This window comes from Apium graveolens, chromosome 9 (assembly GCF_009905375.1).
Source record: "Apium graveolens cultivar Ventura chromosome 9, ASM990537v1, whole genome shotgun sequence".
NCBI lineage: Eukaryota > Viridiplantae > Streptophyta > Magnoliopsida > Apiales > Apiaceae > Apium > Apium graveolens.
The window spans coordinates 264,204,370-264,276,458 of NC_133655.1; the positions used below are offsets into that span (position 1 = coordinate 264,204,370).

General features: G+C 35.2%; 5 protein-coding genes and 1 pseudogene across 5 annotated transcripts; 3 read left to right on the forward strand and 3 right to left on the reverse strand.

Moving 5' to 3' along the window:
- Positions 1-12,534: 12,534 nt before the first annotated feature.
- LOC141684286 (large ribosomal subunit protein eL18y-like) lies at positions 12,535-15,558 on the forward strand. Its single transcript, XM_074489203.1, has 5 exons — positions 12,535-12,677; positions 12,775-12,864; positions 13,010-13,138; positions 14,035-14,217; positions 15,186-15,558. Exons 1-5 carry the CDS (start codon positions 12,675-12,677, stop codon positions 15,342-15,344), a joined length of 564 nt encoding a protein of 187 aa, XP_074345304.1. The 5' UTR covers positions 12,535-12,674; the 3' UTR covers positions 15,345-15,558.
- Positions 15,559-19,308: 3,750 nt separating this feature from the next.
- Positions 19,309-21,569, forward strand: LOC141682605 (cytochrome P450 716B1-like). Its single transcript, XM_074487295.1, has 4 exons — positions 19,309-19,847; positions 20,077-20,518; positions 20,598-20,785; positions 20,866-21,569. The coding sequence occupies exons 1-4, from the start codon at positions 19,347-19,349 to the stop codon at positions 21,166-21,168; spliced, it is 1,434 nt and encodes a 477-aa protein (XP_074343396.1). The 5' UTR covers positions 19,309-19,346; the 3' UTR covers positions 21,169-21,569.
- A 100-nt stretch (positions 21,570-21,669) lies between these two features.
- LOC141686267 (putative pectinesterase/pectinesterase inhibitor 7) lies at positions 21,670-23,213 on the reverse strand (annotated as a pseudogene).
- A 57-nt stretch (positions 23,214-23,270) lies between these two features.
- On the forward strand, positions 23,271-25,110 carry LOC141686268 (cytochrome P450 716B1-like). Its single transcript, XM_074491312.1, has 4 exons — positions 23,271-23,732; positions 23,962-24,403; positions 24,483-24,670; positions 24,808-25,110. The coding sequence occupies exons 1-4, from the start codon at positions 23,286-23,288 to the stop codon at positions 25,108-25,110; spliced, it is 1,380 nt and encodes a 459-aa protein (XP_074347413.1). The 5' UTR covers positions 23,271-23,285.
- A 326-nt stretch (positions 25,111-25,436) lies between these two features.
- LOC141684850 (putative pectinesterase/pectinesterase inhibitor 7) lies at positions 25,437-27,392 on the reverse strand. The gene is made up of 2 exons (XM_074489988.1): positions 26,359-27,392; positions 25,437-26,253 (listed from the first exon to the last, which is right to left on the reverse strand). The coding sequence occupies exons 1-2, from the start codon at positions 27,338-27,340 to the stop codon at positions 25,565-25,567; spliced, it is 1,671 nt and encodes a 556-aa protein (XP_074346089.1). The 5' UTR covers positions 27,341-27,392; the 3' UTR covers positions 25,437-25,564.
- Positions 27,393-30,203: 2,811 nt separating this feature from the next.
- LOC141686741 (putative pectinesterase/pectinesterase inhibitor 41) lies at positions 30,204-32,153 on the reverse strand. The gene is made up of 2 exons (XM_074491794.1): positions 31,139-32,153; positions 30,204-30,901 (listed from the first exon to the last, which is right to left on the reverse strand). Exons 1-2 carry the CDS (start codon positions 32,151-32,153, stop codon positions 30,213-30,215), a joined length of 1,704 nt encoding a protein of 567 aa, XP_074347895.1. The 3' UTR covers positions 30,204-30,212.
- Positions 32,154-72,089: the final 39,936 nt, after the last annotated feature.

Consider the following 72,089-nt stretch of genomic DNA (forward strand, 5'->3'; position numbering starts at 1 on the left):
TGGAGGCTTCAGGATCCTCTAATTGCTGATCTGGTTCTAAGTTCTGATCAACAGCCATATCCTGATGCTCACCTAAAGTCTGATCATCAGCATCTTGATGCAGAGAAGGTGTTGTAGATAACTCTGGAGTTTGAACAACATCAGTAACAGGTGTTGTTGAAGGATTAGTTGCTGTTGGAGCTTCTAAGAGAATTACTTCAGGCACAACCAAGTTTTGAACATCAATATCAGCACTTGTGCCTGGATCAACAGGAGACACAGATGGTGTGTTAGCCTTTTCAGAAACAGCTTCCTTAAATGGAGTTGATGGAGAAAAAGTGACTGTAGCAAATTCCTTGTCTTGTGAGATCAGAGATTCCTGATCCCCTTCCTTAGCTGCTTCCTCTTCATCATCTGAAACTGGCCTTTTTGCCCTCTGTTTCTTGTATCTCTTTGTTGATTTGGATTCCTTGGGAGTTTCAGGAACTGTCATTCTTCTAAGCCTTTTGAGAAGCCTAGATCCCCCAATTCCAGAATCCTTCTGAGAAGTCTTTTTCTCAGCTTCACTTACAACAGGTTCTGAAGAAGGAACCTGGTCCTCAGTATCAGATTCATCTCTCAAGGCAATCCTCCTTCTCTTTTGAGGTGTTTGAGGAACAGTCTTTGTCCTCTTTGGCTTGGAGGATGAAGGCTTCACAGTAGGTGCTGAGGATGAGGGTTGAACAGTCTGTGAAGTGGAGAGATAGGATTTGAGATATTTCCTGAGGGTAGGTTGAGTAGAATGAGTGGTAGGTGCTGATTGTTGTGGTGTTTGGGTGGTTGCAGTTGGTTGGACATCAGAATAAACAGATCTATAAGTATCAGAATCAGCATTTACTAAGATCTGTTTTACAGACTGAGGAATCTGTAATGGTCTAACCACTGATTTCTTAATGTCAGCATTTACCAGGTCATTAAAGTAGCGTTTTGCAACTTTAAAAGGTGGAGTTGAGGAACTAACTAATTGAGGTTCATCAGTACAAAAAGTATATATAAGTTGACAGAATCTAGCAAAGTACACAACATTCCTATCCTCTGTCATCCTATCCCCAATAAAACCAATTATACCAGTTGCAAAATCAAAATGAGTTTGATTTATGATAGCATACCCGATGTGCTGACTGAGAATTGGGATAGCATCAAAATTCAAACATTTATTCCCAAAAGCTTTGGTGATGCAGTCAAAAAAGAAGCTCCATTCTCTTCTGATATGAGCCCGTTTCAACTGCCCAAGTTTTGCCAAACTCTTTTCATACCCCAAATTTGCCATTAACTCCTGAAGAGCTGATTCTTCTGGAATTGAAAAGGTACAACCTTCTGGGAGATGTAGAGCCTTACATATTGTACCAGGAGTGACTGCATAAGAAGAATCACCCACTTCGAAAACAATACTAGGAGTGCCATGTCTACCACCATCATCAAAGTGCCCAGTCCGCCAAAATGTCAGAACTTGTTGGCTCGAAAAGACTGAAGGATGGGTTAATGCATACCCAATCTCACTGTGTGCAAGAAGATCTTGCACAAAATACAATTCAGATGGAGCTTCAACATGATCAAGAATTGCAGCATAGTTGTTTGGAACAAACTTAGCTCCATCAATGATTAAATCCTTAGGTGCCATGTGAAAAATTGAGATTTAAGAGTGCCTGTGAGGTGTTTGATAAAATGTCTGTATGAAAAACCAACGTGAGAAGAAGAGAGAGAGAGAGAGTAAAAGCAAGTAGAGAGAAAAAGTATGAAAGAAAATAAAAGATTAAAACAATCCTCTCTCTGTCGTACTTATACTCTGAAAAAAAAATGTTACCGTTGGACACCTGTCAGACATGCAGTAATAACGAATAGTTACTGGGCGCGAGAAAACAGTAATCATTACTTGCCCACTTGCCTTTTTTCAAGGAAAAAACTGTTCCACTTACCCAGATATTCCATTAATCAAGGTGAAATGGTTTTAATTCAAAATTGAAACCGTTCCCACTTATTTAATTAATTTTCACTGCAACATTAATATTCTGAAAAGAAATCAAGTGAAAATGACCAAGATAAATCATATGAGTAAGTACTGATAAAGGAAAATCATAACTTAAATTAAAACAGAATTTATATGGTCATCAGAATATGAATATCTATCAGGATTTATCAATGCATTACAAAGTATCTCAGAGACAAAATCTTGAAACAAAAACAAATTTCATTAATATATCAAGTGAATACATTCATGAAATTGAAATTACATCAGCACTTGTACAAGATTTTCCTAAGCTACTAAACCTAACGTCAACAGCCTTTGTCCTAGCTCAAGAAGCAGGGCAAGGCTGATGATGAAGAAAAACAGGAAGAAGAAAATAAATCATTTCTTCTTCCTACTCTCGATAAATAGAATGGCGAGTCGGATGATTCGCTCTTGCTGGCGGAGAGCTTCCAGCCTTTCCTCCTCCAATCGCTCCAGATGGCGATGGTAATCCATATAGAAGAACAGGAGGTGGGTCAGTACCTCCTGTGGGACAGAGTCCCATATCTCCTCAGGAATGGCCGTGACGTGCCATTCCTACTGCCATTCAGCACAGCTTAGCTCCATATTAAATGTTTGGTAATTCAAAAACATGTTGTATCTGACCATTGTGTTTTTGAAAGAAAAAGTATGAAGGTAAGTTTGTGAGAAAAAATTTGATGGGAAAGCTGATGTGAAGTGGTTGCTTATATAGGCAAGTGAATGCCATGAGACGCAAAGGAATTTAATGCTGACAGGTAGAATTAATTGTACCTCGTCTCCCCAGACTTGGAAAAAGAATAACATTCATTGGAAAGAGAAAACATGGTTTAATGCGCACAAGAAACAAGTAAAAGTGGACTGTTCAAGTACGAATACCATTAACCCTAACCATAGTGACTATTAATCTTCCATTTCAACATATTCTAGTTTGAACCGAGACTGTTATCAAATTTTATCCACAGATAAGTCAAGTAAAGAATTTAGACTGTAATATCAGAACTTAGACTTATATCAGAACTTAACAGTCATCAGAACATAATTTCTTAACTTGAAAAAGGAATGCCTATCTGAGTAAATCCTCATACAAGTTCTGAGTTATACTCTTCAGAACTTAATCTTCAGAATATGCAACCAGAACTTGTCCTCAGAATTAGTGCAAAATGACACAATGACTATTTATCTAAAACAACATAGACCACCACAATAATTTTCATCATTCAGATGGAGTGATTAGTGTGTGCATCAAGCTAAATAGCAGACAAAGAGTAAAGTCTGATTCACTTCAGTACATCTTAGAAATAAGGCATAACTAAAATTTTGCTAAAGAGCTGTCATTATCCTGAAACCTACTGATGAATGAGTTCATGCTTGAGTTCACCTCAACTGTTTTGTGCTAATTTTATGCATCTTTTTAAATTCTATTTTACAGTGGCTTCTCAGTGTAAGTGAGTCACGACTGCTTATCAGAATTTATGCTATTATCAGAGTATTTCTCCAGTAATCATAGAGTATGAAAAGTCACCAAGAAAATATTTTGCTTTTCTAATGCATATTTACTTAATACCAGCAATGCACTTGGGTCGTCCCTTCCACATTTTTACTCTAGATCTCAAAGGAGTACCTGATTCTATTCTTTGATACTTTTGCTTTTTCTTTTGATAAGTGAGGTTTATCAGCACTTAGTACATTCAGCAGTTTTACTAGTATCAGAACTTAACAGATGAGTAGCATTATTCTAATTTGTGACTTAGTAATAAGATAAACAAAGTAAACTCAACTAAGCTCAATTATCAGAATTTGCTTGTGTCATAAGATTTCCACAGAAATAATTACTTCTTACATGGGATCATTTGTTTATTGAAGACTACTAGGTCAGTATCTAGCACAGTTATCCTCATAGGATTGAATAGTTACTTAAATAGATATATCACTTATCAGAGTTTAGAAACATATATCAGACAACAATCAGTACTTAAACGCATATTTCAATTAATCACAGAATACAGAAAGAGATTACATTCTGTAAATACTGATCATAAAGTCTGATGCATCAGAACAAAACTAGGCAGATTTAGAAAAAGAACCTGAAACCATTCCAAGTTCATTTACCAATCTTGTAAAAGTGGCTTCACACAATGGTTTTGTGAAGATATTTGCTAATTGTTGATCTGTTGGAATAAAGTGCAATTCCACTGTACCTTCATCCACATGTTCCCTTATGAAGTGGTACCTGATGCTGATGTGCTTTGTCATAGAGTGTTGAACTGGATTACCTGTCATAGCAATAGCACTTTGATTATCACAGTAAATAGGGATTTTGAAATATGTTAACCCATAATCCAGTAACTGATTCTTCATCCAAAGAATCTGTGCACAACAGCTTCCTGCAGCAATATACTCTGCTTCTGCAGTTGATGTGGAAATTGACTTTTGTTTCTTGCTGAACCAAGAAACCAATCTGCCTCCAAGGAATTGGCAGCTTCCAACTGTGCTTTTCCTGTCAATTTTGCAACCTGCAAAATCTGCATCTGAGTAACCTATTAGTTTAAAATCTGATTCTCTAGGATACTACAATCCCAGATCAGCTGTTCCTTTAAGATACTTAAAAATTCTTTTCACAACTGTTAAGTGAGGTTCTCTTGGATCTACTTGAAATCTTGCACAAAGACAGGTAGCATACATGATATCAGGTCTACTTGCAGTTAGATAGAGTAGAGAGCCAATCATACCTCTGTAATCAGTAATATCTACTGATTTACCAGTATCCTTGTCCAGTTTTGTTGCAGTGGCCATGTGAGTGGATGCACTTGAACAATCTTGCATTCCAAATTTCTTCAGCAAGTTTCCGGTGTACTTAGTTTGACAAATAAAAGTGCCTTCTTCATTCTGCTTGACTTGAAGGCCCAGAAAATAGCTAAGTTCTCCCATCATACTCATCTGATATCTTGACTGCATCAGTTTGACAAACTTCTTGCAAAGTCTGTCATTTATAGACCCAAAAATGATATCATCAACATAAATCTGGACCAGAAGTAAGTCCATTCCATGGTTGAGGTAGAACAGTGTTTTGTCTATTGTTCCTCTGTTGAATCCACTTTCCAGAAGAAACTGAGCTAAAGTCTCATACCATGCTCTAGGAGCTTGCTTAAGTCCATAAAGTGCTTTATCAAGCATATAGACATAATCTGGATGTTTGGAATCTACAAAGCCTGGAGGTTGTTCAACATATACTTTCTCCTTCAATTCTCCATTGAGAAAAGCACTTTTCACATCCATTTGAAAGACAGTAAACTTTTTGTGAGCAGCATAAGCCAAAAATATCCTTATGGCTTCTAACCTAGCAACTGGTGCAAATATTTCATCATAATCAATTCCCTCATGTTGAGAATATCCTTTTGCAACCAGCCTTGCCTTATTCCTTGTAATTATGCCATCACTGTCAGTTTTGTTTCTGAATACCCACTTTATACCAACAACAGATCTATTCTTTGGTCTTGGCACTAGGGTCCAGACATTATTTCTTTCAAATTCATTTAACTCTTCCTGCATTGCTTGCACCCAATCAGCATCTTGAAGAGCTTCTTCCACTTTCTTTGGCTCAGTCTGAGAGAGAAAAGAATTGTAAAGACATTCATTTGAAGTACTTATTCTAGTTCTAACACCTGCATCAGGATTTCCAATTATCAAATCAGGTGTATGTGATTTTGTCCACTTCCTTGCAGATGGAAGGTTTTCTCTAGAACTGGATGCTCCCCCTGAAACTATGCTCTCTGAGTTATATTCTTCAGAATTTAGATTTTCAGCACTATCAGAACTTGGCTTATCAGAACTTTACGAATCAGAACTTGAAGAGCCAGATGTATGTTCTGATGTTTCTTGAGATGTGGTAAGATCTTGAGTATGCTCCCCCTGCATAGGTGCATCTTCCTTTGACGTAGTCACCACAGTTTCAATAACATCAGAGTTTAATCCATCAGAGTTTACAGTATCAGGACTTAGACTGTCAGAATTTTCAGTATCAGAATTTGAGTCTTCATTTTCAAATCTCAGCTGATCATGGTCAATGAAATCTTCAAGACCAGTAATCTTCTTGTCATCAAAAGAGACATTGATAGATTCCATGACCACTTTTGTTCTCAAATTATAGACTCTGAAGGCTTTTGTGGAAAGTGGATATCCAACAAAGATTCCTTCATCAGCTTTTAGATCAAACTTGGATAGCTGTTCAGGATGAGTCTTGAGAACAAAACACTTGCATCCAAATACCTGAAAGTACTTCAGATTTGGCTTCTTTTTCTTCACCATCTCATATGGTGTTTTTCCATGCTTGTTAATGAGTGTTGCATTTTGAGTAAAACAAGTAGTCTGCACAGCTTCAGCCCAGAAATAGGTTGGAAGCTTTGCTTCTTCAAGCATTGTACGTGCAGCTTCAATGAGAGTTCTATTCTTCCTTTCAACAACTCCATTTTGCTGTGAAGTTCCAGGAGCAGAAAATTCCTGCTTTATTCCATGGTTTTACAGAACTCTTTCATTATCAAATTCTTGAACTCAGTGCCATTATCACTCCTTAAGATTTTCACAGAATCTTTGACCAATTTATCCAGATATTTGACATAATCAATCAAGATAGATGCAGTTTCACTTTTTGTGTACAAGAAATACACCCATGTGTATCTGGTGAACTCATCCACTATGACCAACGCATATTTCTTCTTTGCAATAGACATGACATTCACTGGACCAAATAGATCAACATGTAGTAGATGATAAGGCTCAAGAATTGATGATTCAGTCTTGCTCTTAAATGAAGATTTTCTTTGTTTGGCTTTCTGACAAGAATCACAAAGGCCATCAGGAGCAAATACTGACTTTGGCAGTCCTCTCACAAGATCTTTCTTGACCAGTTCATTTATATTGTTGAAATTTAAATGAGAGAGTTTCTTGTGCCAATTCCAGCTTTCTTCAATTGATGCTCTACTCATCAGACAAATTGCAGAACCATCAGTACTTGTTGAAAGCTTAGCTTCATAAATGTTACCACGCCTGTATCCTTTCAGAGCAACTTTGCCTTTAGATTTACTCACAATTTCACAGTGTTCTTCAAAGAAATCAACATGATAACCTCTGTCACAGATTTGACTTATACTCAGCAGATTGTGTTTAAGTCCTGAGACCAGAGCTACTTCTTTAATTATGACATTCCCAAGATTTATATTGCCATATCCCAATGTTTTTCCAATGTTGTCATCTCCATAAGAAACACTTGGGCCAGCTTTCTCCACAAAGTCTAATAGCAGGGCCTTATTTCCAGTCATATGTCCTGAACATCCACTGTCCAGAACTAGAATATTTTTCCTGTTGCCCTGCAATCACAAAGACCACTAATTATTAGTTTTAAGGACCCAGACTTGCTTGGATCCTTTGGCCTTATTAAGTTTGTTAACATTTGCAGCGGATTTAGCATCAGAGTTTATGTTAACATTTTTCTTATCAGAACTTACATTATCAGACTTTGAATCAGAATTTACACTAGAAGGAACAATGGAAACTTTCTTCAAAGAAGGTTTTATTTGATAATAATCATAGTACAAACTATGATATTCCTTACAAGTATAAATGGAATGCCATAAACTACCACAATGAAAACAAGGATTTTGTGGTTTGTATCTAATAGACTGACTCTTAACTCCTGATTTTGAAGGTAAGGAGTTAATATTCTTATTCTTCTTGCAAAAAGAAGCCAGATGGTTAGAACTTCCACTGTTATGACATGTTTTCCTAGGAGCATCAGGAACAGATTTATAATCATTGCTTTTATTCACACCTTCCTTTCCATTCCTATTTTTCCTAGGTGATTTTACCTTGTTTGCATTCTTAACATCTTTCAGCTTATGCTTAAGCTGCTTCTTTGTCATTAAGCCTATGTTTACTTCAACTGTCTTTTCCTGTTTTAGTTTGTCAGAAGTTAATTCCTCTTTAACTTCTGATTTCTCATTTTCAGACTTTACAGTTACAAACTTAACAGGTTTTAACTTTGGCTTTTGCTTAACAACAGACTTAATTTCTTCAGTTCCTTTATCATTCTTATCCTCTCCATAACCTAAGCCCTCTTTCCAGTTTCCACTACTTAGCAAATTTTGAGTTGTTTTGCCAGAGTTAGTCCAAGTCCTGATAATCTCTCTTTCCTTTTCTAACTCAGTTTTTAGAGATTCATTCATTTTTAGCACTCCATCCCTAACATAAAAAGCATCATCTCTATCCTTCTGAGTTTGATGGAACATGACTAACTCTTTTTCTAAGAAATCATTTCTTTTCTTAAAAGCAAGATTTTCAGAAGTTAATCTTTCACATGTTAAAGTTTGATCTCTATAACTAACAAACATGGTTTTAAGATATCTTCTCAACTCATTAATATCATCAGTATGAAAAGTATAAGTAGTATGAGGTACATTTGTTTCAGCAGCTTCAGAACTGCTCTCAACACTTTCTTTATCAGTATTTGCCATCAATGCATAATTCTCCTCACTTTCAGAGTCTGAGGTGTCTGCCCAGCTTTTCTGCTTTGTGACAAGAGCCTTGCATTTGTCACCCTTTACCTTCTTGCGATCAGGAGATATGTGGCCTTTCTCACCACATTTATAGCATTTAACATTGGTATAATCTCCTCTGTCAGACTTTCCTCCTCTGCCTTCAGATCTTCTGAAATTCTTCTTATCAGAACTTATGCCTTTCCTGGAAAACTTCTTTCCCTTCCTGAACTTCCTGTATGCAATCTTTGTGATTCCTTTCACTATAAGAGCACACAGCTTCATCATCTCCTCATCAGCATCAGTCTCAGGCAAGCTTTCAGAATCTGAGTCATCATCACTTTCAGAACTTGATGACTCAGTATCAAATTTTATGAAAAGAGCTTTACCCTTGTCTTTCCTTGAGGAAGCTGCTTTGGGGGATTCTTCTTCAGCCTTAAAAGCAACTGTCCTTGACTTTCCTCCTTTCCTCTTGCTTCTTTGTTCCATCTCAAGTTCATGAGTCTTGAGCATTCCATAGATTTCATCAAGAGTTGTTTCATCAAGATTGTAGTTGTCTCTTATTGTCGTTGCCTTCAAATCCTAGCATTCAGGAAGAGCTAACAGGAATTTAAGGTTTGAATCTTCAAGATCATACTCTTTATCAACCAATGACAAATCATTCAAAAGTTTGACAAATCTATCATATAAATCATTCAATGACTCATTAGTCTTTGAGTCAAAATATTCATACTCTTGAGTGAGTATTGTCTTCTTCTTCTTCTTAATTGTGTCAGTTCCCTGACACCTTGTTTCTAGAGCATCCCATATCTCCTTAGCAGTCTTGCAGTTGATTACCCTGTTTGACATTACATTATCAATGGCACTATGCAGTAAGTGTCGTACCTTAGCATCCTTAGCAATTGATGCTATATCTTCAGCAGTATAATCACTCTTCTCCTTTGGTACGGTCTTTGCTGCTTCACCTGCAACTGCAACAGCGAGCTTGGTTGGTTTGTGAGGCCCTTCCTTGATTCTATCAAGGTATTCTGGATCTGTTGCTTCCAGGAACATGGTCATTTTTACCTTCCATATGGGATATTCAGACGGTCTCAGTATGGGAACTCTGATAGTCTCATACCGACTTTGAATTTGTGTCTTTGGAGGTTCTTCAGTTTTTGTAGGCTTAGTTGGAGTTTCTGTGTCAGACATGATTGTGTTTGGATCTTTAACTGTATGTGTGTTAACAGATTAGCTCTGATACCACTTGTTAGGTCACACACATTGTAGAGGGGGTGAATACAGTGTATAATACAATCAAATCGAACTTTAATATCTTAAGTAACAGAAAACAAACTTTATTGAAATAATAAATTCTGCTACAGTATGGAACTGTTACCTCTCAGTGATGAACAAACATCACGAGAGCTGCTAGGGTTACAATGAATAATCTTCTTGAATATTACAACACTTATAGTGTAAACCCTATGTCTGTGTTTATATACTACACAGTTACAAGATAAACGCTAATTGATATGGAATATAATTCTGCTTCCTAAAATATATCAATCAGATATCTTTTCTTCCAAGTATTCCATTCTTCACGGAACTCCTTCTTCGTGCATATCTCTTCTTATGTTTATCTCGATCTTCTTTCCTTTAATCAGCTATTGTCCTTATCTGAACGTCCTTCAGCACTTAAGTTCTGATATCTAACTTCTGATGATTATCTCCTGATAATATAAGTACTGATATCCTTAAGTCCTGACTTCCAGTATAAGTACTGATTAATGGTTAAGTACTGATTTGTCCTGTTAAGTAAGATCTGAAATCTAAGTATAAATCATATTAGCCATGACATTATCATATATATCTAACAGAAGATATGACAATTATTTATATTTTATTTTGGACATATAAAAATTAAAATACTCAATTAATATTATTTTTAAACATCCAAACACATATAACACTTAACAAATAATTCACAAAATAGATACTGAACATACATAATAATTATTTATCGGCAAAATAATTACACGATATATCCCGGATATTACAGAAATACCTCGAATTATACATGTTTATAGTAAAAATGCTCGAAGTAGCACAATAGACAGAAAGATGATCCTAAATGTTACTTAAAATGTTCGTTCATTTTGCAGTTTTTGTTATTAAGATAATTCTTTTTGACAAAGTGGATTAGATAGGCATACACAAACATTGATTCGTGTGGTGTTACAATGAAAACACAAAGTCAGTAAAGCGTTTATCTTCCAAATGCAAATTTAAGTTGTGTTTTAAAAAAAATCAATTTTTTAATATTAAAATAAATTTAAAGGTAATTTTAAATTATGTTTTTGCATAATTGTAACTTTATGTTGCATTTTCAAGTGATATATAAAGGGTCGATTTTAAATTATTTTATTTGAGATAATTTAGGAAAAAAATGCCCTAACTAGTTAATATTTGATTATTGTATGCCAAAATAACGTTAGTCGGGATTTGTGCCCCTTTTAAGCAAATGAACTCGCATTCAAAGAATGTGTATACTTAGTTGATTGAATAATCCAATTTCCCTGATATGATATGCAGCTACTATCCAACTACCTCATCTCTTTCTTTATCACCGGAAATAGGACACCTCCTGCCCACTTATCTATCTATACACACTCTAAGACATATATATACACACATATAGTGTTTCTTTAACATCAAAATTAAAATGTAAATAACAAATTACATGAATTAATAATTCTAATACATGAATATCAAATAAAAAATGATAAAATTTAAAAATAAGGATAATGATTTCGGGATAAAATTACATGATATAAACTATTCATCTCGACAAAGATAAAATTATACTATTGAGTAAGGTTAAAAACCAGAAGTAAATATAATTAAATTGTTTTAGTTTGGTCATGTGTTATATTTTTTATTCTTGTATATATTTATATCAACGTACATATTTAAGAATATTTTTAACTAATTCATAAATATTTTTAATTAATTTATAAACCAAAAGCATTAAAACCATGTCATATACAGGCATACATTTATGATAAATATGATTAAACGGAAGAAAAAAGGTACATGTGTCGCAAAAATAAATGAGAAAGTACAAATGTGTTAATATTGAACTTATGAGGTCTAAAAATAGGTTTTACTCAAGTTGTCAAACACACATCAATGAGGATGAATGATCATTTTAGGCATAAATGATGCATGCATAACATGCACTTATAAGTGGGCAAATAAATATACCCTTAATTGATTCTTGCAACAATATTTATTCTGCCAAATATCAACTTTTTTCAATTTTTTACCCGTGACCCATTTAAATTATGAATTTGAATATTCAATGTGTCTATTCGACTTTCAAAAATATGATCATTCTTGGACCAAAAGACCAGTATCATTTTGGGGGGACTTTTTGACAGTCCGAGCAGAATAATCGTTCTCTATCCATCTCATTTTCATTTTTTCCCACACCGTCCTTCATAATTGGGATTGATAAATATGAACCCTAACCTGTCACCTGAACGATAAGAAAATATGTTAGGCAAGGCATTCATGAGTGCAGAGAAAAATTAACACAGAGCACCAACTACATATCAATATTTTTGTTCGAAATTTTGTCTTATGAATTTAATATTTATGTATTAAATTATTTCATTAGGATTTTATTTTTATCTTCTTAGCAAAATGACAACTTATAAATTATCATTTAAACACTTCACAACTTAAATGTAAAATTACTTGAACGCCTAAATCATTTATAAGTAATAATTTACAATTTATAAGTAAATTTATCTAAAAACTAAAATAATTTATAAGTTATATTGTTCATCTCATGTATATACACATTTATATGATACTTTCAAATTTAAAATTTAAAATTATATTTTTTAAGCCGAATAAAAGATCAAAAAACTAGGTGAGCCCGTACCAACTCTAGCCATACTAATTTATTTTCCTCAGCCCATTAAACTAGGCCGCTATATCCAAACCCGCCAGGCCCATAATACAATTAGGGTCCATACCAAACCCGTAATAACCCCAAATAAAACGCTCACCTACAAAACCCTAACCCCTCTCTCACTTCCCCATTTCACAATCAGCAGCGGCGCCACACAGACGAAGAAGAAGACGACGCCATGGTATCTTCTCTACAACAATACATTAAAATCAATTACATACATACTAACTCATGTATCTATTTCAATTAAAAATATTGTTTCAATTCTTTGAAATTAGGGTATTGATTTGATTGCCGGAGGTAAGAGCAAGAGGACCAAGAGGACTGCTCCCAGATCTGATGATATCTACCTAAAGCTCATTGTCAAGGTTCATTTATTTATTTAATTTATGTTAATTAAGTAATTAATATGTTTTTTTGTGTGTTTTTTTGTGTTAATTGTTGTGTATGTTTGTGTTCATTGTTGTGTGTGTGTGTGGAGTTTTGAAATCTGAATTTTGAATTTGTGTTCAGCTTTATCGATTTTTGGTGAGGAGGACTGGGAGTAAGTTCAATGCTGTGATATTGAAGAGGCTGTTTATGAGCAAAACTAATAAGCCTCCTATGTCTCTGTCTCGTTTGATTCGGTTCATGGAAGGAAAGGTATTACGCTGTTTTTATGCCCCTCATACCACATTTTATGTTGTATGCTTTTCACGGTATCTATGTTGTTGATAGAGTGATTGTAAATCAAATTAGGATATGTATGAACTTTGCAGGTTCTTTTTAATACTTGTGTATTTGTTATTTAGTTTGGTAGTGTATGATTTAAATTATATTATTTGCTATGGTTTTAATTCAGTGCTTGAGCTGTAGTAGTTTGTGTAACCTTTAAGTCCATTATTATTTATAACATGTATTCTTCTCTCTCGTTTTAGTTAGGTAGTGGTGATATGAGTTCTATAGGTAGTTCCACGCGCCCTTTTTATTTTTTTACTTGTGTTGTGTTTAGTTGGGCTAAATGGAATGGAATGAGATTTGAATTGTCAAATAATTAAATTTTCAAATTTTTTATTCTTTAACCCATTTCATTCCTAACCATCTAAACTATAATTTAACACCCCAGTTTGATATGGAATACTCTATTCCTTACTATACCCGTTTTCTTCATAATTCTAATCATAATAATTTTGCATACATGATTTTTGTTTTCAAATTTTACCTTCAACTCCCATTTATTTCTTTTAATTTCGTCATTTCCATTCTACTCGCACCAACCAAACACAACCTTAAGGTTTAAGACTATGTAATTTGGGTGTATTTTATCAGTTTAATTTTTAACCTTAAATAGTCAGGTTATTTTCAGGATAAAGGTTAAGCTATAATTTTTTGTGGCAACGGAAGTATTTACATTTTAAGATGTTTGAAAGTCAAATTTGACATTCAAATTTGACCAAGACATATTATCATTTGGTTTTCTAAAGGGTAAAATTATCTAGCTTGTAAGAAATAGCTGCTGATGCTATTATACTAATGTTACTTTTAATTATTAAATCTAGGAGGACAAGATTGCTGTTATTGTTGGTACCATTACTGATGATGTTCGGGTGCATGACATTCCCTGCATGAAAGTCACAGCTTTGAGGTTCACAGAAACTGCAAGAGCAAGAATTGAGAAGGCAGGTGGCGAATGCTTGACTTTTGACCAGCTTGCTCTCAGGGCTCCACTTGGGCAGAACACGGTATGGACCTGAATTTTGGTTTTTATTGCTTTATCTGTTATGTGATTTTATCATAGTAATAGGTGAGTGGAGTCTATAATGTAATGATAAGGCAGGTGGTGCAAATGTTAGAAGGGTAAAATAATATTTTGATTGAAATTTACATGGAACCTTTTGTTCTGTGGGACTATAGATACATGGAAATCCGATTTTTCATCAAATTTGGCATTTAAAATAAATCCAAAATGAAGCTGGAATAGTCAGGGTGACAGATCTAGTAAAAATAATAAAGAGTTAGCAAAGTTGCATTTGTATTTCTTGAAATTGTTATTGGGAAGCCAATTGCACTTGCAATTTTTTAGAATGTTAGATCATATATATTGAAGAGACTATACCTCAAGCGAGAGGATAAATTTTTTTATCTGAAAATCAATAATTAGTGGCATATATTATACATAAAAAGGTGTGAAGGTATGGTGCCAAAGAATCTAGTAACTATAGGTCATTTCCTGTTGCCTTCAGCTTTAAAACACCATGGCCCCCGAGGGAGAGAAGTAAATGCGGTGATTGATTGCACTTGTACTTGTCTGTTTTATTTTATCGTGTAATATTTGATCTTACTGGTTGTGCTTGACCAGTGCTCCCGTCCTTTTATGTTTTAATGCACATCAGTAGCTTTAGGGAATAATTCTGGCTATGGTGATTATATTAATTATGTGCCATTATTAATGTACTCAAATTAATTTGCTATATAAATAAAACAAAGTGTCCTCCAAATGTATATAACAGAAAATGACAACATACAGGGCATTTTATATCTCAATTGAGGATGTTGACCATTTTTATGTGTTCCCTCTTTTAATTACAATAAGTTAAACTCTTTAGTATACCTTTGAGTTTTGAGTTGAGTATATAATGTTTACTTTTTGAGTTTCAGTATTGGTTCATGAAGTTATGATCAGGCTAACTTTTCCATATTTGCTTTATAGGTACTTCTTAGAGGACCTAAGAATTCTCGTGAAGCAGTTAAGCACTTTGGTAAAGCTCCTGGTGTGCCACACAGTCACAGTAAGCCATATGTCCGATCAAAGGGAAGGAAGTTTGAGAAGGCCAGAGGAAAAAGAAACAGCAGGGGCTTTAGGGTTTAATTTGATATCGCAGGATAAACAGATTGATGAGTGCAGCTATGCAAAATATTATTCAATCTACTTTTACTTTAGTGTGTTCATTTTGTTGTCCTTCTGGTTTACAACTTATACTGTTTTGACATTGAATCAACTACCAGTAGCAGTTTGTTATTTGAATCATTCTTGGCCCTGACTGGATTATGTAGTTGATGGTCTGTGTTACCATACATGTTTATCTGCGTGTAATTTCTTAAGTTTTGGATGTTATGATACCCATTTAGTTGAGTAACGTTAATTGAAGTCTCATATTGATCACATATTTAACAAAACAAAGATTTACGTGGATGATATTGCGATTTGCGTACCTGAAAATGTAGCATATAGACTATTAACATTAACAAATCAGGCGAGTAGGTAATACATTTGTGCTTGTTGAAAGTGTACAAATTCATTTTTGTATGCATGGAAACAGGAAGGTTTGGGGTTTCTGTGCTGGAGAGGGAATCTTGTTTGAAGTACCAGGGTAGGAAATGGACACAAATTGATAATTGAAATGTTCAAGTGAATTGGTTCATGTAGACAAGGCAGTAGGAATCTGATTTTTTTTCCTTCTACAATCTTGTTATGTTAGCGTCACCAAGAAACTACACAAGTCATGTACCGGTGTTCTAAATTGGCCGTAAAGATATTTGTAAGGGAGACTTTTCATTTTTTTAACAGGTGATATAGAGATCAAAGAAGAAAATATCTAAAAATTAAACTCATGGTTTTGTTGCGAGACTTGTTAAGGAATGACGGTGGATGCAAGAATGGCGATATACTATATGTAGCATTCATATAGACTATTTTCTTCTTCGAACATGTATTGTTCGGATTGGGATATGTATGTTGGTGGATGTAGTATGTTATATATTAGCTTCAATCAAATCAAGACATTCATTACAAATGTTTAAGTTTGCTTAACAACTTGAAAAACTGCCATAGCATTGTTCAAGAGGTCTAAAAGTTTTTGATTCATGCCAGTAAGCTGCTCTCCTTTTTGACCCTTCCCTTTGACACTCTTCTGACATGTCTCAACTGCAACAATGGAATCCTTCAACCAAGTTTCAATCTGTCCATTATCCTGTCTTTTTCTCGTTGCCAAAGCGCTAAGCGCATCATCAACCTCGTCATTCATGCCTTCATATTGCTGTTGGCAATCGTGAAAGCTTTGCATTACGTCAGCATCTTCAGGCTCTTCTGAACTCTCCACATCATTAAGGGATTGTGAAACAAATTCAGCGTTTGAGGCCGAGGTATTGGAGGCAGCTTGGAAGGCTATAAAAGCAAGATCATTGAGGTCTTTTTTCTCTTTATCGTTTACTGCATTAATTATCTGTTGACACAGATCCTTCTTAGGTGCAAGAGAACAAGCTTGTGTGAGTAGGTCACTTTGCGAGGCTGAGGCTGGGGTTGAGGGGGCTGCGCGAGCAGATATAATGGGACAGGGGAGAAAGGTTAAGCAGAAAGTGAGACATAAGAGGAAAAACAAACCTGACATTGATGGATTCATATGTTTTCCTTTGGCTTCAATGGTTTTCTTGGCTTTTGTTTCTTGTTTTTTTGATTGGGCTGCAATCTTGAGATATGAGGTTATATCTTTCAGAAAATTGTCTACGAAAACGTGTAAAAAATGTTTAAATTTAGAGGTAGGCTGGCAGACAGGAAGAAAAAAGCAGGAGGCAGGAGGAATGACCCCAGCAAGATAGGGTGAACCATCCAAACAAGAAATACAGATTTACTAATTACTATTCTTGGTTAATTATTATACACCCATGCCAAGTACCATACTTGTGCTATTTTTATATCTTTATAAATTATAACTTTATACTTTGCTAACTAAACCTTTTATGTTGAGCTGTATTTTTCAACCAAAATACCAAAATACTACAACAAGAGCTTAAGGGCTAGCACAGAGTTAAAAAGCACACTAAAACAACTCGTATGTGAAAAGAGAATTGATCTTCAATTGACGGGTGCTTCATTCAACCAAGACCTAATCACTAGCTCTAGCTTGCTTAGTGATTGCGATGAGAACAACAAAGAAATCCTATCAAAAAAATGAGATTCTTCACAATGTCATTACTTCTATTATACGACTTCTCTGGCCACTAACGATACAGTGTATAAAGCCGTTCTTGAAGGTGATCACTTTTTGAATCTACTCTACCAAATCTCAGCTTCTTCTCATATGATGTTGATGTGTAATGATTTGAGTTTGCAGAACAGGAAGATGTTAGAAAGGCCAAGCCCTTAGGAGAGCTTCTGACCTGGGCCGACCTTGGGAGACACATTAGATGAGAATGGAGAGCGCAGCAACTACGTTGGCCAAGGAGGTTGGCACGGAAGATTATGGTGACGAGGTGAAGCCCCCATGATGGTTGATACCCAAAATTTGGTGTGGCAGAGCATACGTGAGATGGATACGCTACAATAAACAACAGGAACAAGAAATAAGGTACTTCTAGCACCATAATAAAAGTTTCTATCATCAGTTCATCACTAATGTATTGGTGCTTTTATTTAGGTTTCTGTTGTTTAAATGAATTGGATCCTGCAAAATTATGTTTGTTTAACTTCTAGTGGTTAATTCTTTTGTACTGTTTCTGAACTTAGCAAAATATGAAAATATTATTCAGCTACAAGTCCTTTTCATTTTCCAAAAAAAATTCAAACAATATAGGGACACTTAACTTTTTTTTATAGTACGATAAATAACTAATAAAAAATTATTTGAAAAATTTTCTGTGGGTAGAGCTCTTCTTAGATCAGTCCCCGATTAAGCAGCATTTTTTTTAAGAATTCTGAACGCAAAAGGCGAGCTAATTACTAGCCACTTCTAAGTTGAGTTTGATCTGCTTGATTTTAACTTGGGCAGAACACAGTATGTAATGTACCTGAAGTTTGTTACTATTGCTTGATAATAATATCTATTAAAAGACGAGTGAAGTTTATAATGTAATGATAAGGCAGGTGGTGCAAATGTTAGACATGTAAACTACTATTTTGAATGGAATTCCCATGGGGACTTTAGTGTGTTCATTTTGTTGTCATACACTCATACTGGTTTACAACTTATACCGTTTTGACATTGATTCTACCAGTAGCAGTTTGTTATTTGAATCATTCTTGGCCCTGACTGGATTATGCAGTTGATGGTCTGTATACCTTCCAGAAAATTGTTTACAGTGTTATCAAAAGCGATCAATGTTTAAACATGTAAGAAATGTTTAAATTTAGAGTTCTGCTGCTAGACAAGAAAAATCGAAATGGAGACAAAACAGGAGCCAGGAAGAATGATCCCAGCAAGAGAAGTAAACCATCCAAACAAGATTTACAGATTCACTAATTACTATTCTAAGCATCATACCTAAATTATATTCGAATCTTAATTATTTCTAATTCTTTACAATTAGAGATTAACTCTGTGATATTTTATGCAAGTTGTAACTTGTGAGTTAATGTTTTAAGTATCATGTTTGTCGGGTAAACGTATTTTTTAATTCAGACACATTCACCTAGAGCAATAATTTTGGTTGATTGTCAGCGAGCAACAAATTTGTATTAGTCTAGTAAAAATTTTAAAATACTCCCAGGGCCAGAACAGTTTCTTCAAATATACAGATCTTCCCAGCAGCACTTCACAGTCTAAATTGACTTAATCATTTCTGTTGGTAATAATAATTCAAAATTATTTGAATTGTTTTTTGGATTGATTTTGATTAGGTTGTTAGAAATAGAGTTTAAATATTTATTAGATAATGTAGTTTTTAAATTATAGATAAGGTTAGGGTTACCTATTTATTAGGTGTATTGGTTAAATGTACACCTATATAAAAAGGTGAATTATAATGTATTTTTAATAGAAGTATGACTTCAGATAATAAAATAGTTCTGTTTTAATTTACTCTTTTAAAATACTTTTATTAGTTATCATTTATTTATAAAAGTCCAACAATTTCTGTATATCCTCCAGCTCCAGCAATGACTCTGATTGTTACTACTCTTTTCTTGGCCTTTCCCCCCATCTTGTTTATCATGTTTATAAGGAAAAGAAGGGAAAGATCTTTGCGGCTTCCACCAGGTTCACTTGGAATACCATTTATCGGACAAAGCCTTACTCTTCTCACCAAAATGAGGTCCAACACAGCTGATGAATGGGTTAGACAAAGAGCTGAAAAATATGGTCCAGTTTCAAAGTTAAGCCTATTTGGCTCCCCAACTGTGTTTATACATGGACCGGCTGCCAACAAGTTTACATTTACTACTGATACCAGCATCATCAGTAACCAGCAGACTGCATCAATAAGGACGATCATGGGTGAGCGTAATCTTTTTGAACTCAGTAGCGAGGATCATAGACGTGTCAGATCTGCTCTCGTTCCCTTCTTGAAGCCAGAATCTCTAAAGCGTTATATTGGAAAGATGGATACTGGGATCAGAAATCACCTTCAGATGTACTGGGAAGGCAAGGACCAGGTCACGGTATGTTGTTCTACATTCAAACAGTGGCCCAACCATTGGCAGTTTACTCTAGGCTCTGTCTCTGGTTGGCCTTTAAATATCTCTAGTTTTCTGTTCCTGAATACTGGCCTAAAGTAACATTTTAAGTCCTTGTCGACCATAGAAAATTAGTGATAAATTTTGTAGTTCTGGTTCTGCCACCACTTTCAAGAAAATTAACATGTCTAACATCTACTTTATATCCTGGTAGGTACTGCCTTTGATGAAGACACTCACATTCGACATAATTTGCTCTTCACTATTTGGACTTGAGTCTGGACCAAAAAAAGAAAAACTGATGAATCTTTTCCAAGAAATGATGGAGGGAATGTGGTCAGTCCCAATTAATTTACCGTTTACAAAGTACAACAAGAGCTTAAGGGATAGTACAGAGGTAAAAAACTTGGTGAAACAACTCGTATGTGAAAAGAGAATTGATCTTGAATTGAAGGGTGCTTCATCCAACCAAGACCTTATCACTAGCCTGCTTAGTGTTCGCAATGAAGACAACAAAGAAATCCTATCAGAAGATGAGATTGTTCACAATGTCGTGCTTATTATGGTCGCAGGACATGACACTTCTTCTGTTGTGATTACTTTTATAATGCGACTTCTGGCCACTAATAAAACAGTTTATAGAGCCGTTCTTCAAGGTAAACTCTTTTTGAATTCTGAACCAAAACTTGGAATCTTCTATTATGATCTCTAATGTGTAATAATTTGAGTTTGCAGAACAAGAAGATGTTACAAAGGACAAGCCCTCAGGAGAGCTTCTGACCTGGGATGACCTTGCCAAGATGAAGTACACATGGAGAGTTGCTATGGAAGTACTAAGAATGATTCCTCCTGTATTCGGAAGCTTTAGAAAGGCACTAAAGGATATCGAATATGGTGGTTATCTCATTCCCAAAGGATGGCAAGTAAGAGACAATACCTTTTATAATCTGGTTATTCCTCTACTGGACTAAGTTTTCTGACCCTTCAATTGATTGATTACCAGATATTTTGGGCTACGAGCATGACTCACATGGACAGTAATATATTCAAGGAACCAACAAAGTTCGAGCCTTCACGATTCGAGAATCAAGCATCTGTTCCTCCATACTGCTATATTCCATTTGGAGGAGGAGCTCGTGTATGTCCCGGAAACGAGTTTGCAAGGATTGAAATCCTAGTGGCAATTCATTATTTGGTAACTAGATATACATGGGAATTATGCTGCAGTGATGACTCCTACATAAGAGATCCAATGCCAGTGCCTACACAAGGTCTTCCTGTCAAACTAATCCCAAAGAAAGTGTAGTCAAATCATATATCTTGTACGCATGATCAAGCTGCCCAAACTCTTGGATCAGAGTCCTCGACGTTTAATTTCTGATTATATATTTCTAGCAAACTAACAGAGATATGCACAAGTACTACCACAAAATAATATGCATGATTTCCTTTTCTGGGTTCTGGGCGGACACAATTGCAGAACAGCCAGTGTGAGGGGGGCTCTAGGCCATAAGGCCATACTCGTTCACTCGCTTGAGAAGAAATAAGTCTAAGAATTTTGGTTTTAGTTTTAGTTAAATTAAAATTCAGGTACTATATTTAGTGTAAGTTTTTAAGAATATTTTATTGGAAAGTTGAAGATAATTATGGTCAGAAATTTCATGCTGAAAGTATTGAAGGATTCTAAAGCAGTGGAAGTTTCAAAATAATTTTTTTATTTCTACATGCTTATTTTGCATTTACAATTTTCTTAAAGAATGAATACCATAGAAGGCAAGCTAATTAGCTACTAGTAAGTTGTTCTCCATTAAAACCACTTGAGTATGGCACTCAGAGATTGATTTAACCAGTTATCTCCAGATATGAAGCTGGAAACTATGAATGCAGTTATAGCATTGAATTGATTAGACCTCGGTAGATGTGGATAAATGTTACAATCTTGTAACACATTGCACAGCAGCTCCGTTACTAACTATGAAGCCGACTGGACCATATATCACAGTGATCTATGTCAAATTCTGTATAGGATTGCTTGTTGGAGTGTGGATATAAAGTATACTGATAGTCTGATACCCTTCAAAACTGCGGCTATAAAATGTTAACATATCTGCCCCCCTTCGCATTGCAACTGCCTGGTAATTTACTCCCCCTGCTGTGTTTTGGCATGTTAAGTTGTCTGCTACAAATCCTCGTCCCACTACAGCTGAACAATGTAACCATATAATTAAAATCTTTAAAACTTTCTAAAATATAATCATGTACATTAAATTTATGTTCAATCCAAGTGATCAGAAAATTGTTGTCTTACCTAATGTTGCAGAGTTAAAAGTTATAAAGCCATCTGCAGTACTACGGTTTCCAGTGATCACTGTCTGATTAATTCCTTTGCCAATCGTCATCACATATTGTTCTTCGGAATGGACACATATTCTTCGTACACTCCAGCAGTGACATATATCAGAAAGAAGCGATCACTAGCTACAGTTATGTTGTGAAGGAAAGTTAAGGCCTCATTACTAGTTAAAAAGTCCCCAGTTCCATCTCAACTCACGACAACAATGTCGCTCACCACTATATATTCACTACCACCATATTGAAGAAACTTTCTTCCACCTAACTTAAAAGGCTATAAAAGCAAGTTCATTAAGGTCTTTTTTAATTTATCGTGGGCGCAAGAGAACAAGCTTTTGTGACTAGGTTATTTCCAAAGCTGAGACTGAGATTGAGGGGTCTGCGCGAGCTGATACAATGGGACAAGGGAGAAGGGTCAAGCAGAAAGTGACAGATAAGAAAACCAAAGAACCTTGACATTGATGGATTCATTTGCTTTTTCATTAAAATGGTTTCTTGTCTACGAGTTCAGTTAAAAGATATATTAACGTGTATGGGGCAATAAACGTGCAAAATCTGTTTAAATTTAGAGTTGTGGCGGCAGTCTAGACAAATTAGAGGGAGACAAAACAGGAGCAAATTACAAGAACTACAGATTTACTAATTACTGTTCTTTGCTAATTATGCATCCATGCCAAGTACAATACTTGTTTTAAATTTATATCTTTATAAATAATGATATTTGTTTAACAGTAAGCACAAACCAGTATTTCCTTTGTTAATAAACTGTATCTTTCAATCAACATATAATTAAGCTGGTTAATTGGACACCTCTAAAGCGACAACAACTTTGAATTATATCAGCCGGCCAACACAGTCATAGTGTTAGCTTGTTGTGGTATCAAATAATAGGAAAGATTCCTAGATGAATACGACAAGTTAGGATTCAGGATTTGTCTATAAGTAGTAACAGCCTCCAGGTAGCAAATGAACTCCACATTGGTAAATTACATTGATCATTACTGTATATCCTCCGCAATGACTTTGATTGTTACCACTCTTTTCTTGGCCTTTTTTCCCATCCTGTTTATCATGTTAATAAGAAAAAGAAGGGAAAGATCATTGCGGCTTCCACCAGGTTCACTTGGAATACCATTTATCGGACAAAGCCTTACTCTTCTCACTAAAATGAGGTCGAACACAGCTGATGAATGGGTTAAACAAAGAGCTGAAAAATATGGTCCAGTATCAAAGTTAAGCCTATTTGGCTCCCCAACCGTGTTTATACATGGACCGGCTGCTAACAAGTTCACATTTACTACTGATACCAGCATCATCAGTAACCAGCAGACTGCATCAATAAGGACGATCATGGGTGAGCGTAATCTTTTTGAACTCAGTAGTGAGGATCATAGACGTGTCAGATCTGCTCTCGTTCCCTTCTTGAAGCCAGAATCTCTAAAGCGTTATATTGGAAAGATGGATACTGGGATCAGAAATCACCTTCAGATGTACTGGGAAGGCAAGGACCAGGTCACGGTATGTTGTTCTACATTCAAACAGTGGCCCAACCATTGGCAGTTTACTCTAGGCTCTGTCTCTGGTTGGCCTTTATATATCACTAGTTTTCTGTTCCTGAATACTGGCCTAAAGTAACATTTTAAGTCCTTGTCCACCATAGAAAATTAGTGATAAATTTTGTAATTCTGGTTCTGCCACCACTTTCAAGAAAATTAACATGTCTAACATCTACTTTATATCCTGGTAGGTACTGCCTTTGATGAAGACACTCACATTCGACATAATTTGCTCTTTACTATTTGGACTTGAGTCTGGACCAAAAAAAGAAAAACTGATGAATCTTTTCCAAGAAATGATGGAGGGAATGTGGTCAGTCCCAATTAATTTACCGTTTACAAAGTATAAAAAGAGCTTAAGGGCTAGTACAGAGGTAAAAAACTTGGTGAAACAACTTGTATGTGAAAAGAGAATTGATCTTGAATTGAAGGGTGCTTCGTCCAACCAAGACCTTATCACTAGCTTGCTTAGCGTTCGCGATGAAAATAACAAAGAAATCCTATCAGAAGATGAGATTGTTCACAATGTCGTGCTTATTATGGTCGCAGGACATGACACTTCTTCTGTTGTAATTACTTTTATAGTGAGACTTCTGGCCACTAATAAAACAGTTTATAAAGCCGTTCTTCAAGGTAGACTCGTTTTGAATTCTCAACCAAATCTTGGAATCTTATATTATGATCTCTAATGTATAATAATTTGAGTTTGCAGAACAAGAAGATGTTACAAAGGACAAGCCCTCAGGAGAGCTTCTAACCTGGAATGACCTTGCCAAGATGAAGTACACATGGAGAGTTGCTATGGAAGTACTAAGAATGATTCCTCCTGTATTTGGAAGCTTTAGAAAGGCACTAAAGGATATCGAATATGGTGGTTATCTCATTCCCAAAGGATGGCAAGTAAGAGACAACACCTTTTATAACCTGGTTATTCCTTTAGATAGCAAACTATATAAAGCTCACATAATATGCAGCACCTGAACAAAAATATATCTACTGGACTAAGTTTTCTGACCGTTGAATTGATTGATTACCAGATATTCTGGGCTACGAGCATGACTCACATGGACAGTAATATATTCAAGGAACCAACAAAGTTCGAGCCTTCACGATTTGAGAACCAAACATCTATTCCTCCATACTGCTACATTCCATTTGGAGGAGGAGCTCGTGTATGTCCCGGAAACGAGTTTGCAAGGATTGAAATCCTTGTGGCAATTCATTGTCTGGTCACTGGATATACATGGGAATTATGCTGCAGTGAGGACTCCTACATAAGAGATCCAATGCCAGTGCCTGCTCAGGGCCTTCCTGTCAAACTAATCCCAAAGAAAGCATAGTTACATATATCTTGTGCGCATGATCAAACTGTTCAAACACTTGGATCAGAGTCTTTGAAGTTTAATTTCTGTTTATATAATTCTGGCAAAGTAACAGACCTATGCACATGTACTATTACATATTAATATGTAGGATTTGCTTTTCTAGATCCCACAACCTTAGTTTTGGGAGTACACAAATCGCAGAACAGCCATTGGAAGGGGGGCTCTAGGCTATATTCACTTGCTCGCCTGAGAAGAAATGGTCTAATGGGAAAATTTGAGTAATATATTTAAGTGGAAATTTGAAATGAACATGGTCAGAAATTTCATGCTAAAAGTACTGATGGATTCGAAAGTAGTAAAAGATTCAGTATAAACTTGTGATTTCTACATGCTTATTTTTCATTTACAATTTTCTTAAAGAGTAAAAACAGAAAGCGAGCTAGTTTAGCTACAAGTAAGTTGTTCTGCATTATAAGCCACTTGAATATGGCACGCCAGTTAGAGGTAACCAGTTATCTCCAGATATGAAGCTGGAAACTGTGAAAGCAGCAGCATCTGTTTCGTTGATATTGCGATATCCGGTCCATGTAACTCTACCACTAGTGTCTGATCCAGGCCCAGTGTTGCTAAACTCAGCATAATACAATGTATCCAGCGCGAAAGTTCCTGACCATTCACGCCAACCAACAGGGTTAATCAAACTATCCATAAAAGACTGCATATAAATTGTCCTCGAGTACAATTTCCAAGGCCTTCCGAGATATGTCTGTGTCCCTCCACTGCTGGACGCAAGATCATCAGCAGCTCTTATATTACAATTTTGTATTGAAATGCCGGTGTTTTGATTTATATCGCTCCTTCCTTGTGCAGTTATAGCATTGAATTGATTAGACAGTGGTAGACGTGGATAAATGTTACAATCTTGTAACACAGCAGCTCCGTTACCAAATATGAAGTCGACTGTGCCATATATGTCACATTCTGTGTAGAATTGCCTGTTGGAGTGTGGATATAGGGTATCCTGATACCCTTCAAAACTGCAGCTATAAAATGTTGACATATCTGCCCCACTTCGCATTGCAACTGCCTGGTGATTTTCTCCCCCTGCTGTGTTTCGGAATGTAATGTTCACTGCTACAAATCCTGGTCCCACTACAGCTGAACAATGTAATCATATAATTAAAATCTTTATAGCTTTCTAAAATATAATCATGTACATTAAATTTATGTTCAATTCAAGTGATCAGAAAATTGTTGTCTTACCAAATGTTGCAGTATTGAAAGTTGTGAAGCCATCTGTAGTACTGCGGTTGCCAGTGATCACTGTCTGATTAATTCCGTCGCCAATCATCATCACGTACCTGTTGTTCTTTGGAATGGACACATATTCTTCGTAGACTCCAGCAGTGACATATATTACGAAGTAGCCATCACTAGCTGCAGTTTTGTTGGGAGCTAAAGTTAAGGCCTCATTGATGGTAAGAAAGTCCCCAGTTCCATCTTGACTTACGACAACAATGGCACTCACCACTATATATTCACCACCGCCATCTTGAAGAAGCTTTCTTCCACCTATCTTTTCAACACTAGCTTTGTTTTGGCCAACCATTTTAAATGGAAATCTACCGTTTACAAATGCTCCTCTTTTCCTGGGAGTATGAGATACTGAAACACTTCTTGTTTTCGGAACCCATCCCCTCTTAAAAAGAGATAAAGAAACACTATAAAGTTTAGTAGCATTAACAAGAGGAATCAATACTCCATCTTTGGAACTCCAAGATGAAGCAGCTTCTTCGAGTCCATCTAGACAGGTTTGCGTGTTTGTTAAGACAGAACTCATCAATGTATGAACATTGTCTATCTCTGAAGTTGATAGAGTCTGAGGCTGGTTGATTAGTTTTGAAGATTCTGAAATATAATCGATATTAAGATCAGCTAGTAAACGACAATCTTCAAGAGCAGCAATAGCTCCGGTTGTCAAATCAGAGCTTCTTTGAAGGAAATTTTGTGTTGATGACAAGAAAGAACGAGCTGTGGATAAGGAGTTGGTGAAGGAAGAGCGGCCATAGTCATAGACATTAGCCGTGGCATTGTTGTTATTCGGAGCAGAGGATCTACATGAGGATGGATAAGGTGTTGAATCACAAATGTCGGCGGCCAAGGCCGCCGACGAGAACAACAATGACAGTAGAAAGATAAAGAGAGCCGAGCTGAAAGAAGAAGAAATAAAGGGTTTGCAGGCCATGTTGAGTTGTTGATTGCTGAATTGAAAGTTGTAACTTGTAGAGAATGAGGAAGTAGTTATAGTAATGGGATATGAGAGTAAGTTGATAAAGGTACCTATTTATAGTAGTAGAAGTAAACAAAAGAATGTCTTAGAATATTGTTGGTAGAGTGAAGTCAACTTGCATGTATGGCCTTCGTAAAAAACAAAAGCCGAGTCTATAGGAAATGTGATTTGACTTTTCATTTTGAGTGTTGGAAATGGGACAAGTTGTTAGTTTTATGTTATTTTTATGAACTCAAATTGTCTAAGTTTGGTACATTGTCAAATTTGTGTTTTTGAGTCGGTTGCATACACCAGATAGACAGATACAACCTACAGTTACTAACATAATCATAACTTTTAAGTATGAAACAATACAAAAGGTTACTTTGTGTGTTGAATTATATATATGTTTTACAATAATTAGGCACTATCTAGCATTATCACGTTGTAATTAGTTTCGTTCGATCTTTACTGATTTAATTTCTTAAATTATACTAAAACTTATATGCCAGCTCTTGCAATCAAATCTTTCGTGTTTTCGAACAATAAGTAATTAACTGAGCATAGCAAGTCGACTCAAAAAACTATTTTAGTACTAGCAGTCAAAGATTTCCATGCACAAACTACACAACCAATCATACATGCATATGATTGAATTTGTTGTGAGAAAAGACGTATTGTGAAATAACCAACTAATTTTGATTTAATCATATGCGCATATTTTTGAAAGTTATGTACTTGAAATTGTTGTATTTCTGAAAACTCAACTAGTTTTTATGATTCCGATGATATAATCTAGAAGCTAAGTAGAATTAATATAAATATTAGCATGCGGCTAAAATACTTAAGCTAATTACATAATGTATATTCGAAGCCAAAAGCTTAATAAATTGTAGCTCAAGTTATAACTTTAGTACGTGAGAATTAAAGAAAATCAAGGAAGTTGCTTATACTAATACTTGCACGGTAAATCTCTGAGAGATGTCTAAGAAGTCCCCTACATTAGTACATTGTATCAGCGGTACATTACTGTTTCACATTGCTTAATTCTGTTTGCTATTTGTTAGGGCTGCACGGAGTCTACAAAGCTACACACAATCAAGTTTGTTCTTTTGTTTACTTGAGGTTCTTAACTAACGTACTGTTTTTTATTTGGCGTAGTTAGGGGCGGATCCATAAATATATTTTTAGGGGAACATCAAATAAATCTTAAAAGTACATTATTATGATTTTAAATTTTATGAGACACTTCCGTATATTTTCAAAAAAGTTAATGATGAAAAAACGTAAATTTTAATTTTAGGGGGACACGTGTCCTCCGGTAACCATTACTAGATCCGTCTCTGGGTGCAGTGCACAAGGAAGAAGTTGTGAATCAGGCACTTTATTGATTAAGCGAATTACGGAGAGAGTTATTGATATATTTTTGAATAATTAGTTTGTGTGAACCAATATATGATTAAAATTTCAATTATAAATAAAGATGACCGATGTTATTAATAAAAATTTGTCAGATGAAATTCACCCACGTGTCATGTACACACGTGGATGAAGTCTTCTACTAAGCTGTAATGTCTAGGATTAATCCGATTAATTATGTGCAGTCATAATCGGTGAATACCAACCAAAATTGTATGAATACCGACCGAAATTGCGGTCTCCTTCTTTCTTTTTTAGTGTTATTGATAGCGGGGTACCAAACATATCATGGTGAAGTATCAAAGTTGAACTATTTTTTTACACTACAGAGTAATTTTCAATTGTCATAAATCCGTATAAATAAAGCCAGAGATTAAAATCTAACGTTTGACTATAAGCAATCGATTTTATATATAATATGACCAAAAAGTCAGAGGTTTTATATTAGGCATTAGGTAATTTTAAGGCCAATAAATACCAGAATGAGCATTTTGGCAACTAATTTTCTCGCCAACTAATAATCAGTAGTAACTTTTAGGAACGTTCTTTTATACAAATTTTAATTATCTGATCCGTACATGTGAAAGTAGAATTGACTAATCAATATTACGATAATTAATTAAGTTGGCTGCTGCATGCTGCATGCTGCATGCCTCATGACTCGAGGCTGGGCTGGCCACCCTTGCATTTTCATGGCAGAAACAAGTAGCTAGCCAGGATGGTCTTCGTTTTGCTAAAAAGATAGATACAGATAGATATCGCGAGGAGTTATGGGAGTAAATCCAGGACTCAGTCTTTGCGCTGCTGTTACAACTTATACTGTATCTTCTTCTACGTTCTTAACTACTTTTATCTAAATAAATTCAACTACTCAACGTGGATAGTTGTCTTATCTCATTATAAAACATGCATGTTTAGCATGTCCAATTGTATATGTAAAGTATACATTATTACATAAGCTAATTGTGGCTTTGGAAAACAGCGCAGGATCAGCCCTTTTCTTACGTCTGCGTTAATGATCATTACTAATATCTTTTAGTTTTTTCTTCTAAATATATACTCCCTCCGTACGTTCCAATTCTTTACCATTAGGTCAGGCAATGAGGTTTAGAAATATAAAGAAAGTTAACGGAAAGTGAGTAGAAAGTGGGTAAACTGTGATCGCGTTTTTCTCCAATATTTGAAATTTTACGAACAGTTTGTGAAATATGATAAAAAGAACTGGGAATAAGTAGTTCATACTTTATACTCTAGTAAATGTTATTGTGTAATTTGATTCTGTTTCGTGTTCATAATTATAGTTCTTGTCATGTTGAAAAATGTATAATCATAGTTTATATTTAACATTTTGAATCTATTAAAATTATCTCCAACAGAGACCCCCTTTAATTAAGGTAGCCAAACATAGCCAAGATTGCAGAGTAACTTGTCATAAGCCACCTGAATACGGGGCTCCAGTCAGCGGTAACCAATCATCCCCTAACAAAAAGTTAGATACTGTAAAATTACTAGCATCCGAAGCATTAATCTGGTGAACTCCTAGCCATGTAACTCTACCATCAGTCTTTGATCCAGGTCCTCTGTTATCAAACTCTGCATAATACGAGGTATTTAGTGCAAAATCTCCTGACCACTCACGCCATCCACCGGAATCTATCAAATTATCCATAAAAGATTGCATAAAAATAGTCCTCGAATACTCTTTCCACGGTCTACCAAGATAAGTCTTTGTAGCTCCATTGCTAGAAGCCAGATCATCAGCTGCTCTAATATTACAATCCTGTATTGAAATTCCGGTGTCCTGGTTCGGATCAGCTCTTCCCTGAGCAGTGATTGCATTGAACTGGTTGTCAAGTGGCAGTCGCGGATAGATGTTGCAATTTTGTAGGACAGCAGCTGCATTACCGAATATGAAGTCTACAGTGCCATAGATGTCACATTCTCTATAAAATTGTCTTAAGGAATGCACATATAATGTGTCTTGGTACCCTTCAAAGCTGCAGCTGTAGAAAGTTGACGAATCCGCGCCGTTTCTCAGTGCAACAGCTTGGTGCTTGATTGCTCCTGCCGTGTTTCTGATAGTCATATTTACTCCCACGAAACCTTGTCCTAAAACAGCTGCATTACATGGAAAAATCGGTTTAATCAAAGATTAAAAAAAATGAAAAGAAGAGTGTAAACCATTATTAATTATGCAATGCTGCATGTTTGACCACAGACCACAACTTATAAATCAGGATTACCTACATTTTTTACCTTATAAGTTACTTATAAGATATCCCAAACGAGAATACAGAAGCAAGCAGAAAGGAATATATAATCGACAGAGACTAGTATTGTTAATTAGTTTCTTACCAAATGTTGAAGAATTGAAAGTGGTCCAACCATCAACAACACTACGGTTGCCGGTTATAATGGTTTGATTAATTCCATCGCCCAAGATCATCACGTACTTCTTTTTCTTGTTGACGATAACATACTCTTCATAGACTCCGGCCGTGACATATATCAAAAAATAGCCATCACTAGCCACTGATTTATTAGGAGCCACTTCCAAGGCATCGTTTATGGAGGTGAAGTTCCCGGTGCCGTCTTGACTTACCACCACCATATCACTCACCAGAATTTGATCAACTTCACTATCGGTATCTTGAAGAAGCTTTCTCCTGCCAACAGTCTCGAAAATGGCTTTATTTTTCTTAGACATTTTCAAGGAAAATTGTCCATTCTGTAATGCTCCCGCTCCGTGCTTCTTGCTAGTACTAAACAATCCTTTTTTCTTTTTATGGACCCACCCTTTTTTAAACAGAGCTAAAGAAACACTATAAAGTTTAGTGTCGTAATTTGATAAAGGAGTGGATATTCCATTCTTTAACGTCCAAGATGAAGCGGTTTCTTCAAGTCCATCAAGACAAGTTTGTGTATTGGTTAAAATAGCACTAAGTAGGGTTTGAACATCATCAGCCTGTAATGCGGAGAGTGTTCGAGTTTTGTCCACGATTTGAGATGAACTCGAAAGAAAATCGATGTTAAGTTGAGCTAATAAATGACAATCTTCAAGTGCGCGGATTGCACCGATTGTCAATGTGGAGGGTTTATGAAGATATTTTTCAATTAGTCTCAAGAATTTATGAGCAGCCGATAAGGATTTACGGACGGAAAATCGACCATAGTCGTAGACATTGGAGGTGTGGTTGTTGGTTTGAAGAGAAGACGAACATAAGCTAGGGTGAGGGGTGGAGTTGCAGATGGAGATGGAAGAAGTACTACTAGTATTCTTGGCTAAGGTTGTTGAATACAGAAGTGGAAGTAGAAATATAATGAGCGTTATGTTGAAGGAAGAAAACATATTGAGCTTAAAATTAGCCATTATTTTGAAGATGTTTGAGAGAGTGTAAATGTGTAGTGATAATGCATGGGTTATGGGGAATGGGTTATATATATAGTACTCAAGGGAAAGCTCACGGACAACGATTGATTTAATTTAAATGTGAAAAAATGTATTCGAATTTGACAAACGTTTATTCCTTGGAGCTGAAGTCAACATGCATGGCTCCTAGGGCACTAAAAACAAAACAGTTTAAGAATGTTTTTGTAGATATGTAATATGTTGGCCGTATGCGTGTCTTTAATTTAAGACTCTACCAACAACTACAGGTCTAGCTAGTTTGTAAAAGATTGAATAGGGATATATGGTTGTCTGTCGGTTCTCATACAAAGATTATGTCAACGGAGTACCAAATCTTCACTGCTGAAAAATAAAGATCACAACAATAGTTTTGTTTCTGTGTTTTTATGAAACAACCGAGCAGGAGCTTTAGAGATAGAATTTTGGTTCAATAATTATTCTCTAATTTAGTGTTATATATTAATTAAACTACTAAATTATTAAATTATCGAATATAGTATACGTATCTTATTAAACTACTATCACTATTTATCATATTATTAAAAAATAAATAAATAATATTATATATCCGCTAAACTACTAAATTATTAAACGACTAGATATAGTTTACTTATCATAATAAACTACAACCACGGTTATCCTATAATTTTAATTATAAATTTATAATTGTTAAATATTTATATAAATATTTTAAAATTATAATATAACGGGATAAATACAAAATTTAAAATATTAGCGAAACTCGTGCATCGCACGGGATTTAAGTTAGTATTATTAGTCAGAAATAATAGAAATTATTTGCAATGCTCGTATTTATTTTTGGAACAAAGAGCACTACAAGAATTTGTTGAATAGATATCACCCCAAATACTTTGCTGTACATAGTTGTTAAAAATAATCGATTTTAAAAATATTTAATATCGATAAATTTTAAAATGATGTGAAAAGGGTTTTCAGACATCAGTTGCAAATAAATATAGACATCGGTTTTTATTATTTTACACATCAGTCCTAAACCATTATTTATTAATATTTTTTGTGATAAAGTAAAATTAAATTATTATTTTTATTATTATTATTTTGAAATGTGAAAAAAAGAGTTTTAAATATAAGATAATTCCCCTTTCATTTATATGTTTTTCTAATTTGGGTAGTATGTAGGGCTATTTTGAAAAATATCCAAGACTAAAAATATTTTTGCAAAAATACTTTCATTTAAAAACAATAAATTAAAATACTTTTTAATTTGAAAAAATACTATTTTCAATTTTTTTTTGCAAAAATATGTTTTTTTTTGTTGAATTTGGTTGATTCCGTATTTTTACAAAATAAGAATTAGAAGATAATAAAATTACAAAAAAATTTAGAAAATACTAATTAGTATTTTTGATAAATTCTCTAAATCTATTTGTAAAAAGATTTTTCTGTAATTGCATTCCTCGACAAGATGAATTTGAAAACCCTAAGGGCTACAGGCTAGAAAATAGTCAACTATTGAACGGGAGGATCACAATATAGTTAGCTGATAAATAACCCATGAAGGTTCCAAAAGGAAGAATAATACGACTATGTAATTCCAATATATTTAGTGAGAAGATCTTTTAATTACTATGGTTAGGGGTACGTGTATACATGTAGCTGGTAGGTGCAGCCTGCAAATCTAGGAGATTAGATAGGTTTGTATGACTTATAAATGCTAGTAATTAAATTAATAAACCAGTTCAATTATTAGGTTTAGACGTGCCTAACTTCTCTGTTTGGTACGGGTTGATTTTATTTTGGACTAACTTTATTTTTTCTTTGTTTTGTTAACAAATGGAATATGAGCGGATGAGAAGTTACTATCTGTGTGTTCCATTGACTCAAAGTTGAGGAAGAACATACGTGGATGTTTTAATTAAAACAAGTTTAGGAAGAAACAAGAGGTACGTGAATGCGTACACAATTCTCATTTTGTGGTTATGCATTAAAGTGATTTCGAAAATGAGGATTAATCGGTTAAGTTAAGTAATTTATTATTTATGAAATGTATTTCTTAAATTTAGTATTTTATGAACAATTTATAATATTGATCAAATATTTATTTGATTTATGAAATTATTATTGAAAACGGTCAAATTATTTAATTATATGATTCTTATTTGTTTAATTAAAACATAGTTTAATCTCTGGAAATATAAGCACATTTTACCTAATCAATTTGAATGAATTGAATGAACACGTGTGACACATAACACATCTATTATTTGTAGATGTGTACACGCCTTAAGAACGATAAATTATGTAAGGAAAAAGATTTAGAGGTTACCATATAAATTTTATATTAATGTGATTTATAATTTTTTATAATCATTTTTCAATAATTTTTCAATAGTCTTTTTATTATATTAAAGGTAAATATAGATTGTACTTTTCTTTGGAAAAAAACTGGTCGATGAAATCAATAAATGACTTTAATATATACTCCCTCTGTCCCTCCCATTTGTTTACACTTTCCTTTTTGGGATGTCCCTTCCAATTGTTTACATTTCAAAATTTTCCAAAAATAGTAAAGTTTTTATAATTTTTAAATTAACTACATCCACTACTTTTCTCCACTATACCCACTTTATACATATAATATTAATCGGTCCCACTACTTTACTCATTTTTTCAACTTTTCTCCACTATTTTATCATTTTTCTTAAACTCCGCGCCCCACCCAAATGTAAACATTTGGGAGGGACGGAGGGAGTACATGCTTATAACTTTATATATATATATATATATATAATATTAATATAGCATTAGATTTTTGATTAGAATATTAAATATCGTACAGGAGCTGATCAGGGCGCAACACCTACTAGATTTTTTTAACCAAAATCATAAAAAGGAAGTTTGTATATTTTATGAAGTTATGTCAGTTTTTAGGTAATATAGGAGGATTCCTGAGAGAATTTTGAAATGGCGTTTTAGCTGATTTTGTTTGAGGTCCCCGGGAATATGTCAGGATCCTTTCCGACGATATGATACTGTGAGACTGACCAATATCCTGGAAACAACTATTGTTAGAGCACCTTCAGGGCAACTCCAATACAAGCTCATTTGATGCATTGAAAATTGGAATATTCAAAGTGACTTAGTCATGCAAAATATTTAAGTGATGGCCAAAAATACCTTTTTTTTAGAAATTGTAACAAGAATACCATTTTTTGGAGTTTATGGGCAGAAATACCCTTCAAATATGTATTTTAGAAATGGGTAAATCTATTACGCATCTGAAAAATGGGTATTACATAAAAAAAATTAAAAAAAAAAGAAAAAAAAAAAGAAGAACATGTGATACGCATGTCACAAAAGCGTATCACCAGAATCAAATAGGTGATACGCATTTTGTGAATGCGTATCTTATTTTTTATTTATTTTTTTTATTTTTTTTTCAATTTTTTTTAATACGAATTACCCATTTTTAAAATGCGTATTAGTATACCCAACTGAAAAATGTGTATTAGACGGGTATTTTTGGCCAAAATTTTAAAAAGAGGTATTTTTGTCACAAACTCTAAAAAAAGAGGTATTTTTGTCATTTTTCCAAAAATTAGCATTGGATGATTCTGTAGAAAGTGGCTAGGGTCCCTATTTGACGGTACTTTTTAATATTTAATTAAATTTTATATGTTCTCTTTCATTTATTTTGCAACCCATGTAATTTAAAGTTAGAAACGTTGTGGATTAATATTTGAAAATTATTTAACCAATTCAAAATCTTTGAAATTTGATTTATTTTACAAATTATTTTTTTATTAATACTTTTACATGTGATGTTTTTAATTATAAAATTATTATTTTACTCTAAATCTAACTATAATATTATATTTAATTAAGTTAAATATAAATATATTATAATAAAATATTAATAATTATAATTTATTAATTTTATAAAAGTTATTGCTTAAGAAAAATGAAATTAAAAAGAATTTATTTATATTTATAAGTGGAAATGGGCTCATGCATTAGAGAGAGGTGGCCATTATTTTTGAAGGTCACTTTTGGTTAGTTGACAAAAAAAATTAACCCCACTTATAAGTGAGTTGGACTTAAGCATTGTAGATGCTCTTAATGGAGGGTCACTTGATATCTGGGGACTCGCAAAGTGTACTTGGACAATATTTAAAATGGGTATTAGTATTGGATGAATTAAGAAAAAAATGGGAAGTCCCACCAAGATGGGTCGAACCCATCTCTGCAAATTGTCCCTTTATATAAATATTTAATTCAGAATATGTGGCTTTTTCATTTTTTATGGTATATCAAACAGGGCACATGATCCATGATTTTATTAAGTGCCCGTTTGGGAAATCTTAAAATAAGTAACTTATAACTTAAAATGATTAAGTGCGAAATAAGTGATAAGTTGATAAATACTTATAAGTTCTATAAGTGTTTGAATAAATTTACTTATAAGTCAGAATTTTTTTTACTTAAATGAATTAAAACAAATAATTATTAAATATAATTATCTTAGTTCATGAATCTTAAATTAGAAAATATTTAAATATTTATATTTTAAAATCAAAACTTTAGAAAAAAGTGAAAAAATGAAAATAAGTTGGAAAAAAGTACGTCACTGCCAACTTTCAACTTATCAGCTTATAAGTTGTAAATTCAGCTTATAAGTTGGGTCGACAAACACTCATCGATAAGTTATTAAGGGCTTATAAGCCATAAGTGGCTTATAAGTAGCGTGCCAAACAGGCCCTAAGTTGAGGCTTTAATCCAGTTTTAGCTTATTTGGTAAGTTAGTGGGACCCAATTAAATGAAAAATGGGCTCTCCCACTAAAAATGCTCTTAGAGGTGGTTGACCACGACCAAGGATACAACACAAAATCTTCTTGTACAACATGATCAACCACAACGCAGAACGAAAATTTAGGGGGCAACGATTAGATTATAGTTTTAAAAGTTAAAAAAATAATTATTTAAAAAAATTTAAGATTCTAAAATTTTAATTTTAACATGTATCATTTTATAATAAACAATATAATTATTAGAATAATGAATTAAAATGTTTATAATTTTAAACAACTAGATGTGAAAATGAAAAAAAAATAAAAGAAACAACGGTAAAAATAATAATTAGAGGTGAAAATTTAAAAAAATACAAGAGATAATGGTAAAAGTAGAAAAATAATGAAAGAACTATCCTAAAATACATTAATAGGCTCGAACCGTGATGTATGTGATGAGAAAAAAGTCTTTCAGCCAGCTGGTCTAACGTAAACTATTTACAAAATACATACTAGCAATCTAATAGTCAGGGCTCTTCTGAACCCCTGTCTCCGTTTCTGATCAGCCATATAAACTTTGTTACTACGAGTATATTTTGTGAATTAAGTAAACATTCGGGCGAACTCGGCCAATTTTGATAATAAAATGTTGTTGCCGAGTTGCTGACTTGTGATACAATAAGTGATACTCTCTCTATCCCATTCAATTATATACATTATTTTTTGGTATGTTTTTCGATACTATTTTAAAGTATAATTTTATAATATTTTTATTCTGAATAGAAGTTTTATGTTTAAACTTTTTTTAAAAAAAAAATTTAAAAAAATATATTATAAAACTATATTTTATAGAAGTCTCGAAATACGTGTAAATAATAAACATATAGAAGTAAATGGGACGGAGTATAGTAGTTAGGAGTCAAATGTTTGGATTAGATTTTGAGATAAATGTACGTTAGAGACCCTTAGAGCAGCTCCAATGCTGCCCATTTGGGTGCATTGTGACACGAGAAAAAGAAAATGGGCTGGCCAGTTTACATTTCATGCGTTGGAGCATATCCACACAAACGGGCACGGCCAATCATCTGGCCATGGCCAACTCTGCCACTTTATATATTATAATAGCTGCTTTTGCTTTTTAAGTTTACGTTAGTAATATTTTATCAATTCATTCAATCTGCTGCTGCCATATGAACATTACATTTCTAACGTATATATTAAACGGTTATATTTTTTTCCTATAAATAATCAGCTCACAATTCATAATTTTTACTTCATAAAAAATCAAAATTTTCTCTCCAAAAAAATGAATCCAAATAATCCCCCACCTCCAAATTCTCAAAACCTAAACTCTCAATTTTCATATCCATATCCAAATTCTTATTTTTCAAATCCACAAAATTTTAATTATAATTCTCAACCACCATTTTCACAATCTCAAGCTTCTCATTTTCCATTTTTGTATCCTCAAAATTCTCCTTATCCAATTCCATTTTCAAATTCACAATTTGAAACGCAACAATCACCCATCAATGTTGAAAATTTGCCAGATTCGCAAGTGCCAGCTTTTGGTAACACAAATCTTGTTGATCTAAACACGTGATAAACGAGCACATCGTCAACTACAAAATGACTTGATTGAGCATATTTCCCATTTCGTCAATAATCGTTAATTTTTGTTATTGTAACGTTTGAATTTAATGCTTTTTTGTGATGTAACCTTAATTATGTCTTTTATTCACGTGTGATTTTTATATTTTATGTATTATCATGTCATTTTTAGATTTAATATTTTTGTATGTGATGTTTTTAATTTAATATTTCTAATAATATGATACAATTTAAAGTATTTAATTAAAAATTAAATTACATTGGAAACAAATATAATTAATTGCTTAATTTAAAATTAAATTAATTAAAAATATAATATAATATAAATAGTCTACAAAATTATATCTAAACAATTATTATAATATAAAAAGTAAAAAGCTGTCTAATGCAAAGGTGAAATGGGCATGGTGAAATGGGCTTCCCATTGGACATGATTGGCCAAATTTAATTCAGTGCCCAGCTTAGCTTTACATAGGTGGACTTGAAGTGGGACCAGTAAATAGAGGATATGAGCAGCAGCATTGGAGCTGCTCCGCTGGAGCTGCTCTTAGGGCCTGTATGGCAGCTCTCCTTTTAAGTTAATTATTCACTTATAAGTTCATAAGTATTTATGGATAGTGATAATATTTGTCGACTCAACTTGAATTACCATTTCTAAGTTTAATTTACAACTTTTAAGTTAATAAATTGAATGTTATTAATATTGTATTTTTTCAATTTATTTGCTTTTTTCGCTTTTTATTAATTTTAATTTTAAAATATATGTTTATAAATGTTAATTTAATTTAAAACTCATGAATTACATTAATTATATTTAAAAAATATTTATTTTAGTTCATTTTAGAAAAAAAAAATCTCACCCATAAATAAAATTATCCAAACACTTATATAACTTATAAAGAATCATCGACTTATCACATAAATCACTTATTCTTTTTAAAATATAAGTTATTTATTTTAAAATTTTCAAACGAACACTTGCTATTATACTCGAAAATGTGACATATTTCACTGGTGAATAATGACAGTTCCAGATGTTAAGTATTTTATCGGACTAAAATTCACTTTGCATCCCACAATTTTGCCTTAAAAACAAATTTGTGTCAATACATTTTATAAAAATACATCACATTCCATATATTATTTAAAGTTTTCAGTATGCATCCCTTTGGCTCTACCCCGTTAAAAATTATCGTTACCGTCTATCCTTATAAGGGCATAACTGGAAATTTCCCCCAAAATAATTGAAGTGTCATACTGATTTGTCTTCTATTCACAAAAACAAATAATAATTGTCTCTTCTTCACGTTCTTATCTAAAACCCTAATTATGCAATTAGACATCGCCTTCAACCTTCACTTAAAGTCATAACTTAGTCTTAAAAAAATATGAGAGGTCGTTTAAGATTTGTACGTGAAACAACAAATAATGATCGTGGTCTCAACAATTTATCTGAGAGGCCTGAACTTCCTGACTATGGAGGTACCATTTTCAAGTTTTAAATATAATTTTAGTTGTTTATATACCTAATTTTTGGTGATACAGACATGTGATGTTGAGTGTATGTCTTTCTTTAATATTGTTGTCTCCGACTTAATTTACCCTCATTTAAAATTAAGTTGGATAGTGATTTGGTCCCAAGTATCTATTTTTTATGACCTAATTTTTCTCTAAATATTCTATACATTGGAATCTCCATATTTTACATTAAAAGTTTATTTTGAGGGTGAATTTGATGAGAAGTGTGAACATTATCTTGGGGGTAAATTTGTTTATTTTGACATGTGCACACCTGAGAAGATGACACTTTCGGAGATTTATGATATGTTGGTACAATTAAGGTTGTAGGATGGTTCATTTGATTTGTGGTTGTTATTACCGGACGTGAAATTGAGTAGTGATTGTTTATGATCAGTAAAGACTAACAATGATGTTGATATGATGATGGATTTACTAATTTACACGAAGTTAGTAGTAGTGTATTCCACAACCAGGCAAGTTAGTAGTATTGTATGCTACAATGATTTTACAGACTCATTTTTATAAGATATGAGCATGAATGATGATGATTATAATGCAGGATATGGTAGTCTTAATGAAAATTGGCTTGATTTTGCTTTTACGCAGCTCAAGGAGGATGAAAGAGAAAGAGTAATAGATGAGATTAGGGAGGAAGTTGATTGTGAGTTGGAAGATAAATTGGTTAGAAAATAGGAAGTTGATCGCAATGTTGAAGGGGACATGCTAAGTTTTCATGGAGATTCCTCAAATTTAGATTCAAATGATGGTGAACTTTTACCATCTTCAATGAATGAAGATGCAAAGTTAGTTGAAATAGGGTTGGACTGTGAAAGCTCAGAAGGCAATTATGATAGTGATGATGAAAGGCTGGCTCTGTCATCATGTGATGAGCAGGAGATACAATACCCGTAATTTAATGAACTAACAGGGATGGAGGATCCTAAATTTTCATTGGGAATGTTGTTCACAAGTGGTGCTGTTTTTAGAGCTGCTGTCCGAAAACATGCAATTTTGCATCAAAGGCCCATTAAATTAAAGAAAAATTTGCAGACAAAATCAAATGGGTCTGCACAGAGGGGTGCAAGTGGAAATGTTATGGTTTAAGGCAGCAAAGGTCAACTGATATTCAGATAAAAATATTTTTTGGTTTGCATACATGTAACCCTGCATGGAAACAATGACAACTCAACTCAACATGGATTGCCAAAGCTTATGAAGATGAAATTTGCATGAACCCATCATGGCCAGTTGACACATTTCATTCAAAGGTAATCAATGACTTAAAATGCCATGTCTCACATTCAATGATATATAGAGCAATGAGAAAAGAAAAAGAAAATATCAAGGGAAAACATGAAGAAGAATTTGGAAAATTGTATAAATATGGTAATGAGTTGAAAAAGGCCATGCCGACGTCAACCATCAAGCTAATGACAGAACATGCTGAATTTGGAATCGAGGGAAGAAGATTAAAAAGGTTTTACGTTTGTTTAGGCCCCTTAAAAGTTGGTTTTATGGATGGTTATAGACCTCTCCTAGGATTAGATGGGTGTCATCTTAAGGGTCATTTTGGAGGTATCCTTCTCAGCGCAGTTGCCACAGATCCCAATGATGGGATGTATCAGTAGCATGGGCTCAAGTGGAGGCGGAAAACAACAACAGTTGGGATTGCTTCTCATTTTTACTCAAAGATGACTTAAGAATTCACAACATAGGAAGCTACACATTCATCTCCAATAGACAAAAGGTGTTTCTTCACTTTGTTTATTTATTTTTGCTTTGAATATATTTGATATGATTAACCAATGATTATATTTTGGTACGGGGCCTAGTAAATGCTCTAGAGAAACATTTTCCAGAGTCTGAGCACCGTTTTTGTGTCATGCACCTGTGGTATAATGTATTCAAAGAATATAAAGGCAAAGGAGTAGGGGTCAATTATGGTGTACTGCCAAGGCCACTACAGATTACTACTTTAATATGCACATGAAGATACTTAAAAAGGTAATCGTTTTTATGCATATTTTAATTCATTCTAATTCCTTATAAATATCAGCTCATTTGTCTCTTAAATTTGTAACAATTGAGCATGAGAGCTTATACTTGGATATCTGCTAAACCACGAAGTCAGTGGAGTAGGTTAGCTTTCATAGAATTATGCAAATCAGATGTTTTCGTAAACAATAATCTTGAAATATTCAACAATATTATAAACAAGTTTAGAGATATGGGGATTGTCACCTTGTTCAAAGCAATCCATAATAGTTGTATGGTAAGGATACAAAGAAGGAAATTCAGTATGGAGAGGGCTAATACAAAAATCTACAACAGGGCACTGCAAAAAATGCATAAGTAAGTGGATAATAAACATGTGTTAATTTATTTTTCATTGCCTTATGTTAATGTCTCTTTAAGCATATGTCGGTTTATTTCTTATTTACAACATAGATCAATGTTAAAAGCCGGGAATGCAAAGCCTGTTTTGAACGGAGGGGATAAATACCATGTGACAATATCGGCGGGTGGACTTAAAATAGTCGTCGATTTAAAAAATAGGACACATATTTGTCAAAAATGGTAACTTACTGGGATACCTTGTTTTCATGCAACTGCATGTATATTATTCCAGAAACGAAGCCCAATTCATTTTATTCATAAATACTACAAGAGGAAAGGTACCTGCAAGTGTATAGTCATTTACTAGAGCCCATTAACGGGGAACCATTTTGGGAAGAAACGCTGGAGATCCCACCCTTACCCCCAAAAAAAAGATCGCACCTGGTAGGCCAAAAAAAAGAGGGACAAAAAGGCAGATGTTGTTAAGACTAGAGAGAATGATCCGAGAATGTTAAAAAGACAGGGAACTTCTTTACAGTGTTCTTGGTTTAGCGAATGGGGACATAACGCAAGGAGCTGCAAAACTAAGGTAATGAAATTTTTAATTATCTTCAATTTTTTATTTTTTAACACACTTCATATTTCTTCTAATTTTATATATGTAGAAAATTGATATTAAGAGAAAGAAAAGAGAAGAAAGAGAATTGTTAAGTAACCAGTCACACTAAAATCTTAAGGTGGTAGAAGAATGACTGAACAATATCTTATACTCTTTAACACTCCCCCTCAATCGTACGATACTTTTCGCTACGATTGACAACGACAAATACAACCAATACCAATAAACAATATTTAAATTAAATAAATGGTGATGGGAGGACTCAAACCCAAGTCCCTCCCTAAACCGAGCTCTGATACCATGTTAAGTAACCAGTCACACTAAAATCTTAAGTTGGTAGAGGAAGGTCCGAACAAGATCTTATACTCTTTAACAAGAACCAATAGGTGATGCTGAAGTTGTAAACATGAAGAGAAAGTTATATGTTCATATTGTAATGGAGAAGGACACAACCAGAGATCATGCAAAAACAAAGTTAACGTTAATTATTATATCGATTTTATGTATATCTTAACTACAAAAGTTGCACTTAAATTTTGTCTTTTCATAAAAATGATAAAATTATGCAAGAGAGACAAAATGATGAAGCAAACTTCTTCAAGATGAGGAGCTGCTTTGGAAGCAACAAGAAGAAGAAAATGCAAGATTGCTACAGAAGTTGCAGATGACACAAGCTGGTCATGGACATAAAATGCAGAATACAAGTCCTGTTATTATCGAAAAGCCAACCAAATCAGTGAAATATGGAACACATGGAGGCATTTTTAAGGAATTTAAAGCTCCTGGCCAACAAGCATATATTGGAGTTTTTTTGGGGGGGGGGAATCTATGAATTTTAATGGCAAAAATGGACAGACATTTACAACATTTCAAAATTTAGAGGTTGTTAAACTAAGGAGAATGAGTAAAAGACCACCATAATGAAGCTGAAATTGTGTTCTCACTTTTGTATCACAGACTTATCTTTTGCTTAGACTATTAATCTTTTGCTTAGGCTGCTTATCTTAAGTATGCTATAACTAAAACTTTACAAATGCTATTTTTTGTTTAACGACTCTGTATTGGATGATTATTATCAAATTATGTAATCGATAATAATTATCGAATTATTGTATTTTATGACATTACTATGATCACATATATTTTTATTTCTAAAGTTTTGGAAGTTTAATATGACATGCAAGAAAACCAATTAAACTAACAAAAATAGAACTTGATATTACTTAAAGGTACTATTAAACATGAGATTTGCTGAGCTACATTAGTAAATCTTATCTTCCTATTCCTTACTATACATGTACATCAATATAGCCACGATTTGACGGTAACGTCATAATTTAACGGATTAGAGCATAGGGGATGCACACTGAAACTAGGAAAAAACATTTGGAATGTGATGTGTATTTATAAAATGTATTGATACATATTTGATTTTAAGCCAAAATTATGGGATACAAAGTAAATTTTAGTCATTTTATCGCAAATGAAAAAGATCATAAAACTTATTATTCTTACTTAAAAGTGGAAGATTGTTAGATGGTGCCGACAGGGATAGAAAAAATAAGAGATTTTTTTAAATGAAACAATATGAGAATTAGGACGGATATTAAGTCTGTTTTAATTAGGAGTCCGTGATACAAACATTACTATACCTTGATGCTACAAGGCCAAACTATCCAAAAATATGTATTAAATAAAGAACAATAGCCCAAAACAATAACCCTCGTATAATTGTCAGCTTTTTATAGAACTGCTAACCTTCAAAATAGTGGCCCAATAAGTCAATTTAAGACAAACAATGTTTGGCCAATTCCTCATATGAAATTTATCAGTCATAATTCTGTTTTTTACTCAACTTTAAGTTGAATTTACATTTTATTTTTTTGAACAATGAAACTTCCATTACGTAGATAAAACATCATACATCATTGGCTCCAACACATTACATGGAGGAGACATAACATCAATATAGCTATTTAGCTCGCAAGGGATATGTGCCATCAAATGGTCCGCCCTATTGGCTAATTTTCTAACATGTTGAACACTAATATTGCTTCTAGCAGCCAACGTCAATCTGCAAGCCTGAATGGTATGACTGATCTCGAGCTGGTTGCTTGATCCTTTTGTTAACCACTTGTACTGCAAGAAGAGAGTCTTATTCAATACACACTTTTCCCCGTGTCTTAACCAAAATCCATGATAACGCCTCTTCAATACCTACCATCTCCGCTTCGAACACGGAAGCTTCCCTCTCGAATTTCATCACCTTTCTTCCCAAGTTTTGGCCACTATGATCTATTAGAATCATCCCTATAACAAAAGAAGAAGAGCCTGGCATAACATTTTCATCTACATTGAGTTTTAGACAACCAGCATCTGGGGTTACCCACTTTGCTTTTATTTTCTGAGCATGCTTTACATTTGTTTCCTGCAGCTGATTCGCACTACTAGTCACTGCCCTCCAGTCTGAAAACTGCTTGGAGCTCCATTCCATAACAAATTGAGACGTGACTACCTTGTTCTCCTACACCTTTTTGTTCCGAAAGAACCATATTACCCATAATGTCATAGCAATTTGGCTCAGATTTTCATAACTCTCAGAGCTGAGTTTATGAAGTAACCACTCTGTAACATCCTCCACCTCCCACATATTAAAAATTATACCCACCTCTTGCCAACATTGAGACGCAAAAGCACAATCAAGAAAGACATGCCCCAAGTGCTCCACATCCGTGCCACACATAGGGAATAAAATAGGGATTGCATAGTTTCTCCTATGAAGAATATTACGAACAAGAACAATATTTCTGCAAAAATGCCAAAGATTTTTTACCTTTGATGGTATCTTCAAATTCCACAACCTCCTCCATCGGCTTGACTCGGCATTGTGAACCTGTGGCAAATTATTTTCATGCCACACATGATACCCAAATTTAACAAAATATTGGCCCTCCTTAGTATATCTCCATGCCACTCTGTCTCTCACTTCATGCTGGGGAATTCTTGTTTCCAAAATAGCTTTGATATCTGCATTCTCAAACACTTCTACTACCTTTTCCTCGTCCCACTGTCTCGAATTAGACTTGAAAAGTTTTCAAACTTTGATATTCTTGTTTGCACCATAATCTTTATTCTCCACCCTGAAGTTGTTCTTCCCTTTCAACCACGGATCAGTACAAGCAGCTATATTCATACCATCACCTAACACCCATCTGAAGCCACTTTGTATCTCCTCTTTTATGAAATACAGACCGGACCAAACAAAACTAGAACCTCCACCTCTGACAGCCGACAAAATATTATTATTAGGGTAGTATTTTGCCTTGAACACTCTAGATACCAGCGCATTAGGCTTATTGATAAAATTCCATACTTCCTTTCCTATCATGGCCCGATTAAAACCATACAGATTTCGAAAACCTAAGCCCCCTCTTGACTTATTCGGGCCTATTTTGTTCCAGAATGCCAGTGAATGCCTTTCGATCCTGATGCACTTGCTTTCCACCAGAACATGTTCATGACTTGCTCTAGCTCCTCGCATAAGATTTAGGCAAGAGAAAACACGACACCGTGTAGGATGGAATTGTCTGCACAATACTCTTGATCAAAACGGCTTTACCAGCTCGAGATAATAATTTAGTGCTCCAACTTTGAATCTTCTTCCACATCTTCTCCTTCAAATAGATAAACACCAACTTCTTCAATCTGCCTACCAAGGATGACAACCCCAAATATGTACTCTTTGTAAGGTCATTCCACACACCTAAAATTCCTGATAACTCCTGTTGTTTATCACGCCTTACATTAGAGCTGAAAAATACGCCCGACTTTTGAAAATTCATAGTCTGTCCAGAGAGAAGCTCGTAAAAATTGGGAATATCCTTAATTTGTTGTGCTTCAGAATTTTCTGCCCGGAAGAATTAGAAGCTATCATCCGCGAATAGCAGATGTGCAATAGATGGAGCATTTTGACTTATTTTACAGCCATGAATTTTGTTATCAAGCTCAGCTTTTTTAATTAAATGTGAGAGTCCCTCAACACATAACAGAAATAAATAGGGTGAGAGGGGATCACCCTGGCGTAATCCTCGAATTTGAACAATAGGTACGAGCTAAGAGCCATTAAAGCAGATATTATACTGAACTGAATTCACAAACATTATAATCTAACTAACCCATTTCGCAGAATCCTCATACTTTGCATTCTTCTCTTCAAATAAAGCCACTGATTCTTAGTAATAAGCACAGGAAAAAGTCAATTACATAGTGCAATAGCTCTCAAATCCTTCATAGCATTCTCCTTTTTAGGTATAAGCGCAATATTAGTATCATTCAACTCTGCTGGAAACATACATTGATCGAGCCATTCCTTGCAACTTGAAAACACGTCCCTTCCTAAACTTGACCAAAAATGCTGAAAAATGTTGGATTTAGGCCGTCTAGACCTGAAGCCTTGTTCGGATGCATCTGTTTTACAACCACTGTGAATTCTTCAAAGGAGAGGTCTGCTATTAACTCTCTATTCTGATCCTCAGTAACACACCTTTCTACCTCACTGCTATGTCTTCGCTCAGTGAACACCCCTCTAAAATAATCGAGAACAACTTTATGCATGTCCTCCTTCTCAGTCACCAGGATGCCTTCATCTGTCTTAAGCCTAGAAACAAAGTTTGTTTTCTTCCTTGCAGATGCATAGGCATAGAAAAACTTTGTTAGGAATATGTTGTGAACTTGATGATAAGTTGAACAAAACACCTTAGTAGATTTAACTTAGTATTTTTGTAGCTCTCGACGGATGTTTTAATATAGTCCTATGGATGAACTTTATAGTCCCGACGGATGACATCTGAACATCCATCGAAAGTGTATCTTATATAACAATAAGTATTGTAGCACAATTCTGCAAACAACAATGTTTAGTTAAGTAGATGCTGTAGGATTCTTTGAGTCATATTGACTACTAGATTGATATGCAGAATAGGTTGGCTAATTGTAAATATAAGATGTCTTGTAATTTTGTATAAGTGAAATAGAGTCAAATGGCAGAAAGACTCCCGACGGATGATCTACAAAGGCTCCCGACAGATAATCAACAAGGCTCCCGACGGATGACCAACATAGTCCCGACGGATGATCATAAATTCAAAAAAGCAGTTGACAGTGACAACACAGTCACATGCTTCGGGTGTTTCAAAATGGAATGTGGAAGCCTAATTACAGGACTTAGAGAACAAAGAAGCATTACCATTTCCATGCAATTATGAAGATATTCAAAGATGCTGGATAGAGTAATGTAGCAGCATGAAGTTAGACTAGATTCAATTTGCCTTATTGTCTTGTCCTACTATTATGTAACTTGGTAATATATAAACCAAGAGTAGCAATTTAAAAAGTGTCCAAGTTAGAAAGAAAAACTAGAGAAATAGAAAAAGCAAAATCTGTAAAGAATTTCTCAGTTGTTCTTGTTGTTCAACTTGTGAGCAGCTGTGTTATTCAAGCATCACAGAGTTCTCATATATATATATATATGGTGGATAATTTTAAATCCACCAGAAAGTTTTAAAGCCTTGTGTTTTACTACTTTGTGTTTTGATTTCTATTTTACTTTCATTCTGCACTTCTTGCAAAATTAAACATAGTTATATATTAAGTAAGAACATTCTTAAAATCAGAAAAAGAAGCCAGAATTACATACAACCCGCCTTCCGTAATTCTTGTTGCATTGTTTGGGAATAACAATTGATATCAGAGCAAGCTCTTGAAGTACAAAGAGTGTAAAGATCACCACAATCAGCAAGATGATCAGAAAGGATGTTGGAGTGAAAATTCCATTTCTGGACAAAGACAACTATCACCACTGGAAGGTGAAGATGCACCTACATCTTCTTTCTCAAGATGAAGCCTATGTGGACTGCATTGAGAGAGGTCCTCATGTTCCTATGAGAGCTGCTACAGGAAATGAGCCATCAGTTCCAAAGCCCAGACATGAATGGTCTGATCCAGACATTGGACAAGTCAGGAAAGATAAAAAGGCCATGAACATACTGTTTAATGGTGTTGATGGTGATATGTTTGACAACTTCATAAACTGCAAAACATCAAAAGAGGTTTGGGACACAATTCAAATTATTTGTGGTGGAACTGAGCAAGTAAGAGAGAATAAAATGCAACTCTTGATTCAGTAATATGAACATTTTCACTGTGAAGAAAGTGAGTCACTCACTGGTATATTTAGTAGATTTTAAAAGCTACTGAATGCTCTCAAGTTGCATGGAAGGGTCTATCGAACAAAAGACTCAAACCTTAAATTCCTTAGATCTCTACCAAATGAATGGAAGCCCATGACAGTCTCTTTAAGAAACTCTCAAGATTACAAGGAATTCACCTTGGAAAGACTGTATAGAATTCTAAAAATCTATGAGCTTGAAATAGAGAAAGATGAAAAGATGGAGAAGAAAGGAGGATCCATTGCACTAGTTGCTGAACAAGAAAAGGAAAAAGAGATGAAGGTTGAAGCTATGGAATCTGTATCAAACTCAAGGGTTTATGAAAGCAAGGGTAAAGGGCTGGTAGCTGAAAATGAAGAACAGTTGAGCCAAGATGACATGGATGACATAGATGAGCATCTTGCTTTTCTATCCAGGAGATTTGCCAAGCTCAAATTCAAGTAAAATTTTGGACCAGCTAAGTCAAACAAAATATGGTTGATAAGTCTAAATTCAAATGTTTCAAGTGTGGTTTGACAGGTCATTTTGCTAGTGAGTGCAGAAAGCCTGACTCTAGTAAAAAGAAGTTTGAGCATCTTGATTATAAGCAGAAATACTTTGAGTTGCTCAAGTAAAAGGAAAGGGCTTTCATTACACAAGAAAATGACCGGGCTGCAGATGGATTGGATGAAGATGAAGAAATAAATTATGTCAACCTAGCCCTAATGGCCAAATCAGATGAAACAGAAGTTAGTTCATCCAGTAATCAGGTAATCACCACTAACCTAGCACATTTAACTAAGTCTGAGTGTAATGATGCCATCAATGACATGTCTACCGAGCTGTATCATTTGCGTATAACTCTTAAGTCTCTCACTAAGGAAAATGCTAAAATTAAAGAAAATAATTTGTTTTTAAGTGAGAGGAATAATGTGCTAGATTCTCACTTCATTGAGTTTGAAAAATTAAGAATTGAATGTAAAACTACCAAGGATGAATTAACTGAATCTTTAAAGAAAAAAGAGATTTTAAGACAACAACTTGAACGAGAATAGAAAGTAATTAAGGCATATAAATCTTGTAGTAAAAATATGTTCATGCAGAAATTAAGCTTGCAGAAAATAAAGAACACAAATCTTCAAAACTCACTTAATTTTATATTAAAATTAAGAATGTTTTGCTAAAAAATTTCTAGGCTCTTTGTTGATAAAGAGCTTAGCTTCTCCTTGAGAGTGTTACAAGATTTTCTATCTAAAATGTTACAACTGACTAAAGGACCAGTGTTAACTTTATAATTCAGTTAACTACTGGTTTACACAGTGTACAATAAGACATGCTATTAGCTTTAGTAAACAGTCACTTGTCATTTCCATTTATAGAAAAGTATATCTTCTATTTATGGCTTAGCATATCTTTAGCATCCTGTGATTATCTTGATCTTCCTTTCTCAGTTAATCTTCACCATTGATCTTGCACATCCTTCAAGCTGCTTTTTGTAGACTTGTCAATCCAACTGTTTGGATTGTTTGTTGATTGTTAATCTTGGATATTTCGAGATCTTCATTTGGTCTATAGAGAACTTGACATCTTGATAAGTATATTGGCTTATCGAGATCTCTAATACTCCATAGCAAATTTGATTTGTAGAGGTCTTTGAGTTCTCTATAAGAGAATTTGGCTTGTAGAGATCTCTAGTCTTCATATCTTCACTTTGACTCATAGATATCTATGAGTTCTCTAATGACTTATTGACTTATCGATAACTCAGAGTTCTCTAGTCAAATTTGACTTGTCGACAACTCAGAGTTCTCTAGTGAATTTTGGCCTATCGATATCTCTGAGTTCTCTAGTGAAATTTGACTTATCGATAACTCAGAGTTCTCTAATGAATGTTGACTTGTCGATAACTCTGAGTTCTCTAGTGAAGAAATGACTTGTCGATATCTCTAAACTCCATGTCTTTAATTTGGCTTGTCGATATCTTTGTGAGTTCTCTAGTGCCTTTCCTGACTTCTCGATAAGTCATTTTGAGTCCTCGAATGACTTCTCTATAACACTAAATATGTGACTTGTAGAGATCTTGACTTAAAATATTTTTTCTAAAACAGATTTATTCAACTCCAAGCTTCTTCATAATTCTTCTGAGGCATGATCTTCTTGATCTTCTTCCAGATAGAATTCTTAGGCTTGACACTGTTTATAGAAAAAGACTCCAGTCTGCTCCTGTGACATTTTACAGACTTTAAGTGTTACAAGTATAAAATACAAATTAAGATAACAATACAACTTACTTAGGGTTGACAAATTGTCTTAGTCTTGTTAAAGTACAGGCATGTCTTGCACAACAATTTCCCCCAATTTGTGAGAAAATTGCTTAACACAAATTCATGCCTGTTAAGAAGACTAACCCCAAGTTTAAAATGATGGAAAGTAAAATTAATATACAAAGCTTGATAGAATTACAACTTTTGTACAACATAAGATTTACAAGGTTCAATGGTTACAAGTATCAGGTAAAGATAGTTTTTGTATCTCCTTCTTCCCTAAGAACATCCTTCAAGTGATCAAGAATTTCCAGTTCTTCTATAATAGGTGTTCCACTTAGAGCTTCCACAAGTTTTAGTCTTGCTACCTTGGGATAACCACTGTCTAGCAAATCTATTGTAAATCTTGAGAATCCACCATCTTTAATGTTTAGAAACTTCCCATCTTTAGAAATTCTGCTCATTCCTTTTTCCTTAAACTCTTCTGATCTTTTTATGTACATCTCTATTTCTTCATCATACTTCCTCCTTCTTTTGTCTTTCTTCAGCTTCAGCCTCATTCCTTTTCTTTGTTTCCTCCCTTTCAATTAACCATTCAGCTAGAACTGATCTTCATGCCCTTGTAGCAGTATCCTTGTCCTTTAGCAAACTTATCACTTTCTTAATCTATGTGGGAGACAGAGAATCCATTAAGTCATTTCCAAGAAAAGTGAAGGACCCATCTTCAAAATAAATTCTAACTTCTCTCAGGGATACAACCCAAACTTTAACTATTTCTTCAGCTAGATGTTGGAAATAATCTTCATCTGAGGTGCACCAATTTAGAGGTAGAAAGTCAGACTCCTTAAAACAGTTCCAGATGGCCCTTTTAGTGACTTCTTCTTTCTTTGTAGATTTGACTTTCTTAGGCTTTCTCCCAACAGAGTTGTGCTTGATTTTCAGTGAGGGTTTGGCTAAAGGTAGGGTTGTCATTTTCTTGATATATGTCTGGCTTGTGGTGATTGGAATTTTTAGGAAAAAGTTGGTTGTTTGTTTGTACGAAAATTTTGGCTTTGAGATTTGAGGTGGTTTGATGTTTGAGATAGTTGATGTTAAAGGTTGAGCTGAGGTTTGATCTAGTTGTGTCTGGATTTTTAGGGGTTGGTGTGGTTCTAAGCCATCATGAGCCTTTTTAGTTCTCCTTTCACTACCCTTCTTCTTCTCATCATTCTTCTTCTCCTTCTATTTCTTGTCCTTGCTGATAGTTGCCTTGGATTGACTTGGATTTAAGCCAGAAGGTTTTTGATCATCTTTCTGCTCATCATCATCCACATCTTTCCTTAGACTGTACTTAGTAGCTGGCAACATATTTTCATAATCTACAAGGTATCTTTCCTAGATCTTGATCATCTCCACATCCTCATCTGTCTTGCACTTCTTGATCTTCAAATCAGATTGTAGAGTCATGAGCAGCCTTAAGTTTGATCTGACACAAAGCTTAGGAATTGTTAGGAATATATGTGCATTGGTTTGATGATATGTTTAACAAAACACTTAAGTAGAAATTCAGTGTCTGTAGCCTCAACGGATAAGACCACTTTGGCTATCCGTTGATGGTGTAGCTTTACTTAGAAATAAGTCTAGTGTTGTAGCATATTTCAGTCTCTGTATTTAAGATGTAATTCTTAGAAGTTGAGAGAAACTATGAGTCATGTTGACTACTAGAAGATATGCAGATAGGAAGGCCAATTGTAAATATTTCATGCCTTGTAATTGTGTATAAATGAAGTGGTATCAACGGATGACTTAAAGACCTTCAACGGATGAGAAGCTAAGCTTCAACGGATGTCTCTAAAGCTTCAACGGATAACATCCTTCAACGGATGAGTGCATCAACGGATGAAAGCTTCAACGGATGTTCTGTTGATTAACCGTTGATAAGTGGTAGTTGTACCTACAAACAGAGGCACGTGGGTGAACAGAGATAACTGAAATGTGGCAGCCTAATTTCAGGAACATCAGAAAAAGCAGCCGTTCTACTCTAGTATAAAGAGGCATTAAGTCAACAAAGTACTGGAGTGAACTGGAGAAGAAACAAGTGGAGATCTTACTTTATTATTTTATATATCCTTGTCTTCAATTGTAAACTTGGTAATATATAAACCAAGTAGTAGCTAGTAATTAGATAAGAATTTTTCCAGAGCTGTTTAGAAAAATCTTGAGAGAAAAATTATCTAGTTTGTACTAGGATGCAGCTGTAATCAAATTCTTAGATCACAGAATTTCTGAAATACCATCTCTGGTGGAACAACAAATCCACCAGAAAAGTTTTTAAAGGTTTATTGTGTTCTTTACATTTGTGTTTGAATATATATCTGTCTGTATCAGCTTAAAGCAATTCACACACTTGTTCATCTTGAACACACAGTCTTTATAAACTGCTCAAAACTTGAAAAAGTTTTGAGATTTACATTCAACCCCCCTTCTGTAAATCTCATTGTTAGTTCTCTAGAAATAACAATTGGTATCAGAGCAGGCTCTTGACAAACAAAGAGTTTAAAGATCTTGGAATCTAACAAAGATGAGTAAGAAGGATATTGGAGTAAAAATCCCAGTTCTTGACAGAGACAGTTATCACCACTGGAAGGTGAAAATGCACCTTCATCTACTCTCCCAAGATGAAGGTTATATAAACTGTATTGAGAATGGTCCTCACATTCCCCACAAAGTAGCCACAGTTGCTACGGCCACAATTGCTGTTGGTCAATCCATTCCAAAACCTAGAGCAGAATGGACAATGGAAGACACAGAAGAAGTCCACAAGGATAAGAAGGCTATGAACATTTTGTTTAATGGTCTTGACAAGGATATGTTTGATAATGTGATAAATTGCTCAACTGCCAAAGAGGTTTGGGACACAGTTCAGCTGCTGTGTGAAGGTACAGAACAAGTAAAAGAGAACAAGATGCAGCTTCTCATTCAACAGTATGAGTATTTTCATTTTGAAGAAAATGAATCTTTAAATGACACATTTAACAGATTCCAAAAGCTGTTGAATGGATTGAAGCTGTATGGTAGAGTGTACCAGGTAAAGGATTCAAATCTTAAATTCTTAAGATCCTTGCCAAAGGAATGGAAACCCATGACTGTCTCCTTAAGAAACTCTCAGGATTATAAGGACTTCACTCTTGAAAGATTATATGGAATCTTGAAGACTTATGAACTAGAGTTGGAACAGGATGAGGTATTGGAGAAGGGGAGAAAGAAAGGAAGTTCAGTTGCATTGGTAGCTGAAAATGAGAGGGAATGCAGACAAGAAACTGTGAGATCTACATCAAACTCCAAAGATGGTACAAGATATCAGGAATCAAGCAAAGGAAAAGAGCAAGTTGCTGAGAATGAAGACAACTCCAGTCAAGATGACTCTGATAGTGTTGATGAGCATCTTGCATTTCTGTCCAGGAGATTTGCAAAGATGAAGTTTAAGAAAAACACTAGAGCCACTAAACCTCATAAGAACATGGTGGACAAATCAAAGTTCAAGTGTTTCAATTGTGGTATAAGTGGACACTTTGCAAGTGAGTGCAGAAAGCCAACTTCTGAAAAGAAGAAATTTGACCAAGTAGATTACAAGAAGAAATATTTTGATCTGCTCAAGCAAAAGGAAAGGGCTTTCATTACTCAAGAAAAAGATTGGGCAGCTGATGGAGAGGAAGAGAATGAAGATGTGGAGTATGTCAACTTAGCTCTCATGGCTGATTCTGAGGAAAATGAAGTTAGTTCATCAAGCAATCAGGTAACAACTCAGGTAATCACTACTGATGTAACACAACTTACTAAAGAAGAGTGCAATGATGCTTTTAATGACATGTCTACTGAATTGTATCATTTGCGTGTGTCTCTTAAATCTCTTGCTAAAGAAAATAGTAGGATTAAAGAGAACAATCTGTTTTTAAGTAATAGAAATGCTATGTTAGAAGATAAGTTGATTGACCTAGAGAAAACCAAGCTGCATTGTATATCTGTTGAGAATGAACTAGCTGAATCTATTAAGAAAGTAGAAATACTTTCTAATCAATTAAAGAGAGAGCAAGAGGTGATTAAAGCCTGGAAAACATCTAAGGATGTTAGTGCTCAAATTGCCAAGGTCCAAGGAATTGAATCATTCTGTGAAACTGCCTGGGATAAAAACAAAAAGAAACTGGAATTAATTGATGGGCTGTCAACGGATGTGGAATCAACGGATGATGAAGGTTATCCGTTGAAGGAAGAAAATGAGCATCCGTTGAAGGTTCCTCAATTAAAACAGGCAGATGTTTCTAATAGTGAAAATCTAAAGAAACTCAACAAAAAGTTTGGTTCAACTTCCAAGAACTTTGTTAAAGAAGAAGCAAGCACATCCAAAGATGTCAGTAAGGTGAATATAGGGCACATGACCTTAGAACAGTTAAATAATAGGCTCAAGATGGTTGAGGATAAAAAGGAAACTAAAAGAAAATCTAACAGAAATGGGAAGGTAGGTGTTAACAAACATAACAATTACACACCTGATAGGTATGCTCCTAGAAAAAGCTGTGTGCATTGTAGTAGTGTTAATCATCTATCTGCTAATTGCAAATCTATTAAGAAAACCCCCATAACTGTACCCTCTTCCATGCCTAACATGTCTCCATCATCTCTACATGCTATGCCTACTATGTCTCAACAGAATCCTTATGCACATTTTGCAAACATGCCATATTTTAACAATCCTTATCTTGCTGCATTTAGTATGCCTCAAATGCCATACAATATGCCTATGTGGAATAACATGTATGCACAATCCATGCCTTATCATATTCCAAATGTGCTAAATGATTCTGTGACTAACCCTACACCTCAACCAACTACATCCAAGACCAAGGTTGACTCAAAGTTACCTAAGTCTAGAGATGCAGGAGGAATGAAGTCTAGGAGAAAGGCTAACAAGAATGGACCCAAGGAAACTTGGGTACCAAAATCAAATTGATTGATTTTATGGTGTGCAGGGAAATAGAAGAAATCTATGGTACTTGGACAGTGGCTGTTCAAGACACATGACAGGAGATTTCTCTCTGCTCACAGAGTTTAAGGAAAGAGCTGGCCCTAGCATAACCTTTGGAGATGACAGCAAAGGGTTTACTATGGGATATGGCTTGATTTCAACAAGGAATGTCATCATTGATGAAGTTGCATTAGTTGATGGTCTCAAACATAACTTACTGAGCATCAGTCAACTATGTGATAAAGGGAATACAGTTTCCTTCAATTCTGAAGCCTGTGTTGTCACTAGTAAGAAAGACAACAAAGTGGTTCTAACTGGAGTTAGAAAAGGAAATGTGTACTTAGCTGACTTCAACTCTGCAAATGCAGAATCTATTACTTGTCTCTTCAGCAAAGCAAGTTCAGTTGAGAGTTGGCTATGGCACAAGAAGCTATCCCATTTGAATTTCAAGATAATGAATGATCTAGTCAAAAAGGACCTAGTAAGAGGAATTCCTCTTGTTGAATTCTCAAGGGATGGTTTGTGTGATGCTTGTCAGAAAGGCAAACAAAGGAAAGCATCATTCAAAAAGAAGCTTGAAACAACAATTGATGAACCATTACAGCTGCTACATATGGATTTGTTTGGACCAGTCAATGTATTGTCAATTGCAAGAAAAAGATATTGCTTAGTGATTGTAGATGATTTCTCAAAGTTTTCATGGGTTTATTTTCTTGGATCAAAGAATGAAGCAAGTGAAATCATTATCAATCACATCAGGCAAGTCAATAATCATCCTGACCTGAAGGTTAGGAATATCAGGAGTGACAATGGAACTGAGTTCAAGAATTTATCAATAAGGCTGTTCTGTGAAGAAAATGGAATCATGCATGAGTTCTCAGCTCCAAGAACACCTCAGCAAAATGGGGTAGTTGAAAGAAAGAACAGATCTTTAATTGAGGCTGCCAGAACAATGCTTGAAGAATCAAAGTTGCCAACATATTTCTGGGCTGAAGCTGTTAATTATGCCTGTTTCACTCAAAATATCTCTTTGATCAATCAAGCTAAAGGCATGACTCCTTATCAGTTGTTCAAGAGAAGAAAACCAACTCTAAACTTTCTTCATGTCTTTGGATGTAAATGCTTTATACTAAGAAATCAATCTGACCATAAAGGGAAGTTTGATGCAAAGGCTGATGAAGGGATATTTGTTGGTTATTCAGCTGGAAAATCTTATAGGGTCTACAATCTAAGAACCAACATTGTTATGGAATCTGTGCATGTTGTGTTTGATGATAAAAAGATTGATGGACTAACAGATGAGGGACAATATGAGAGACTCAAATTTGACAACATTGAGATATATTGTGATAATAGTGAAGAGGAGACTGATGGAGATAACACTTCAAAAGGGATTCAAAACATGCCCTTGGATAATGCACAAAATACTGCATCCGTTGAAAGTCAGAATTCTGCATCCGTTGATAGAGGCAATGCAGTATCCGTTGAAAGACATGGTGTATCATCCGTTGAAGTACTAAATGAAGCATCCGTTGATCATAGTATATCAACGGATAATCGATTTACATCATCAGTTGATAGAACTCCAAGTTCCCTGTAAAGGACCAACAACTCAGGGGGAGTTTCAACTAGTCAACACTCTGTCTCACATCATGACAATACTGAGGCCACCTCATCTAGAGCACATCTTCCACTTCAAAGGAAATGGACCAAGAATCATCCCTTTGAACTGATCATTGGTAATGCATCATCTAAAGTGCAAACAAGAAGAGCTACTCAAGATGAATGTCTGTATAGTAGTTTTCTATCTCAGGAGGAACCTAAGAAAGTGGAAGAAGCCTTATTGGATCCAGATTGGATATTAGCTATGCAGGAAGAGCTAAACCAATTTGAGAGAAACAAAGTTTGGAAGCTGGTACCCAAACCAAAGAACAAGAGTCCTATTGACACAAAATGGGTATTCAGAAACAAGATGGATGAAAATGGCATTATCATAAGGAATAAAGCCAGATTGGTTGCTAAAGGCTATTCTCAGCAAGAGGGAATAGATTTTGATGAGACATATGCTCCTGTTGCAAGACTTGAAGCCATCAGAATTTTTCTAGCCTATGCAGCTCATGCCAATTTCAAAGTCTATCAAATGGATGTCAAGAGTGCATTTCTAAATGGGAAATTAGAGGAAGAAGTCTATGTAAGTCAACCTCCAGGATTTGAAGATCCAAATTTTCCAGACTATGTGTATTATCTGTTGAAAGCACTCTATGGACTGAAGCAAGCACCTAGAGCCTGGTATGAAACCTTATCAAAATTTCTTTTGGAGAATCACTTCACTAGAGGTACTGTTGATAAAACTCTCTTCTTTAGAAATGTTAATGGCTCTAGTATACTTGTTCAAATTTATGTAGATGACATAATATTTGGTTCTAAAGATGATAAACTTTGTAAAAAGTTTGCTAAGCTAATGCAAAGTAATTATGAAATGAGCCTTATGGGAGAACTAACCTATTTTCTTGGTTTACAAATTAAACAAGTTAGTAATGGAATTTTCATTAGTCAAACTAAATATATTCATGATCTTTTAAAGAAGTTTGACTTAATGGAATGTTCATCTGCAAAAACTCCCATGACCACTGCCACCAAACTTGAATTAAATAAGACTGAAATGTCTGTGGACATTACAAGTTATAGAGGCATGGTTAGTTCACTTTTATATTTAACTGCTAGCAGACCAGATATAATGTTTGCTACATGTCTGTGTGCTAGATTTCAAGCTGATCCTAGAGAGTCTCACTTAATAGCTATCAAAAGGATTTTCAGATATCTCAAGGGTACACCAAATTTAGGTATTTGGTATCCTAGAGAATCTGGCTTTGATCTAATTGGTTATTCAGATGCAGACTATGCAGGTTGCAAAATAGACAGGAAAAGTACAATAGGCTCCTGCCAATTCCTGGGAAACAAGCTTGTATCGTGGTTTAGCAAAAAGCAAAATTCAGTCTCTACTTCTACAGCTGAGGCTGAATACATTGCTGCTGGAAGTTGCTGCTCTCAAGTGTTATGGATGAGAAATCAACTCCTTGACTATGGACTTCATGTTGATAGAATTCCTATCTTTTGTGACAACACAAGTGCCATAGCCATAACAGAGAATCCTGTACAGCACTCAAGAACCAAGCACATTGATATAAAGTACCACTTCATTAGGGAGCATGTCATGAATGGTACAGTGGAACTACATTTTGTTCCAAGTGAACAACAAATTGCAGACATATTTACCAAGCCACTTGATGAATCAACATTCACAAGATTAGTAAGTGAGCTAGGTATGCTTAATTACTCTTAAAATTCATGTCTTTATTGCAATTTGAATTGAAGCCTGAAATATATTAGTTGCTAGAACAAATTTGACTTTTAACAAAGTTTATACCATCAACGGATGTTTCCTATCCGTTGAAAGTCAAAATTGCTCTATCAACGGATATTCATTATCCGTTGAAAGACAAATACATTTCTGGAATTTTTATCCGTCAACGGATAAAACTGAAGTACCTTTCAACGGATGACAATTTGCCTTATCCGTTGAAATGTCACATCAGTCGATTCAGGTGTTTCACAGCCGTTGATTCTATTTTCTTAACCGTTGATACTCATACATACATCTGTATGTATTGGTTTTAAAGGTAGTTGTTAGAATACTTACAGTTTATTCTTAAACGGCTGAAATTCACTAACATATACTTATTGATTAATCTTTTACTAATTTTTTTTTTTTTTTTGAAAGCATATAAGCCCTTCTGATTTTTCATTTTTACTTTACGCTTTCTTAAAATTTCAAGCATTTACCATTTTCTCTCTGCAAAACCTTCAAGTTATTCTCTGCAATTTCTACTCACAACAATGGCACCAGTCGTGAAAATTATGTCTCAATCTGGGTTCATCTATGAGAAGAACAATTTCATAGCTTTGGTAGAAAAGAATGAAGCCCATTCAGACTATCACAAAATGATGGACTTCATCAAAAACTGTAAACTTAGCTATGCAATGCTGGAAGGCCCAACGATTTACTGTGAAGTAGTTGAGGAGATTTGGACAACTGCTGAGTTCAACTCCATAGATATGACTATCTCCTTCACTCTCAAAGGTTTGGTCATAATCAATGAGAATAATAAACTCAAGTGCTGGGCACAAGAGAAAAGAGTTCTTGCAGATTTATTGAGAATGGATCTCAACAGCAGTGTGCCATTGGTATATTTACCAATCATGAATGCACCTCAGGTAGGTGAGGTAATTGCTTCTACAACTCCTACTTCTTCCAACCCCTCTATTTCTTTATCTTCTAGTGTGGCCATGAAATCTGTGACAATGCCCCAACAGATTTCTACCAAGGTCACCAAAACTAAACTTTCAAAATCAAAGACAAAGAAAACCACCTCTGTTGTTTCTCAAAAGACAACAGTTGTAACACCAACCATTAACCCTGAGGGGAGTGAACAGGGTGTGAGTGGTGAGGGGAGGGGTGAACATCAAAGAAACCCCCAGGATAAGGAAGGAGAGTTAAGTGCTTCCCAAGCTAGCCAAGCCACAGTTTCTCAAAAAGCTGTGGTGGTTGAAAAGGTATCTAGCACATCCCTAGTTGCATCATCCCAAAAGGATGTTACTATTGAAAATAGTTCCCAACCAGGAACACAGAACAAACGAGGGAGGGACACTGAAGCCAAACACTCACCAACAAAAGCTTTTATTAGAAGAAAGAAGGCTAGAACCCAATCTTCTACACAGGGTGCACACACTGCACAGATACATCCATCTGTATCTATGCCTTCTCAAACTCAATTTGATGTGGCTCCAATAAATGTGGAGTCACAACCCCATTCTCTCACAATAATCACACATCAATCACCAAACACTTCATCACCATCTCTGGATGTGGATATGTTATTCCCATCAATTCCTGATTCTCCCTCTTTACAACTCAGGGAGGAGCCCCACTCAAATACAGGTGATCATCATCTCTTAGATGATTTGTTGGATCACCCGCAAATTCTTTCAGATATAATTGAAGGATCTGTGTCACCACATCTCAAATCAATCTACACAGATTCAACAGTTATATCACTTTCAATTTCAACTTCTTTTCCTTCTTCAACGGATATCACTCATCCGTTGACAAATGGTTGCTCTTCAACGGATAAGCTTAACAGCAGTTATCCGTTGATAACATCAGTTTCACCTTCAACGGATATTCCACATCCGTTGATAGTCTCTCCACACATAACTGAATCAATTCCAAGTGAAGAAGACATGAATACTGTGCAATCACTCTTAGGATTGAGGGAAGGGAGTGAAAATTTGAGTGAGAGGCTGGGTTGCTCCCAGGCAAAAGGAGAGATTGAGAGCTCAAAAATGCATGCTATTTCTTCCAGCATGGCAAAAGTAAGTGAGAGGAGTACCACCTTAGTAGGTGAAGGTGAGGGAGTGAGTTGTGTGAGCCAGGGGGAGCCCCTGATGCAAGAAAATAGAGAAAAAGAGAGAAAGGCAGGTACAGTAGATATAAGGGTGGAACCAGCCATTGCTAGTGAGTCAATGATTGTGGATGATGCTGAAAAGGAAAGACAATTTCAGCAACATTACAAAGCTATAATTGATAACATTTCCTTGGATGCTGACACTTTTACTCATCCTGTGTCAGCCTATCAAATGTTGGCTGCTCAGGGCAATGAGGAGGCAGAAAAGACACTACATCTAGTACACACAACAGAATCTCTTCAAAGGGATAAAGCTGCTATTAACAAGATGCCTTCTACAGCTGGTGAGCCATCTGAGGAATTTGGAGTAAATTCTGATGATGATGACTCTGTTTCTTTTGATGGAAGCATGAACTTAGGGGGAGATGAAGGCCCTAGTTCAATTCCAAATCTACCTGAATGGGCTTTGACAAAGGAGTATAGATCAGGGGAATTCAATGTCTCCTTAGTCAAACAAATCAACACTATTCAACAGGCCATTCAGAACACTTCACATGCAAGTATCAAGGCTATCCTTCAAGCTCACCTGGACTCACTGCATCTCATGAAGTTGCAGCAAGTAAAGCAGAATCTGAGTATGGATGATCTCAGGAAGGATATTGCTGACTTGAAATCTTACAGTTCTGAAAAATTGGATTCAGTCATGCCCTATGGTACATTGCAGGACTTGGTTTTGAGATTGAAAAAGGAATCAGTTACTGAGAAAAGGCTGGCCAAGTTGGAAGACAGAGTTCAAGTTATTGAAGATTCTGTGGCCACCATTCTTCACAACCAACAATCTCAAACCAGTCTCCTAATGCAGCTGGCAAAAGCACAAGGCTTGACCCCTCTCCTTGATGATAACAAAAAGGGGGAGAGTAAAAGGGAAGGGGAAGGAGAGCCATCTACAAAATTCAAAATATCTAAAGTGCTAGTTCCTGCCATCACTACTTCTCCAATCATTCAAATCAAAGGAAAGCCTGATGGAATTGATTTGATTCAGCTAGCAGCAGCTGAAATTCAAGTGAAAGAGCAAAGGAGGAGAATTGATGAAAGGTTGCAACTGTTGTTTGGCTCTACACAAGATAAATCAACATCTGTGAAATATAGCACAAAGATTGAACCAATCAACATGGAGCTCAAGCCAGTAGGGAGACATAAGGATGGAGAATCTTCTTCCAAAGAACTACAAGCTATAATTCTCAAGCCCAATAAAAGATCCAATAAGGACTCTACAAAGAATCCTTTAAAAGAAGTGGACTTTCCTCCTCCAAAAGCTGATGAGAACAAGCTTTTAGGTAGGAGTATTGCTTATCTCAAAGAGACCATGGATGAGGCTGTAAGGAGAAATAGGGCTATTATCTCTAGAGAGGGAAAGAGCATATGTGTGATGCAAGGACATCCCAAATTCTCAATAGCCAAGAAGGAAGAAGACAAGCAACTAAAGGCTGACAAAAGAGCACAAGCAAAGCTTGAACAACAGCTAAAGTCAAGTCAAGTTGAAGAAGAGAAAGGAATTGAAATCAGGGGTGAAGACAAGATTGCAAATCTAGATGAGGTTTTTGGGAGTATATTTGGTGAGAGTATGGAAGAAAGAGAGGAATGGCAGAAGGGAAACAGAAGAAAGGCCAAGGCACATAGAAGGAGTGAAGATAATACTGAAGTAACCAAATCTATATCTAAACCACTACCTTCCATACCTGAACCTCTTGTTGCTAATCCCACTATAAACATCCATGGTGAACCAATCATTCCAAAAGAGGAACCTATTGATTGGGACACCATCAAATTGCCTACCTTTCTAACCACTCTTCCACTACCAAAGAAACAGAAAAGAAAACCCAAATCTACACCTCCCATAACCTCTAAGAAATTCACTCAAAAACAAAAGCCTAAGCCTAAGCCATCCATTTCTAAAGATGATTATGTTCACATCTGTGACATAAAAGAAATTTCAGACATTGAACTCTATCTGGATGAGCTGGAGGATGTAAGAGGAATAGCTGCTTACAGACAGCTACCAGAGAGATTAGTGTTCAGATACAAAGGAGCTGGGGAAAGAACATGGCCTCTCCACAGGATTCTGAATGAAGGCCACTTTACCTTGATTAGAGTCTTTTCAGCTATGCAAAAGGATTTTGGCTTTACCAGAACTGCCAAGACTGAAATTCTCAACAAGATTGCCAATATAAGGAAAACTTGGAGGGAGCCCAATGCTTTACCCAGGACTTTACTCATTCAAGAAAGGGGAATTACAATTCACAAATCACCTCATTGGTTGATGGAATTTAGAGATGATAAAGGAGTCAGAAGATTTTTCAGACTTGAAGACCAACTCAAGATTGCCAGCAATGAAACTCTCAAGGAAATGCAATCTAAGTTGGATATCAGTGTTGAAGATGAAGCTGAATTCTTCAGACAACTCCAACTCCAAATTGAGGAAAATGACAAAGGGCTAGGAAAGAAAACCAGGGAACAAAGAAGAAAAAGATGATTTGCTCAGGCTAAAGGAGTATCCTTGGAAATACTGTAAATCTTCAATTTCCTTCTAGTACATACATTTTTGCAGCATTTTCAAATTTCTACTTAGTTTCAATTCATATATCTGTTAAGTGTTTTGTTATCATCAAGTTAACCCTGAATTTATGCCTACAATTCTTATAGACATAAATAGGGGGAGATTGTTAGGAATATATGTGCATTGGTTTGATGATATGTTTAACAAAACACTTAAGTAGAAATTCAGTGTCTGTAGCCTCAACGGATAAGACCACTTTGGCTATCCGTTGATGGTGTAGCTTTACTTAGAAATAAGTCTAGTGTTGTAGCATATTTCAGTCTCTGTATTTAAGATGTAATTCTTAGAAGTTGAGAGAAACTATGAGTCATGTTGACTACTAGAAGATATGCAGATAGGAAGGCCAATTGTAAATATTTCATGCCTTGTAATTGTGTATAAATGAAGTGGTATCAACGGATGACTTAAAGACCTTCAACGGATGAGAAGCTAAGCTTCAACGGATGTCTCTAAAGCTTCAACGGATAACATCCTTCAACGGATGAGTGCATCAACGGATGAAAGCTTCAACGGATGTTCTGTTGATTAACCGTTGATAAGTGGTAGTTGTACCTACAAACAGAGGCTCGTGGGTGAACAGAGATAACTGAAATGTGGCAGCCTAATTTCAGGAACATCAGAAAAAGCAGCCGTTCTACTCTAGTATAAAGAGGCATTAAGTCAACAAAGTACTGGAGTGAACTGGAGAAGAAACAAGTGGAGATCTTACTTTATTATTTTATATATCCTTGTCTTCACTTGTAAACTTGGTAATATATAAACCAAGTAATAGCTAGTAATTATATAAGAATTTTTCCAGAGCTGTTTAGAAAAATCTTGAGAGAAAAATTATCTAGTTTGTACTAGGATGCAGCTGTGATCAAATTCTTAGATCACAGAATTTCTGAAATACCATCTCTGGTGGAACAACAAATCCACCAGAAAAGTTTTTAAAGGTTTATTGTATTCTTTACATTTGTGTTTGAATATATATCTGTCTGTATCAGCTTAAAGCAATTCACACACTTGTTCATCTTGAACACACAGTCTTTATAAACTGCTCAAAACTTGAAAAAGTTTTGAGATTTACATTCAACCCCCCTTCTGTAAATCTCATTGTTAGTTCTCTAGAAATAACAGGAATATAGAGATGCTTGGCTTGCTTGGTGGAAGGGCAAACATAAACAATTCCCTTTTGTGGAGATAGATAGGTTTCTGGAAATATTGCTACATATGCCTTTTTAAACTCATGTATATGTTGAGTGTCTTCAGGAATTACTTGGTGGACTTTGTCAATCATAACATCCAATTCAGATGCTCTGAATGTCTGAAGATATTCCAACGTAACCTGAAGACATCTGTCTACCCCACCATCATTGATATTCATCACAATCCTCTTCTCTAGAAAGTTGTCAATCTTCACCACCACTACTCTTACAAAGTTGATATTCTTGCCTAAGGCTTTCTTGTAGTTCTTGTAGTTGTGTTAAAGAGATACTCTTAGGACTGCAAGAAGATCTTTGAATTCCTGATCTTGACTAGGTCCTTCTGCAGCTCTCAGTATTCTTTCTTCACCAACATCAACTTGAGTGTTTGAGCTTTGCCCTATCTTAACAGGCTTTTTAGATTGTGCCCTAGCATCCCTGGATTGTGCAATCCTAGCCTCAATCTCCCCCTTAGTCTTGGAAACAGGCATGTGCAAGGAGTTGGAATTTATGACCTAATTTGTTCAGGTAAGGCAGGCAATGCTATGTTGAGCTTTCCCATTATGGCTCCCAAAGCAACTGAGTTTTGCATTTGGAGATGCTTGTGAGAGTCCACCAGGGTCTGGATGTCAGGTTGTTGACTTTTGACTAAAGAAGTCAAGGCCTGAACTTGTGCACTAAGAGAAGCATTTGAGGTTGCCAAAGAAGCTACTTGATCCTGGAGTGCTTGAATGTCTGAGGAGGAAGAGCTTGGAGCAAAAATTGCAATTGATTGGCCAAGGTTAGCTTGCACAAATTTTTGAATCTCATCCATGACCAAAGAAGAAGGAGTGTATCTTGTAGTGTACATTTGATCCAACTTCGACCTTGTGTCATTGGAATTTGTGATATGATTTTGAACTTGATTGTGCAAGGCTACAAGAGAGTCCTTGAGTTGATTCAAATTCTTATCAATCCCACTGAGATCATACCTAGACATTTGTTCTGAGAAGGTTTTGAATTGCTTTTTGATCTCAATTTGAGAGGGAATGATTTCATCCATCTTTTCCCTTACCATCTTCCTGATTCTGTCTTCATGACCAGTCAATCTCAGTTCTAGTGCTTTTCCAAAGAGATGGAAAGCTTTGAGTTGAGATTTTGAAACTTCATTGAGGCATCATAGACTTCACTAGGTGTCAGTGCCTTGGAATTGCTACCCAGAATTGTCAATTAATCTTCCCTGAAATTAGCTAACACATCCTCCATTTCCAGACTATAGTCCTTGTTCAGCCAAGCATCACAGTTGCCATCTTGTTCAGCTTCATTAATAATTTTATCTTGTTTTTCTTGGACATCTGATTGATAGGAGAGCATGATTGCTTGATAGTCCTGGTTAGACATGTTAGAGGTCAGCAATTGTTGAGAAATTTGTGCTAGGCTTGCAAGCTGATCCATCCTGAACTCTTCAAGATGTGATTGTGGTGCAGCTTCATGGAGCCAGGTAGATACAAGGTGTGGTTGAGAAGTTGATGTTAGTGAAGTTTAAGGTTGTGAGGTAGATGGTTCAGAGACACCTGTGACTGAGGTCACAGTTTTACTCACAAATTGCTCTATGGTTATGGCTAGTTGTTGTTCCACACTAGTTGTGGAAACCTCCAATTGAATTGGAGGGGATTTGACTGGGTTACTGCCATGTTCACCAGTCTCAAACCCTTATGTGTCTTGCAACACACTAGGACTTGAATGTGCTAAACTTGCCTCCCCTATGACAGGATCATTGGCAATTATACTCCTAGCATCAACTACTAAGGCAATTTCTGCTAGGATTGTGAGGGGAGTTGTCCCTACATGAGGAACCTACAATTGAATTGGAGAGGATTTAGGTAGATCCCCCTCAAGAGTATTATCCTCAAACCTAACAGTCTGTGATGACTGATTTGCACATGAAGGTGCATTTTGAGTTTCCATGGGGTCTTCAGTGAAAACTGATAAATCCCCCATGTTTGTGATGGTGTCATCAAGGTCTACCCCAGCTAGTAGCCTCTCACCATCTAAATGAGGTGTCTGAGTGGTGAGCAAGGTTTCTAGAACCAAGTCACTTGATTTTTGTTGCACTTGAGAAGTGGATTCAAGTGCAATTGGAAGAGAATAAATTTCAGATATAAGATATTGTTGCTCAGTTGTGAGTGTTGGCAGCTCCCCCTGAATAGATGAGGGAGCTTCAAGAGATGTTTCCTCACAATGTGTACCTTCCTTATTTCTCCTACCATACACTTGAATTGCTTCTTGTTCAGGCTGTGCAGACTCACTACTGGGTGCTTTTATAACTGCATGCTGTTGGGAGGATGTAGAGGTGGCTTGAGTGGTCAGCTCAGTTTTCTTTCTCCTTTTAGATCTCTTGACCAAATGTGACTCTTTTTCAGCTTGGTATTCATCACTCTCAGTTACAATAGTTAAGGTTTTCCCATTTCTCTTCTTTTTACTCACCTCGTCCTTTTGAGAAGATGAGGTGGTTGGTTGCCTAGCTTCTAAAGGTTTTGAAAGAATGGCTGCAGCTTGGGAAGATCCCTATTGGTGTTTCTGTGCTTGTACTTCCACAGGTTCAGGGATCATAGATGTGCTAGATTGATTACCACTACTTCTCATGTCCGGCATAGAATAAGGGTAAGTCTTAAATCTTTCAATCATTAAAGGTGTTAACTTAAGACTTACTTGAACCTTATTCTTAGTAAGAAGTGATCCAAATAGAATTTTGGATACTTGCTTACAATTGCCAATTAGTGTCCTGTTTACACCCTCTAGCATATGTATGTCATTTACTTTATAATTTAAAGCTGACATAATAAATCTAGGCAGAAAGATCTCCTTACCTCTTGACTTCAATGGCATTGTCAACCTGGTGCTCAGCTCTTCCAATATGCAGTGTCCTACATCTATCTATTTGTTGTGAGCCATGGAGTAGACCAGCTTCTGAACAACACCGGATATGTTGTCAAATCCTGACTTTCTGCAAGTAAATGCCCTTATCACTGAGTCAAACAAGAAAGACCATTCTCTCCTTAAGTTCTTCTTGTTCATGCTTGCCAGGTTAATCCTCTCAGAATAATTGATGAAGTCCATGAACTCATACAGCTCATCCTGAGTTGGAGCCTCCACTAGATTGTTAGTAGGAACGCCCAAAGCCTTGTTGACATCATCCTCAAGAATCTCCACCTGTTCTCCCTTGATTGTGCAGTTTATCACTATAGTTGCAGCTTGATTCTCATGCACAACTGTCCTGGTTATTGTTGTGTTCCAGAAACCACCTAACACATCTAAATACAACACAGGATTAGCAGTTAGAGGACCTACAAAGTAGGTCTCATAAAGGAACTTAACAAAGCACCGAAAAACTTCAGGTGCTTGATTTATATCTAGAAATGCAAGAAAATTGGTTTCCTTGGGGATAAAAGGTATAAGATTGTTGGCTGCCATTGATATGAGTTTGAAGTTTAGTGGGTAAGAGAGATTTGTAAGATCTCAATGATTTCCTTTAAATTATTTCTAGTTCATATGTTTTGAGAATGCCATATAGAAATTCCAGTGTTATTCTGCTCAGATCTCTCCCTTCCCTGATTGCTGAGATTTTCTGTTTCAAATGATTAGGGAGCGTAAGCAAGAACTTCAAGTTCACTTCTTCAGCTTCATAGTATTTTTCATGGAGCTTCAAGTCATTTATCAGCTTGTTGAACCTTTCAAACACATCTGTTATACTTTCCTTTGACTTAGCCATGAAACCCTCATATTGTGAAATCAGTAACCTTCTCTGATTTGATCTAACTTCCTCAGTTCCCTCACAGAGTATCTCAATATTTTCCCATATTTGCTTGGCAGTGTCACAGTTGACAATGTTGTTGTACATCACATTGTCAATTGACTCGATCAATATCAACTGCAAGCCATTATCCAAGGAAAATTTCTCTTTTTCCGGCTCAGTATACTCAGAAGGGTCTTTTGGAGTATAATGAATTGGAATGACCATATCACCATCTGTTGATTCTTCAACTCTAACCATAGGAGTGAAGGGCCCATTTTTAGGTATATGAATATAGAGTGGATTGGCTATCCTAACAAACAACAACATTTTCTTTTTCCAAAGAGTGTAATTAGTTTTGTCAAAGGTAGGAATTTTGATGCTACTGATTTTCTGTGTATTCATTCTTCCAAGATCTTGAATCTATTTACTTTCAGATTTTGCTCTGATACCACTTGTTAGGAAATGAATTACACACAGCGGGGGGGGGGGGGGGTGAATGTGTTTTACTATTTTTGAGCTTTTCTTGAATCTTTTATGGTTGAACAAAGTAAATTAAATCTTGTAGTAAAAATGTGTTCATGCAGAAATTAAGGTTGCAGAAAATAAAGAACACAAATCTTCAAAACTCACTTAATTTTATATTAAAAATTAAGAATGTTTTGCTATAAAATTTCTAGGCTCTTTGTTTATAAAGAGCTTAGCTTCTCCTTGAGAGTGTTACAAGATTTTCTATCTAAAATGTTACAACTGACTAAAGGACCAGTGTTAACTTTATAGTTCAGTTAACTGCTGGTTTACACAGTGTATAATAAGACATGCTATTAGCTTTAGTAAACAGTCACTTGTCATTTCCATTTATAGAAAAGTATATCTTCTATTTATGGCTTAGCATATCTTTAGCATCCTGTGATTATCTTGATCTTCCTTTGTCAGTTAATCTTCATCATTGATCTTGCACATTCTTCAAACTGCTTTTTGTAGACTTGTCAATCCAGCTGTTTGGATTGTTTGTTGATTGTTAATCTTGGATATTGAACTGATCTGCAATTTTGTACTTTGAGATTTTACCTCGAGATCTTCATTTGGTCTATAGAGAACTTGACATCTCGATAAGTATATTGGCTTATCGAGATCTCTAATACTCCATAGCAAATTTGATTTGTAGAGGTCTCTGAGTTCTCTATAAGAGAATTTGGATGGTAGAGATCTCTAGTCTTCATATCTTCACTTTGACTTATCGATATCTCTGAGTTCTCTAATGGCTTATTGACTTATCGATAACTCAGAGTTCTCTAGTCAAATTTGACTTGTCGACAACTCAGAGTTCTCTAGTGAATTTTGGCTTATCGATATCCCTGAGTTCTCTAGTGAAATTTGACTTATCGATAACTCAGAGTTCTCTAATGAATGTTGACTTGTCGATAACTCTGAGTTCTCTAGTGAAGTTGTCGATATCTCCAAACTCCATATCTTCAATTTGCCTTGTCGATATCTTTGTGAGTTCTCTAATGCCTTTCCTGACTTCTTGATAAGTCATTTTGAGTTCTCGAATGATTTTTCTATAACGCTAAATCTGTGACTTGTAGAGATCTTGACTTAGAATATTTTTCCTAAAACAGATTTATTCAACTCCAAGCTTCTTGATAATTCTTCTGAGGCATGATCTTCTTGATCTTCTTCGAGATAGAATTCTTAGGCTTGACACTGTTTATATAAAAAGACTTCAGTCTGCTCCTTTGACATTTTTACAGACTTTAAGTGTTACAAGTACAAAATACAAATTAAGATAATAATATAACTTAATTAGGGTTGACAAATTGTCTTAGTCTTGTTAAAGTACAGGCATGTCTTGCACAACACACATGACTGGAGATTCTACCCTGCTCACTGAGTTCAAGGAAAGAGCTGGCTTAAGTATCACTTTTGGAGATGACAGCAAGGGTTATACTGTGGGATATGGCTTGATTTTAAAGGATAAGGTCATCATTGAAGAGTTTGCCCTAGTGGATGGATTCAAGAATAATCTGTTGAGCATCAGCCAGCTTTATGCTAAGGGTAACTCAGTTACTTTTAATGCAAAAGCCTATGTTGTGACTAACAAGAAGAACAACAAAGTGGTTCTCGCTGGAGTGAGAAAAGGCAATGTGTATCTAGCTGACTTCAACTTAACAAATGCAGAATCTATAACTTTTCTTCTCAGTAAAGCAAGTCAAGATGAAAGTTGGTTATGGCACAAGAAGCTGTCCCATCTAAACTTCAAGACCATGAATGGGCTTGTTAAGAAAGAATTAGTTAGAGGTATTCCTCAAGTGGAGTTTTCAAAGGATGGATTGTGTGATGCCTGCCAGAAAGGAAAGCAGATTAAAGCATCATTCTAAATGAAGCTTGAATCATCTATTGAAGAACCTTTACAGTTACTTCACATGGACTTGTTTGGACCAGTAAATGTGTTGTCTATCTCAAAGAAGAGATATTGTCTAGTAATTATTGATGATTTGTCAAAGTTATCTTGGACATGTTTTCTAA

What these genes read in the sequence shown, in the direction of transcription:
- LOC141684286 (XM_074489203.1), top strand. An exon ending in ACCTAAAGCTCATTGTCAAG is followed by an intron (nt 12,865 to 13,009) that starts GTTCATTTATTT and finishes ATTTGTGTTCAG; the next exon opens with CTTTATCGATTTTTGGTGAG. An exon ending in TTCGGTTCATGGAAGGAAAG is followed by an intron (nt 13,139 to 14,034) that starts GTATTACGCTGT and finishes TATTAAATCTAG; the next exon opens with GAGGACAAGATTGCTGTTAT.
- LOC141682605 (XM_074487295.1), top strand. Translation starts at nt 19,347, where the DNA reads ATGACTCTGATTGTTACTACTCTTTTCTTGGCCTTTCCCCCCATCTTG. An exon ending in TTATAGAGCCGTTCTTCAAG is followed by an intron (nt 20,519 to 20,597) that starts GTAAACTCTTTT and finishes TTGAGTTTGCAG; the next exon opens with AACAAGAAGATGTTACAAAG. An exon ending in TCATTCCCAAAGGATGGCAA is followed by an intron (nt 20,786 to 20,865) that starts GTAAGAGACAAT and finishes ATTGATTACCAG; the next exon opens with ATATTTTGGGCTACGAGCAT.
- LOC141686268 (XM_074491312.1), top strand. Translation starts at nt 23,286, where the DNA reads ATGTTAATAAGAAAAAGAAGGGAAAGATCATTGCGGCTTCCACCAGGT. An exon ending in AAGGCAAGGACCAGGTCACG is followed by an intron (nt 23,733 to 23,961) that starts GTATGTTGTTCT and finishes ATATCCTGGTAG; the next exon opens with GTACTGCCTTTGATGAAGAC. An exon ending in TTATAAAGCCGTTCTTCAAG is followed by an intron (nt 24,404 to 24,482) that starts GTAGACTCGTTT and finishes TTGAGTTTGCAG; the next exon opens with AACAAGAAGATGTTACAAAG.
- LOC141684850 (XM_074489988.1), bottom strand. Translation starts at nt 27,340, where the DNA reads ATGGCCTGCAAACCCTTTATTTCTTCTTCTTTCAGCTCGGCTCTCTTT. An exon ending in TTTCAATACTGCAACATTTG is followed by an intron (nt 26,254 to 26,358) that starts GTAAGACAACAA and finishes TACATTGTTCAG; the next exon opens with CTGTAGTGGGACCAGGATTT.
- LOC141686741 (XM_074491794.1), bottom strand. Translation starts at nt 32,153, where the DNA reads ATGGCTAATTTTAAGCTCAATATGTTTTCTTCCTTCAACATAACGCTC. An exon ending in TTTCAATTCTTCAACATTTG is followed by an intron (nt 30,902 to 31,138) that starts GTAAGAAACTAA and finishes CATGTAATGCAG; the next exon opens with CTGTTTTAGGACAAGGTTTC.